At 41.6% G+C, this 54,636-nt stretch overlaps 2 protein-coding genes across 8 annotated transcripts; one reads left to right on the forward strand and one right to left on the reverse strand.

The window, feature by feature from the left end:
• Window positions 1–3,903: 3,903 nt before the first annotated feature.
• PDIA6 (protein disulfide isomerase family A member 6) lies at window positions 3,904–23,451 on the forward strand. Its single transcript, XM_083378864.1, has 13 exons — window positions 3,904–4,041; window positions 8,878–9,019; window positions 10,090–10,147; window positions 12,545–12,671; window positions 13,232–13,338; window positions 14,433–14,569; window positions 15,719–15,833; window positions 18,787–18,927; window positions 20,151–20,235; window positions 20,325–20,397; window positions 20,716–20,874; window positions 21,560–21,656; window positions 22,969–23,451. The coding sequence occupies exons 1-13, from the start codon at window positions 4,008–4,010 to the stop codon at window positions 23,041–23,043; spliced, it is 1,350 nt and encodes a 449-aa protein (XP_083234990.1). The 5' UTR covers window positions 3,904–4,007; the 3' UTR covers window positions 23,044–23,451.
• Window positions 23,452–24,360: 909 nt separating this feature from the next.
• On the reverse strand, window positions 24,361–50,858 carry ATP6V1C2 (ATPase H+ transporting V1 subunit C2). Of its 7 annotated transcripts, XM_083378872.1 has the most exons (15): window positions 50,505–50,858; window positions 50,158–50,222; window positions 49,214–49,305; window positions 48,699–48,862; window positions 47,274–47,341; window positions 43,425–43,510; window positions 37,499–37,593; window positions 36,637–36,728; window positions 35,210–35,308; window positions 31,738–31,806; window positions 30,705–30,797; window positions 28,896–28,989; window positions 26,283–26,380; window positions 25,810–25,939; window positions 24,361–25,055 (listed from the first exon to the last, which is right to left on the reverse strand). In XM_083378872.1, the coding sequence occupies exons 3-15, from the start codon at window positions 49,260–49,262 to the stop codon at window positions 24,960–24,962; spliced, it is 1,233 nt and encodes a 410-aa protein (XP_083234998.1). In that variant the 5' UTR covers window positions 49,263–49,305; window positions 50,158–50,222; window positions 50,505–50,858; the 3' UTR covers window positions 24,361–24,959. The 7 variants fall into 7 exon arrangements, with proteins under 7 accessions (XP_083234998.1, XP_083234999.1, XP_083235003.1 ...); XM_083378873.1 differs by lacking the exon at window positions 50,158–50,222; XM_083378877.1 differs by lacking the exon at window positions 49,214–49,305 and having other exon boundaries at window positions 50,158–50,225; window positions 50,526–50,856.
• Between the last annotated feature and the right edge of the window lie 3,778 nt (window positions 50,859–54,636).

Below are 54,636 nucleotides of genomic sequence, written 5' to 3' on the forward strand. Positions count from 1 at the left end.
TGGGTTTTCTTTACCATCAGTGTTGACACATGAATCTTATTTAGTTGCCAGGCTGTTGTCCTTGGTTTCCCATACTTGATTCATGTAATCATTGCTGTGCGATGTAGGTTTCTAATAGTGTGTGCGCATTTTATTAGGTATTGTGAGGAAAATAGGAGGCAGAAATATTAGGTATGTTTCCCACGTTGAGCTATGGGAGAAAGGATAAAAATCTAACACTAACCCCAAATATCTACTCTTATGTACTGGGCTTTTGGTACCTCACCACGTGCGTTGCTGGAGAACTAATGGTTCTCCAGAAACCCAGACAGGACGTCTCCAGTCCTGCAATTGGTCAGCTTTGGGGCAGCAAGCATGGGTTCAATCTGATTGGTTGCTACCAGAGGGTCTGGCTATATATTGTGGCAAGGTGCACCCCAGTCTTCAGTATAGTTCCAGCTTAATAAAAGAATGAGTTTCTCTGTACTCAACTGTGTGTCTTCATTCCTGCTCATCAGAGCCCATGACATAATAGTGGCGACGAAGGTGGGATCCTGCTTCACCGACTAGGAGAGGTAATGGGGCCCAGGGTCCAGTTAGTGTGGGGTTCTTCAGGAGCCGGAGAAGCATTTGCCACACCGGGGCTCGTCACCCCCTTAAACCTAAACTCAAGCTCTCGGTAAAGCTACAAGGAGTTCCATGTAAAATGGAATTGGACTCCGGCTCGGCGGTCTCAATCATCTCGCATGACACATTCAACTTTGTGTGCAGACGCAGCAACCAGTGGGCTAAACCAAGGCCCTCAGATATTATTTAAACAGATTTTCAGAATGCTCACGTTAAAGTTAAGGGTGAAGCCACCTTATTGGTGAAATTTAAAGGGTTTTTGGGACACCTGGATGTCATAGTAGTAGAGGGCCAAAGAACAAGTCTTATTGGACTTGATTGGTTTGAGGCTTTGGGCATTCAAATAACAGGCATTAACGAGACACAGACAGCAGACCTCATGGCTGTTTGTGAGGAATACATGGATGTTTTCAAGTCAAAACTGGGAACGCATACTGGGCCACAAATTTCTTTTAAATTAGATCCTAACGTTGTACCGATTAGGGTCAAGCCTTGCAGGGTTCCTTTCGCCTTGAAACACAAAATTGATTCTGAAATAGATAAGTTAGTAGAGCAGGGTGTATTACAGCCTGTTGATGGGGGGGAGTGGGAAACTCCTATTGTCACCCCACTTAAGCCCAACGGGGAGGTTCTCATCTGCGCAGACTACAAATGCACGTTAAATAAAGCCCTCAATCAACATGCATACCCAGTCCCGATAGTCAGCCATATTCTAGCCTCTTTGCAAGGGGGAACCATTTTTGCTAAACTTGATTTAGCGCAGGCGTATCAGCAACTGCCGGTAGATGAGACCACAGCCACGGCTCAAACAATAGTAACTCATTGAGGGGCATTCAAAGTCAAATGCTTGCAGTTTGGAGTCAGCGTTGCACTGGGTATTTTCCAAGGGATTATGGAACGCACACTTAGGGGTATACAGGGTGTCTGTCCTTATTTTGATGATGTTCTCATTGCCGGGGAATCCCCAGAAGTATTGGCCAATAGGCTCAGGGCTGGGTTTTTTTTCAAAGGCTCCACGATGCGGGCCTCAAATTTTAAAAAAACAAATGTAGTATTGGGGTCTCATCAACAGAATTTTTAGGGTTCCGTATCGATGCTAGTGGAATTCACCCCGCTGATTCAAAAGTAAAGGCCATCAAAATGGCTCCTTGGCCAACATCAAGAGAGCTGCAAGCATTTTTGGGCCTCCTGAATTTTTATCACACATTTCTACCTCATAAGGCTGCAAATAGGTGATTGGGCCAGAAACTATGGGCCTGGAAAATTGTGGGTTCCTGGTCAGGTGACCAAAGCATCCGGACCCCTATCTTACAAAGTGGGGTTGGAGGGAGGGCGACTGGTCAGAAGACACATTGACCGACTTAGGAAGAGGTTTCCAGAACGGTCACTAAGTGAGGACTATGGCACAAGTCCCTCCCGAAGTCCTCAAGCTGGCAACCAAGCCAGCCCACACCAGAACCACCAGGGTTTTCCTTTCTCAGTGGAACTTGATTCCGAGGAAGAACATGGCAGCTCAGAAGTGCAACATGGGACCCCTGACCAGGTGAACCAGCCGAATCTCAGTGACCGCTGTGCCTACTCTGCAAAACAGTCTGACTCTGGGGTAGGCCAACCTGGAGAGGCCAGCCAGACCATTCCAATTCCCCTGGACGACGGAGCACAAGGGGACATGGGTCTACCCAGCCCACCGGGTAAGCTGGTAGACCACAAAGTGACTGGAACACCAAGGCATTCCTCCAGACCTTGCAAACCCCCAGCATATCTTACAGACTATATTGTAAAATAAAGTGATGCGTAATGCTCTGACATGGTACCACTACCTACAGAAATCGGGGGTAAATTGTAACTGCTGTCAAGCATGTTCACTGAAATGTTGTTTTATCTCTTTGTAGTTATACTGCATTGACAAGCTATGTCTTTCTAACTGCTTTGGCTTAACAAGCATTATTATTATTATTATAGTATTTTGGTTGTTGGGAGTAATTCATAAGCCTTGACTGTTGTCAAGTCAATAAGGGTATTATAGACTGATCTTAGGAGAGAGGGGTGTTATATACTGGGCTTTTGGTACCTCACCACATGCGTTGCTGGAGAACCAGACAGGACGTCTCCAGTCCTGCAATTGGTCAGCTTTGGGCAGCAAGCATGGGTTCAATCTGATTGGCTGCTACCAGAGGGTCTGGCTATATATTGTGGCAAGCTGCACCCAAGTCCTCAGTACAGTTCCAGCTTAATAAAAGAATGAGTTTCTCTGTACTCAACTGTGTCTTCATTCCTGCTCATCAGAGCCCATGACATAATATCTACAAAGTGCCATCTTACAAATGCTACCTATTTGTATTGTATTGTATTGTATGGGGAGCAGTGCAGGAGGCTGAATCAGATGATCTCCAAACTCTTTTCAACCTTTATGTCTATTGGAGATTCTCAGTGATCCAGGTCATGGTTGTCCCGGTTTTTTGTGTGGTTTTTTGTTTTTTTTTTTGTAAAAGAAAAAGGTGCTGGAACTCACAGTCATACAATCCGCCTTGCCTACGCTACAAGGTGCCATCCAAAAAAGGTTCCGGAACTCCGTTTTGAGCGTTGTATGACAAAAAAAAAAGCCCTGGTTGTCCCAAAGGTGCTTTTTCAGGAGACAACTGGACTTTCGTGGGTTTTTTGTTAAGACTTTTGCTTCTCATCCAAGACGCTTCTTCAGCTCTGACTGGATGGTGGAGAATGGAAGGAGACATTCCCCACCATCCAACCAGAGCTGAAGAAGCTTCTTTGATGAGAAGCGAAACGTCTTCAAAGAAAAAAAAACCCAGTAGCCTCCCAAAAAAGCACCTTTGAGTTTTCAACCTTTACTTTCTGCGAAAAGGTTCAAAGAAAAGGTTCTCTTATCGCAGCTCGGCATACACTCCATAAGGGTAAGGATGACTCATCTCAGAATTCCACACCAGCCCAGCTGAGAATTGTGGGAACTGGACTCCTAGCTTATCTGCATGGCGCCAAGCTTTAAAGCCGCGGTAGCAGTTTCATTGCTCCGCAAATCAAAAACCCGAAAGGAATCCTTCCCTTCCACGTCTTCTTCCCCCCCCCCCCCGCTTTTCCTAGCTCTATGGCCACTCAACCAAAGAGTACTAATAAGAGAGGCCGGAAGCGAGTGGTCGAGCGGCGCCGGCTCCAACCTTCACTCCCTTTCCCTTTCCTTTCTCGCCGAGGTTTCATTAGCCCCGCCCATCCGAACTCTTCCACGCCTGACCCGTCCGTTTCCCATTGGCTATGCAAAAGAGGGATCGCGGCGAGAACCAATGCGCGGCAGCCACGGCGGGGATTGCTGAAACATTTGCTGCTCTCCTGGGAGAGGAGCGGCAGAATCGCGGCGACGCGAGTTGTGTCGGAGGTGGTCGGAGCGCAACATGGGCGCGTTGAGTGGAAAGCGATTTTTGCTTGGTAATTGGAGGGAGGGAGGGAGGGAGGGAGGGAAGGAGGCGCAGCCGGATCTGGAGCGTAGTGGAAACGAGGTCGGGTCTGGAGGGTTAATGGTGGTTCGGCGTAAGAAATTCCCCCTCCGATTGTCAGCCTTAAATGGACTGCGTGAGGTTCTCCAGCCTTAGATAATTAAATTAGCTGCATATCGTTCTAAAATAGCCGGTCCTTTAAAGGAGGAGAGCGATCGGGCTCTCTAGTTTACAGTCTGAAGAAGCGTTTTGGGGACGCGAGGGATAACTTGGGAAAGAAGTCAAATCGGATTTTTTTTCCCTTTTCTTAAGGCGGCTTATGTGGTTTCTACGTTTGTGTGGTTGCTCCTGGCAAGGGGGTGGTGGTTCTGCCCTCTCCTTCCTCCCCCCCCCCAGCATGGCTTTTATCACGCAACTGTCCTGCTTTTTATTCACCCAATGTTAGGAAAGCTCGCGTACCATTGTAGTATTTTGCGCTCCTGTATAATGTTATTACTGGTATCCTTGTGCTCTGATCTATGCCTTACGCTACATCAGGGGTCTTCAAACTTGGCCCTTTTATGACTTGTGGACTTCAGCTCCCAGAATTCCTCAGCAAGCGTACCTGGCTGAGGAATTCTGGGAGTTGAAGTCCACAAGTCGTAAAAGGGACAAGTTTGAAGACTCCTGCGCTACATAAATAGGAAAGGCCAGGGGTCCTTCCCATCTCTCCCCGAGCTTTCCCGTTTTGCAGTAGGAATCGCGCTTTATTCAAGAGGAAAAGACAGTCCAGCCCCCCAGAGGCGTGTTTGAAGGGGCGGCTTTGCCATCCTTTTTCTTCGGCGGCTCTCCTTGTGACCCCAGGCGCCTGTTTGGGACGGGCAAAATGCTTCCAATCTGAAACATTGGGAACGAGCTGGGCTGACCCTGCCGGGAATGCTTTTAAGGCCAGTTTCTACTCGGATCGGTTGTTTCGAGTTCACGTAGAGCTCTTCCCATTTACAATGTTTTGCACCCTGCTATTTAGACGCAGGCTGAATGGAAATTGAAGTCTGGGTTTAGCTTGGTGCCTGCTGCAGTGGGTCTCAGGTAGTGCTGTTGTGCTTTTTGCATTAGAATAGAAGGAGATCCTGTGGATCTCCTTGGATCCCCTTGCAATCGTTTGTCTGAGAGCACCAGATCTGGTTAGGGTTGTGGACCTTTTTTTAGCACTGATAATCAAATAAGAACAGAGGAATGTAAAGTAGCCACTCTGAAACAAATCATTTCTCTAGCATAGAGAAGGCAGGATTAGGCAATACAGGTAGTCCTCGATTTATGACCACAATTGAGTCCATAATTTCTGTTGCTAAGTGAAACATTTGTTCAGTGATTCTTTGAAGATATTTTACTTCTCATCCAAGAAACTTCTTCAGCTCTGAAGATTCTTGGATGAGAAGCAAAACGTCTTCAAAGAAAAAAGACAGTCCAGTTGCCTCTTGAAAAAGCACTTTTGGGACACCCATGACCCGGATGACTGAGAATCTACATAGACATTTGTTAAGTGAGTTTTGCCACATTTTACTACTTTTTTTGCCTCAGTCAAGTGAATCACTGCAGTTATGGTTAGTAAGACGGTTGTTAAGTGAATCTGGCTTCCCCATTGACTTTGCTTGTAAGAAGGTTGCAAAAGGGGATCGCATGATCCCACGAAAACTGCAACCATCATAAATATGTGTCAGTTGCCAAGAATCCAAATTTTGGATCATGTGACCATGGGGATGCTGCAATGATTGTAAGTGTGAAAAACTGTCAGAAGTCACTTTTTCCCCCAGTGCCGTTGTAACTTTGAACGGTTGCTAAGTGAACTGTTGCAAGTCGAGGACTACCTGTATTTTAGGGTCAGTGTACACGTGGAAACTTTGCAAAATGATTGCCTTTAGAAAAGTTTGCTTTAGAATGACTATCTTAACACGTGAAGTGCTCCCTTTTTAGCCAACCTGATGATTGGAGGTATCAATGCAGGGGTCACATCAGAAGTCCTACTTCTTTTGTGTGGGCATGTAATGTCATGATACATGTGTAAAAGGGGCAGCACTTAACCACAAACCTGGTTTTATCATTTGCCCCCTCACCTCCCAAGGACGCCTCTGCAAGCTCAGCATATCATGTGCTCTTTGTAGACAGCCAAGCCAGGAGAAACAGAACTCAGGGCTGCAGGCACCCACACTTGTTTTTCATGTTTTTACAGTCTATCTATGGCAGGGGTGTCAAACTCAATTTCATTGAGGGCTGCATCAGCATTGCAGTTGCCCTCAGGGGGCCGGGTGGGTAGGCCAGGGTGGGCGTGGCCTACTGGGTGGGCATGGCCAGGGTGGGCGTGGCCTACTGGGTGGGCGTGGCCAGCTCTACATCGTTCGCATCAAGGGTGCCTATCGGGGCCTGGGCAGGAGTGGGACAGATCTGAGGGTCTCTGGCAGAAGGAGGGTCTCTGGGCCAGGGCCAAGGCAGTGGGTGGGGGCCGTTCCCTCACTGTTTCCAGGATGGCTTCGCGGGCCACATGAAACCACTTCACGGGCCGGATCTGGCCCCCGGGCCTTGTGTTTGACATGTCTGATCTATGGGGTCCAGAAATAGTTTTGTAAATTAGATTGATGCCAGAGATTTGTGCTTCACTTCCAGTATGTCAGCACTTCATTTATTTCAATTAAAAAGCATATTAAAAAAAACCTGCTGTGGGTGGGAATGGGATTGATCTCAGGCACCCCGTTGCTTTCCTGCTCCTGCTGTTAAGCGTTTTCAGTTGAACAAAGATACTTTCTGTGATGAGAGGCTTTTTTTTTCTCCCATCATAAGGGAATTTTTTTTTTACTGTAGTGCAGTCCCAAACACATATAAATTACTTTTAGGGATGTATAGAATTGTTCCAGTTCTTGAATACAAATTTTGGGCATTTCTAATATATACATACATATATACATTTCCAGGCTTTAGATCAGACTTGTAGTGATCTTCATATAAATCATGTGATTGATGTATGGATGGTAATCGCGTGTTACAACACACAAGTGTTGTGTGTAAATTTCCAAGAGCATCTGGTTTAGGAAGGTGTCTTGCAGAAATAAAAGTGTTTACAATTTATATTGAATGGTATCTGTATTGTTATTGGAATGCTTCAGCTGTGCAGCCTGCTGATGATCAGTCTTCCTAATCGCATGAAGATTTCTATTCCAGGGGCCATCTTCTGTTTATTTGTTAAATTTATTTGCTGCCCATCTCACTAGAATTTGAAAGGCTCCTCTGTGCTTTCATGTAGACTACATTACCTTAGATCAGGGGTAGGCAACCTTGGCTCTTTTATGACTCATGGACTTCAACTCCCAGAATTCCTGAGCCAGCCACGCTGAGGGGAAAGGGAGAGGTTTCCAATCTGAGCCATGCTGGCTCAGGAATTCTGGGAGTTGAAGTCCACGAGTCATAAAAGAGCCAAGGTTGCCTACCCCTGCCTTAGATGGATACATCTTGGGACTGACTAATTATTGCAAAATAACCTTCAAATAAATGGTTCAGCCAACTGATCAGGACACATCCTTTCTAAATTAATATTTGGGTGTTAAAGACTATGTTTCCAAAAAGAACCTAATGAGGACAAGAGGTTAAACTTTTGTTTTTTTAAATCCCATTTATATCCCGCCCTTCTCCGAAGACTCAGGGCGGTTTACAATTTAAAGCACAAATCAATGTGCTTAGCAATAGCCTTCATTCTATGTATATGCCTGCTTATTAGGGCTTTCGCCCTCCCCCCCCCCCCCGAGCGGCATTATTACAAACTTGCTTTCTTGATTTCATTACAGAACCTTTAAAGAACAGCAACATATGGCATATTATCCTAATAAAGCTCAGTTTTCATTCAAATCCCAAAGCAGGATAATTTAAACGTACCACCTTAACATAGCAGTAAAAAAAAGCCTAATAAACCTTTCAATTCAACAGTGTTACAAAATGTGGTGTAATCTGTTGAAAGCAGAAGAACCGCTCCCACGTACAGTTCAAAAGTATGTGAGTCAACACATGCAGGCCTGTTTCCTTGGGAATGGTTTCATTCGGTCTAATGGAGCTTATTTCCCTATAGGTGGATTTAGGAATCAAGCCAAATTCCAAAGGGATCCAGCATGTGCAGGAAGCCCTGTTTTAAGTTGTATAAAGGATGAAGTCAGATTTGAACTGTTGATTATGAGAGATCAAAGTAAATTTAGAAAACTGACAAGATTGGCAGGGCCCATGCACCCAAGCCAAACTGACAGTGCCCGCTCGACCATGGCAGGAGAAGCTGCCAGTTTGCTTAGCCACAAAATCAAGAGAATTCCTGGATTAAGCAGGAAGAGCATTACCGCTAAATTACTTCGTGCACGTTCGATATAAGTTGCCTGTTGATGAGTAGACATGTTTTCATGAGAAAAAAATAGCCTTTTACTTTTTAAATTCAGGTGGCCACATTTGCATAGAGAGGAAATGGAAACGCCAGATTAGCAGGAAAAGTTCCAATCCTAAAATCTATTCTGATTTTACTTTTTTTTTAATCTGTTCCAACTTCACTATATTCCATTAGTATTGTGATCTTACCAGAAGAAGGCCGCTCTGATTATAAGTACGGGGAGATTGGAAGAGTTCTCGTAATGCCAGAGCTTCTTCCTACTCAAAATGGGATTTCACTGTTGAAATCTTGCACACAAATTATTTCTTGTTCTTTTTGGTTTAGCGGGCCAGGGTTCTCCGACATTGTTTTACCACTAACTTAGCCATTGTTTTTGACCCAAAAGTTATAATTCTTGTCGGTAATTATCTGAATTTTGTTCTGTTTGTATCCTAGGTACTGTAAGTTGTACCCTCTTCTTGGCTGTTAATGGCTTGTATTCTTCCAGTGATGATGTTATAGAACTTACACCAACAAATTTCAACAAAGAGGTTATTCAGAGCGATAGTTTATGGCTAGTAGAATTCTATGCACCATGGTACGTATTAACTCAGCTGCCTTGAAAAAATGGTGGTTGTTTGTTCTGTTTGTCACTTGTTCACGTGTACACTTTAACTATCTTATTTCTGTAACCCGTGTCTTGCATCTCAAAGCATCATTTTTAGCTGGACTGTTCTGGTCGTATTACTCTTTTGGTTAAATGAGATGGGGTGCAGGAATACATGGCTCAGCCTTTCTCATTGCTGTCCTTCGGAGATGTTGGTGTCGCAATTCCAGAAATTCACAGTCAACATACAGGCCCAACATCCCTGGAGAGTCGATGGAGATAAGCCTTAACCATCCTTATTAAATTTAGATATGCATGTGTTAGTCGTGATCCCAATATAAATGATGCTCCCACATCTTTCAGTAGATGAAATAAGAATGTAAAACTTTGTTGAAGGCTGGACAAGTCATAACAGTGTTCTACAACTCCAGTTTATTCTCATGTTTCAGAAGATTTATGTTATTACAAAAGTATATATGGTTGCCAACTTTGGTGGTGGTTGGTTTTTTTTTTTTCTGGGAGAAAGAATCTGTACCTTTTGCAGCAAAATGTCACCTGCCTACTGTGAAAATTCTGTGATTGAACTGTGTGTGTTGAACTTCAGTTAGTTGTATAGAAATGTTAGGTTTTGTTAATTTTTTTAAAAGACAAGAGACATGTCTAGCTGTCAATATCTCTTTCAATTTTGTGCAAAGTTACACATGAATGGGAAGTTGTAGCAATAAGCATTAGTTCCAAACAGCATGGAATGCTAGAAAAATAAAAATTAGAGACATCACTTGGAATATAACTACTGTATGCTGCCTTGTACAGTTTTCAATGTGAGGATTCATAGAGAGTAGGGATGTCAAACTGCCAGCAGGCCGGATGCATCCCACAGGCCGGATGCATCATCCGGAAGCCACGCCTACCCCATTGTCGGCAATGTCAAAAAACAGTCCCAATACATCTTGCGGCATCACGTGATGTTGCGAGTTTGACGTATCTGATAATAAGAGTCTTTTTGGTTTGGAATAAATCAAATGTTGGAACATTAGATTTTTATTTTTATCTCCTGAAAGGTGTGGCCACTGCCAAAGATTGACACCAGAATGGAAGAAAGCTGCAACTGCCTTAAAAGTGAGTAGCATATCCATAAAAAATCTTCATTAGATTTACAGCCTACTTGTCTTTCAGGAACTCAAGGAGTGTACTAGTTCCTTCCTCCAGTTTTTCCGATGCAATAAACCTGTAGGATAAATTGGGCTAAGAAAGCCTAAAGTCACTTTCTGAATTTCCATAAGGGAGGAGGAGATAGTTCAGCCTGAGTTTCCCCTATCCTTATTCAATACATTAATCATTGCATCCTACTGTTAAGTTAGAATATTTTTACCTCACGTGCTGTAAAGGAGATTTTTTTTTCTCTTGCACAGATTTCCCCAAGAGTTTCTTTATAACAAATATCAATCTGCTCTTCTGTTGAAACTCAAATTGTTTACTTTTAGTACCAGAGATAGCAAAATGGTGGTGATAACAGTATCTCTTATCTTACACTGTTCTTGCTTCCCAGAGCCTTTTGCTTTCCTCCTAGCATCTTCTCCCAGCTTTATCAATATTTCTTGGCTTCTTAAGTATTTTATGGCTGAGCTGATAGGGTTTATTGTTTTCTGAGAGCATAGGAAGGGAAGGAAATGTGTGTGGATAATGCTAAGCCATTTCGGTTTGTACATTAATATATGATAAAGCCCAATGAAGCTACTGTCTAGCTAAATGATTCTTGGCCACCGATAGCACTGTTCATCTAACTCAACAGCCTCTGGAACCAGCTGCCCGTGGAGCTTAGGACCGCCCCTGACCTTCGTTCATTCCGCCGGGACCTGAAGACCTGGCTCTTTGAGCTCTCCGGCCCAGGCTGAGAATTTTTAACTGAGGTTTTTAGTTAAGGGATAATTTAATCTTTTTTTGTTTTTTAACTTTTGTATTTTGTACTGTTTGATTTTAAATACCCTGTAAACCGCCCTGAGTCCTTCGGGAAAGGGCGGTATATAAATTTAATAAAATTAAAAATTAAATTAAATTGAAATGGAACAGCAGTTCCGAGTCTTTCTCAGGCTACATGAGATAGTAGAAATAAAACTTGGGTTATGTGCAATAAAAGCAGGTATTCTACCCATCAACTGGTACCTTTGTTAGCAGAAGATGGCTGTCATCGAATAAGCGTCCTAACAACCTTTTAAAAATTAATCACATTGAAAATACGATCTCTAGGGTGTCCCTTTTCTTTGATTAAAAAATAAATATGTGGCCTGTTCATCTCTTGAATGTACTTTCTGCCGTTCCTTAAAATGGGCACATTGATGAGGATTGATTAAAAATTGGAATTCAAATAACCTCTGAAGGTCGCACGCTATACCCACTACTGCCGTGGGGAGAACCGTGAGGCCTGGTGGGTGCTAGCTTCATTTTTTGAGTTGTTTTAAAAAAAATTCTCCAGGACTATCTCATTTTATTACACTTGACGGATGATGATGTTTGTTTATTATGCCTAATGACGTCTGTGTGTCAAAAGAAGGCCTATCCTCCCATATATAAAGTTAAATATTAAGACATTTGACTTTGGCATTACTTTAAACTTTCCACAAAATAATTCCAGAGCCAGTTCTATCCAGGTTGGTTGGAGCAGTGACAGGATTTGGCTCTTCCTCTTTACCGCTTCCCATGTTTTTCCCTGTAGCAGTGGCAAATGGCTTGCAACTGAGAAGCTGATAGAAAGCTCCCTGCCATAGAAGGGCCTTCAGACCACAGTTCTTCTGTTTACACCTTCTGTCCAGGATTGTTATAATTAGCTTGTGCCCTGTTGGGTGTTTTTTTATTCTGATTTTGTCTTCTAAAATATATTATTTCAGAGATGTATTTTTGCTTGTTTGCCAATTGGACTAAATCTTATGGTTGACAGATCAGTATTTTGAAACTGCTGGCAACCCTATTTACACGATATATTTTTATCAGAGATTACATAACGGTAGATATTTACGTTCTTAAAAGATTTACTGGAAGGAAGCCTGGTAATGCTGGGTTTTTGTTAACAATGAATGGGAAATCAGTGAGCGACACCTTGACTTCCTAGTGAGCAGGTATTTGCTGTTGGAGAATTGCCTGATCAATCGCCTGATCAATCGCAGTCATGGCAAACCACATAGGATGCTGCCAAAGACAGAGAACATCTTTAATGTAGGTGCATGTCTTCATGACTTTCTTGCATTTAAATGAGGAATCAGAGGATCAACGCATCATCTTTTATTTTCAAGCTGAATTATTCTTCTAAGTTCATGAAACTGTTTAGTCAAAGGCAATATTTAAGCCAAAACCAGCATTTCTTAATGAATGTGTATATGAACTGACATATCCATGGTTTGGGGCTAAAGTCAGCAGATGTGTGTGAACTCAGCAAAACAGACTTTTACCTTGTCTTTGTGGAGGGTTTTATTTTTATTTTTTGTCTTGTTTCTCTAACCTGAAAGCTTTCCTTTTTTCCAGGGTGTTGTGAAAGTTGGGGCAGTTGATGCAGATAAACATCAATCTCTTGGTGGTCAATATGGTGTTAAAGGGTTTCCCACTATCAAGATTTTTGGTGCTAACAAGCACAAAGCAGAAGACTACCAAGGTATTTTTAAGAAAATACATTCTTTTTGCTGATGTGCATCTTGAACAAAACTGATTTTTTTCCCTCTTGTTCACAACAAGCCTAGTTTAAATAGAAAAGACTGCTATAATACATTGGGTCCTTTTTTGGTGACTTGAAATTCCTAAGAATTTCCCGCTTTTATGGCTGCATTACATTTGGTTGAAGAGCTGAGTATTTGCAGGAGAGCAGAAGTGAGGAACCTGTGGTCTTCCAAATGCTGCTGAACTTCAATTCCCAGCACACCTCACTTCTGGCTGAACTGGGTGGGAGTTGTAGTTCAGAACATGCAGAAGCATACGTTCACCACCACTGTTGGCAGGGAACATAGTGATTTAAGTTAAAACCTGGATTTCCAATTCAAGGCTGAAGTCTCCAGTGCTTTGTCCCGGTACAACACCAAGAAGCCACACGTTGTTTCCCCCCCCCTTCTTTTAAAGGAGCTGAAATGGTGGATACCGCTACTGGAAAGGAAATGGGAATGTTGATATATGTGGAGTTTTCACGATTACTTAGCATTCTACCTTTCATTTGTGTCTCAGGAGGCAGGACCAGTGATGCTATTGTTGATTCTGCTCTAAGCGCTGTCCGGTCACTGGTAAAAGATCGTCTTAGTGGCAGAGGTGGAGGATACAGTTCTGGAAAACAGGTACCCCTCTTTAGGCTTTGCCTCCTACTCATTGCAAAGATGTTGCAGGACAACTAGTAACATTGGCATTTGAACGATGGCTTTAAGAAGGGCTTATTTTATGACAGGAGTGAAAAATTTAGTAGGTCAGCTGGCTTGCTCATTTAAATGGGTCACATAGTGGAGCTCTTAGTAGAGGACAGTGACAGTTATCAGAATAAAAGGGGTAGACTGTGACAGTTGATGGATACAGGAAAATAAAGAATTGGAGAGTTACTGAATGGCAAAGAATTTCTTCTGACTTCTGATGCCTCCATTGTACAGATGCTTTAGAAATCAGGGCTATAAGCATTAGAGAAAGAACGACATCTTCACGTATGAACTTGTGATTTAAGGGTTTGATGATTAAAAAAAAGGATAAAATGCGGGAAGAAGGAAAATACAATGTAAAAAGATTTGAAGCCACTTCATAATATTTTTCTTTGTCTTTGTTTCTTCTTTCACATTTCGTTGTTTTTACCTTGTTAAAAATTCTTTATTAATTTTTTTTATAAAGGAATCATGGCTGTAAATAAATTAAAAGAGACTTATAGAAGAAGGCAAGACTTCTAGGCTGCATAGATCTCAGATAGGCAGCCACAATAAGTCTTTTATTGGAGGTTTTTAAGAAGAGACTGGACACTTGTCTGAAATGCTTATAGGGACCCCTGCTTGAACAGGGGTGGGGGGTTGGACTGGAAGACCTCCAAGGTCCCAAGTCTGTTACTCTTATTTAAATTCCCCTTTCTCAGGACAACATATACAGCTGCTGAAACAGAGGAAGTGAAGCTCTACTGATTAGTTCCACTACACTAAAGCAGCAAGATGTTCCTTGTTGAAAAACTCAATTTGAATAAGTGAGGGTTGACTTCGCTTTTACATTTTCCATCCTGTACAGACTATGATTTCAAGCACAGGTGGATTATTTTCTTTATAAGTTAAAATATTATATGTAAGTTTCTATCCTAATCTCTCTTTTTTTTTTTGCTAGAAAGCACATATCCAGCGATTGTGATCAATAATTAAATTGAAGTAAAATCTGTAGTACTAAATACTGTTTCATGTTTCTTTAATAGAGCAGTTATGAAAGTGGAAGCTCCAGCAAAAAGGATGTGATTGAACTGACCGATGATAACTTTGATAAGAATGTGTTAGACAGTGACAGTATCTGGCTGGTAGAATTTTATGCTCCGTGGTGTGGACATTGCAAAAAGTAAGTGTTCTGGCTGTATAGCATATTTACATATATGCATACTAGGGCAGGGGTGTCAAACTGCCACCCCACGGGCTGGACACATCATCGAAAGCCACGCCCACCCCATTGCCGGCAATAACAAAACCGTCCCGATACGTTGCGTGATGTCACGTGACATTGCAAGTTTGACATGTCTGTACTAGGGGAAACCAGTTGTTTGAGTAGTAGTTGGGTGCACAAGTATTAATAATGCAATCTACTGATAGGTTAGCCCCATTTAAATCAGTGGGGCTCTCAAATACAGAAATGCAGCTTATGCTTGAAACCTCTGGAGGTATGTGAGCCCTATTTAAGCATCCTTGGGTTTTCTTTCTTTTCCTTTGCTTTTAATATGATGCTCCTCTGAACTCGTTACTCTGTTGTCATCTTAAGACAAAACTGGTGAAAATCTAGTCTTTTGTAAAGCAGGAGTAGGCCTTTCAGGCATCCCCATTCCTGGAATCTGATCGTTAAGGTAAAGATAAAGGTTCCCCCGCACGTGCGTGCTAGTCGTTTCCAACTCTAGGGGCCGGTGCTCATCTCCGTTTCAAAGCCGAAGAGCCAGCGCTTGTCCAAGGATGTCTCCATGGTCATGTGGCCGGCATGACTAGACGCCAAAGGTGCACGGAACGTTGTTACCTTCCCACCGTAGTGGTCCCTATTTTTCTACTTGCATTTTTACGTGCTTTCGAACTGCTAGGTTGGCAGAAGCTGGGACGAGTAACAGGCGCTCACTGTTACGCGGCACTCGGGATTCAACCCGCCAAACTGCCGACCTTCTGATCGACAAGCTCAGCGTCCTAACCCACTGAGCCACCGCGTCCCTTAATAATAGTTACTGGGGCTAATGTAGTTCAAGATCGTCAAATCATAAGATCCTTTTGAGGTCTATTCAGTAGCCATTGCGATCGGTTAGTAAAAATTGTTATCAACCATTTTTTTAATCAGGTAAGTAGCAAGCAACCTGTGGTAATTTTGAGCCCAACTACCACCTGGGAACTTATCATAATTTAACCATTTTTATTTTTTTTAAAAAAAGTGTTTTTAATTGTAAGTTGCTGTTGTAATTTATTGCCGTTCTTTTTAAAAGGAAAACAGCCACATGTAACAATGCATTTCCTTCTACAGTTTGGAGCCAGAGTGGGCATCAGCTGCAACTGAAGTGAAGGAGCAAACAAAGGGAAAAGTTAAACTAGCTGCTGTAGATGCTACCGTGCACCAAACATTAGCCAGTCGGTATGGGGTGAGTATACAGTGCGAGCGGTAAAGCTTTTATTTTATTAGTTGCTGTCTCCCAAATAACACAGAAGGGAAAGTATGTCCCTTTTAAGATGGCAACATTATAGTGCATGGAATGTTTTAAGCACTTACATATTGGAGCCTTGTTGAATAAATACAGGTATGAAAGCATCTTTTGTATAAACCATAGTAGGAACTTTTTTTACTAAAACATTGCGATAGATACAGTGCATTCAGAAACCCTAACCCCTTCACTTTTATCAATTTTGTTATGATGCAGCCTGATTCTACAGTTATTGAAATTCATTTTTTTATCATTAATCTACACTCAATACCCCATAATGACACAGTGAAAACAGAAGTTTAGAAACGTCTGTAAATTTATTAAAAAGAAAAAAAAACTGAAATACCACATTGGCGTAAGTATTCAGACCCTCAGCAACAACACTGGAAATTTAGCTCAGGTGCCTTCTCTTGATCATTGCTGACCTGTTTCTGCATCTTGATTGGAGTCGACCTGTGGTAAATTAAATGGATTGGACATGATTTGGAAAGGCACACACCTCTTTGTAGAAGGCCTCACAGCTGACAGTGCATACTGTAGCAGAGCAAAAGCCATGAGGTCAAAGGCTTCCTGCAGAGCTCAGAGACAGGATTACTGCAAGGCACAGATCTGAGGAAGACTACAATAAAATTGCTGCTGCTGCATTGAAGAGAATCTTGTTCCTCACAGCCTCAGAGTCCTTCAGGTACTTTTTTGCAAACTCCAAATGGGCTTTCATGTGTTTTGCACTGTGGAGAAGTTTCTGTCTAGCCACACTGCCATAAAGCCCAGAGCAGTGGAGGACTGCAGTGATGGTTGTCCTTCTGGAACTCTGTCCCATCTCCACACAGAGATGGGGCTCAGTCAGAATGACCATCGGGTTCCTGGCCATCTCTCTTACTAAGGTCCTTCTCACAGAGCACAGGGGCTTCCATAATTCTCAGATGGAAGACGTTTGGCACAACCAGGTCTCTCCCAAGAGCTGATTGCTCAGTCAAACTGAGCAATCGGGGGAGAAGGGCCTTAGTAAGAGAGGTGACCAAGAACCCGATGGTCACTCTGACTGAGCTCCAGAGATCCTGTGTGGAGACAGGACAGAGTTCCAGAAGGACAGCCATCACTGCAGCCCTCCACCAATGTGAGCTTTATGGCAGAGTGGCTAGAGGGAGGCCTCTTCTCAGTGCACAAGACATGAAAGCCCACTTGGAGTTTGTAAAAATGCCCCTGAAGGACTCTCAGACGGTGACAAACAAGATTCTCTGGTCTAATGAAACCAAGATTCAACTCTTTGGCCTCAATTCTAAACGTTATGTCTGGAGGAAACCAGGCACTGCTCATCACCTGCCCAATATCATCCCAACAGTGAAGCATGGTGGCAGCAACATCATGCTGTGGGGATGTTTTTCAGCAGCAGGGAGTAGGAGACTGGTCAGGGTTGAGGGAAAGCTGAATGGAGCAAGGTATCCTCTATGAAACCCTGTTCCATAACGCTCAGGACCTCAGACTGGGCCAAAGGTTCATTTTCCAACATGACAATGATCCTTGGCACACAGCCAAGACAACATAGGAGTTGCTTTGGGACAACTCTGTGAATGTCCTAGAGTGGCCCAGCCAGAGCCCTGACTTGATCCCTATTGAACATTTCTGGAGGCATGTGAAAATGGCTGTCCACCAACAGTCACCACCAACCTGACTGAAGTTGAGAGGATTTGCAAGGAAGAATGGGAGAAAATCCCCCAATCGAGGTGTCCAAAGCTTGTAGTGTCATGCCCAAAAAGACTTGAGGCTATGTTGTTGTTGTTGTTAGCTGCGAAGTCGTGTCCGATCCATCGCGACCCTATGGACAACATTCCTCCAGGCCTTCCTGTCCTCTACCATCTTCTGGAGTCCATTTAAGCTCACGCCTACTGCTTCAGTGACTCCATCCAGCCACCTCATTCTCTGTCGTCCCCTTCTTCTATTGCCCTCGATCTTTCCCAGCATTAGGCTCTTCTCCAGTGAGTCCTTCCTTCTCATTAGGTGGCCAAAGTTTTTGAGTTTTAGCTTCAGGATCTGGCCTTCTAAAGAGCAGTCAGGATTGATCTCCTCTAGGACTGACCGGTTTGATCGCCTTGCAGTCCAAGGGACTCGCAGGAGTCTTCTCCAGCACCACAGTTCAAAGGCCTCAATTCTTTGGTGCTCAGCCTTTCTTATGGTCCAACTTTCACTGCCATACATTGCAACTGGGAAGACCATAGCCTTGACTATACGCACTTTTGTTGACAGGATGATGTCTCTGCTTTTTAGTGTGCTGTCTAGATTTGCCATGGCTTTCCTCCCCAGGAGCAAGCGTCTTTTAATTTCGTTAAGTTTCAACCCAAGTTTTGCACTCTTCTTCTTCACCTGCAACAAGAGGCTCTTTAGTTCTTCTTCATTTTCTGCCATTAGAGTGGTATCATCTGCGTATCTTAGGTTGTTGATATTTCTTCCGGCAATCTTAATTCTGCCAAAGGTGCTTCAACAAAGTACTGGTGAAGGGTCTGAATACTTATGCCAATGTAATATTTCAGTTTTTTCCTTTTTAATAAATTTACAGACATTTCTAAAATTCTCTTTTCACTTTGTCATTATGGGGTACTATGTGTACTTTAATGAGAAAAGAATGAATTTCAACAATGTAGAATCGGGCTGCAGCATAACAAAATTGACAGAAGCGGAGTTCTGAATACTTTCTAAATGTGTGTTTGTGTGTGTGTGAGAGAGAGATGTAATGTTTTCTGTGATAGTTTTGCATACCGGCTATTTAGAGAATTTGGATTGTGCAGACATTCAGTGACGTTAAGCACTATTTTATTTTAATTTTTAGTTCACCGAATACCAAGGTGATTACCTTTTGTGCCCACTCTGATATGAATTCTTTGATTCTGTGTTTCAGATCCGTGGATTTCCGACAATAAAAATTTTCCAAAAGGGAGAAGAACCTGTTGACTATGATGGCGGCCGGACAAAAACAGATATCATTGCTCGGGCTCTGGACTTGTTTTCAGAGAATGCACCAGCACCTGAACTTCTAGAGGTATCCTCATTTTGATCAAGCAGTTACTTCCAACAGAAATTGCAACAAAATGTTGCAGTATGGGGTGCCTCTGCCCAGTGAGACAGTCATGCAGTCTTTCAAAATACTCCATATTCCATTTCAGACTCTTTCTTAGTTATTTTGTATTCACAGAACTGTTAATATTTTCTCCTCAGCAAACCTGTGTAAGGTGGTTACCCCACCCCATTAGTCCTATTTTAGCTACATAGCCATCATAATTCGATAACAAAATTTGCTGTTATGATGCTTTTTATTGATAAAATTAAGGGTTAGGGTTTTATATGTAAGTTTGATTTGAAGTATGTGCGTGTGTGTGTGTGTGTGCATTAAATTTGGATTGCTAACATAAAAATGATTGGCGCAGTAGCAACTGCTTCCTGTGGATGGCCCTAGATTGGGCTGATACAGGCAAAAGATTCCTTCTTCCCACATTTGGGCCGACAGGGTGCATAAAAACCCCCCACTCAAGATATATAGGGCCATCCATAGGGAGCAGTCGCTATTGTGTCTCTCTTTGAAAGGTCATGAGCAAGAATGGCATGATCAATAGGCCCTAATTTTAGTAGTGTTTCTTTGTGAGCTTTGTGAATTAAGAAAACTTCTGGCATCCTCCTGGCCTTAGCTCCTGTAGATGAAAATTGTTTTAAAGTCTTAACGATGTCAGAATACAGGTAGCCCTTGACGTACAACAGTTAATTTGATGACCATTCAAAGTTACAGTGGCACTGAAAAATATTATGTAATTTTCAAAATGACAACTTCTGCAGCATCCCCTTGGTCACATGACCAACATTCAGATGCTTGGCAACTGGCTCATACTTTGGTCCCCTTTTGCAACCTTCTGACAAGGAAAGTCAATGGGGAAGCCAGATTCGCTTAACAACCGGGGTTACTAGCTTATTAACTGCAGTGATTCACTTGCAGTGTAGCAAGAAAGGTTATAAAATGGGGCGAAACTCATTTAACAAATGACACACTTAGCAACAGAAATTTTAGGCACAATTGTTGTCATAAGTCGAGGACTACCTGTAGAGAGATCTAGAGAAATTAACTATCAGAGCAAATAAATCAACCGTGTTAAAAAAAAATATTGAGCAAGAGAAGACCTGCTGGGGGAGAATCAACTTTGTAGTTGCATCAGCCAGTTTAGTAATTACTCTTTACTTGCTAGGAGTTTGAATCTGTAAATCTGCCTCTCCTAGATTATTAATGAAGACGTCTTAAAGCAAACGTGTGATGCTCACCAACTTTGTATCATTTCTGTTTTGCCCCATATACTTGACACAGGTAAGAACAAAACAGCATTTTCCCTTACCTTTGGCTTTTATACTGGCCTCAAATGTGACCTTTCTTTTTTATTATTTCTGTTAAAACAGGAGCTGCCGGTAGAAATGCCTACCTGGACGTCATGTTGAAAATGGCAGACAAATACAAAAGGAAGATGTGGGGGTAAGTTACAAATTATAGCAGAAGGTGCTTCGGTTTGGGGGCAGGGAGGAATACCAAACTGTGTTCCTATTGAAACGAAAATAGTAAGTCGGTGACAAAGATGCTACTGGCCAACATAGACTTAGCCTACAATGCTTACAAACTGAAGTAGGGGAGGCTTAAGGAAGTCAGCTGGTTTTGATCTACTGTCTCCATCCCTTTTGTTCTGCAACTTGCAACAGAAATTGGGTGATGCCAGCGGACCTGGAACTGTAGAGAAATGTGGTCTTCTGTGGTTTGCTTTTGAGATAAAAACATCTAATTCTTTTTTTTTCCAAGATGGCTGTGGACAGAAGCCGGAGCCCAGTCTAACCTCGAAAGCTCTTTGGGTATCGGTGGCTTTGGCTATCCAGCCATGGCAGCCGTTAATGCCCGAAAGATGAAATTCGCTCTCCTGAAAGGCTCGTTCAGTGATCAGGGGATTAATGAATTCTTAAGGTAAGGATTTGGTACCTCAGATCCTACGAATGTTGTGCTTGACGAGCTTCAGTGAAAAATAATGCAGTTGTCAGTCAGAGGGGAAAACAATTGCTTTGCAAGCATGTTTGTTGACTTCTTTTCTGAACACAAGAAGACTGTTTTGCTCAGGAACATTCCTGAATCCCATCTTTTTCTACTTAACTCCTCTCCCGTGTTTTAAAGAGATGGCTGAAATCTCATGAAATTATAAGTGGGGGAAGGTAGGCCAGTTGCCAGTCTCACTCAGTGCTATTCACTATATTTATTCATCATGCCAGGCTTATTTTATATCCCATCTTTATTATTTTTATAAACAACTTAAGATGGTGATCATGGCTGCTACTTCTTCCTCCTGCTATTTCCCACCTTATCTGTGAGAAGCCATCTTAATTCTATACTTGGCTCTGTATCTTTGTTCTCTTTTGGATTTTGCTGAAAGTGTTGACGTTTGTTTACCTATCTATTTTGTGAGGTGGGTTAGCTGAGAGCGAGTGACTGGGCCATGGTCACCCACCCGGCATTCTTTCATGTCTTAAGACAAGACTAGAACTCATAATCGCCAAGTTTCTAACCTGCTGCCTTAATCATTAGGCCAAACTGGTTTCTCAGTTGTGAACCACCAGAGTGCTATATGTTACGTTCTAAATGTTCGTTCAATTTTTAGGGAACTTTCTGTTGGACGAGGGTCCACGGCACCAGTTGGTGGAGGCGCTTTTGCCAAAATTAACACAGTGGAGCCCTGGGATGGCAAAGATGGTGAGGTAAGAGACTCCATTTTCATCTCTGTGTTCATAACCGAACTTATTTGGACATTTTAGGGTTCAAGCGTTGAAAGTTGGTTCACTATGAAGTCAGTCTCTCAGTATTTGGCTAGCCTGATAAACCTTCAGTATATACAATAAAGCTTGTACTCAAAACATGTTTAATTAAAACTTTGCTGCTTCTTTTTATTTCTCCTCTTTTCTGTCACCCACCTTATCTGTGAGAAGCCATCTTAATTCTATACTTGCCTCTGTATCTTTGCTCTCTTTTGGATTTTGCTGAAAGTGTTGACGTTTGTTTACCTATCTATTTTTGGCATCATTTTATTTTCTGTATCCTGTTTGAGCTATTCTGATATGCTTCCTGTGCAGACTATTTTCTTTTTTTCCTTTCCTGTCCTGATGCAGGTTGCTCACCAAATGTTCAAGTAGTCTTAGCATTGTTGCATTAAGGGTTATAAAGAGGAACTTGATAATAACGTCACTCGTACTTTGCTTGTTTATCCAGCTGTTAATTACATTGAAGCTTACATAGATTTTCAACTTTGTTTGCTTAGTCTGCTGTTGACTTCTACTTTTTTATATGCAATTTCTGCTCCATAATTCACTGAAGCCACACAAAATGTCACACCTAGGCTCGTTTCAATCCTGGTTTGCTTAATGAAAAAGAAACAGTTTTATCTTGTAGAAAGATAAAATAATAATGCCTTGTTTGGCCACTTTCTGAGTTAACATTGGTTTACTGTTTGGATGATTTTGCTATACATCTCTGTCGGCATTTAGCAGCTTGAGTGTAGGACACAGAACAAGAATCAAGAAGCCAAAGTGCTGTAAATAAACATGTAGCCCAATTCCCTTATCATGTTAAGCCAACGTTTGACTTAGCATGCAGTGTAAACCCAGTTATTTTTATCTTAGCCATCAGACAGTAATCGTAGCTTTAATTTTTCTGCTGATTTTAATGAGTTAAAATAACAGCAATGAGATGGAATGGTGTTGTGGGTGGTGAAACTCCATTTTAATTGCATCACTTATCTGAACGGTAGAAATCTTACCTTCAAAATAAGATTGTGGGTGTGTAATTTACAACTTTGAAGGGAAGATGAGAAAAGTGACTTGCCGGTTGTACACAAAACTAAAAAAACACAAGAGAGGATTTTAGATCTCTTTAGAAGTTATCTAATAGTAGCGTTGTTTGCTTTGGAACAGTATTTTCTCAGCATCTTGGGGGGGCGGGGTTTGAAACTTGTTCTAAGAAGTGTTTGGTGATACATGATAAACGCCTGATCAATTCACTCCCATTGTCTCATAGCTCCCAGCTGAAGACGATATTGATCTCAGCGATGTAGATCTTGATGACTGGGATACTCAGAAGGATGAATTGTGAGAGCCTGAAGATAACTTGGTTTCTTGAGAGACATTGGGGCTGTGGTTGGATTGGATAGAAGAACATTTTGCATCACACGGACCTACCAGTGGCCTTTTTTTGCCGCAGTTGGAAACATGGTCATCAGTGAACTGAGCATCTCTTAAGAAAAAATATCTCACAAATTCTGTGAATTTTTTTTATTGAGTGAAATTGTATCCGGTGCAACAGATATTTTGAGAACAACATTGGTCTTTCATTGAAATGCTCTTGTTTTTTTGTTTTGTTTTTTTATCTAGCTGGCATGTGGTGGTCAATTGTAACTTGAGACTTTTGTTCTACTTAGTTTTAAAATGTGATTCTTTTCTCTCCTCCCCCACAGTATAGCTTTCATTTCAATGAAAGAATAAAACAATATTTTTGACTCGGTGTCAGTGTTGTACAGTGTGCAGAGATCTCCTTTTGAATAGATCAGTGCAGTATTTGAAGCCATAATTCGATATGTGTCTGTGTGTTCGTATTAAGCCAGTCACTTTTAAAATTCTGCTGTTTTGAACAAACTATAGTGAAATGTTTCCCATTAACTAACTAACTAAGCTTTATAAACCAGGTCCTCGGATTCTCTCTAAATACTTTGAACTCTTATTTTTCTGTAGAACTGAAAGAAATGCCATGTTTACTGGTAATGTGTGATAGGTTTATCTTGATGCAGTGGGAATCTTTAAGGACTAATGTTCCTTCATGGTAACTCAAGAAAAATAATAAGCGATCAGCTAATTCTGATTGTCTCTGACAAATAATGTTCCCAGATAGACCAGAATTATGATTTGAGACTAATTTTAGTATAATATTAAATTGTAAAGTATAATACTCCTGTAACAGAAGACGTGATTTCTTTGGAAGGATGTAAGAAAAATCCCAAATGTCAGTATTATATTCTCCTGCCCAAAATAACGTTAAGCAATATTTCTCTTTTTTTAAAAAAAGGCTCACTTCACTCTAGGGCAGGGACGTCAAACTGCAGGGCCGAATGCATCACAGCGGAACCATGCCCACCCCATTGCGGGCAATGGCAAAAAAAGTTGCAATGCATCACGACACATCGTTGCGAGTGACACCCCTGCTCTAGGGCCTCCAGGGCTTCAGCATCATTGGAGCCAATTGTTGGATTTTACTTTTGGGGCGGGGAGAACTACCCTTTGAGCAGCATTGAAGGTGGTTTCTCTGTACTGTAACATTGTCAACCAATGGTGGTGAGAGGAAATGCTGCCATTTATTCTAATACAAGTTGGACACTTAAAAGACCATAGTACTTTCAGCAAACTGGGAAACAAAATGAGATTTCAAATTCTGTATTATGTCTACAGTGAGTCAGTCTTCAGTGGAAAGGAAAGTTGTTTCACTGAAACAGAGGAGAAAAATTTTCTATCTGGATTTCTTACATGCTAAACTGAAGCAACTAGTTCAATTAAAATTAATTTCCCAAACATATTTCCTCCTATTTTAATGTATAACTGCTGTATTGACTGAATCAATACATTAAACAAATTACAGATGTATGACTCCAGGATATTTCTACCTTAAAACTACCTTTAAATTTTTGAAAACCTAGCCTAGACGATCAGGGCTGTTTTGTAATTACAATAAATACAACTATAACACAATACCTCGCAAGCATGTTTTCTAATATAATCAGAAAAAAGCTTCTAGTATCTTAACTGTTAAAATGGTAAAAAGCAATTAAGTCTACCTATCGTTAAGCCAAATCTAGGAACTACAGTTAACACATGCTTAAAATTATTTGCTCTTTCTGCATGGAAAAGGTCACATTCCCATTATATTTGTATTAAAAAACAAAACAGCTTGAGTGGATGACATTTTGTTCACAATCAAATCCAACAATACTGAAAAACAAGTCACACTTGGCCCAGCAAACTTTAGCTGGAATCGAGAAGACTGAGGTCAATCTTGAAATAGACATAGGGGTAATAGTCTTGATTGCTTAGCTGCAAGCCAGGGATGTCAACTGAAGTCTGGGAAAAGATTAAAATAAAGTAGGGTGAGGTCCTTCAACCTTATAGATAGGTGCTACAATTTTTACTGAATCCAAGGGGATACTTAAGAAACATCAATAACCATAACAGGAGCAAGTACTGTGAAATGAAAGACCTCAAACAAGCAGTAAATACAGATGTTAAATTGGAAATCCCCAGACTTAGTGTAACGAAGCTGATCCCTCATTAGAAGTCTCTAGATCAGCAGTGTCAAACTGCTGGCCCGTGGGCCGGATGCATCATGCCGAAACCGTGCCTACCCCATTGCCGGTAATGGGGAAAAAGTTGTGATACATCGCGACACATCACGTGACATTGTGAGTTTGACACCCCTGCTCTAGATCTTCTGAAAACTTCATGGCAGATGTTACAGGAATAAGCCAATTTAAGGGTGGGGTAACTGCAGCCCTGGGGTTCCACACATACTCTGTTAGGGAACTATGGCACTTTTATAACCTATGGACTTCCAACTCCCAAAATTCTCATGCTGGCTTAGGAATTCTGGGAGTTGAAGTCCACAAATCATAAAGGGGGCATAGTTCCTCACCTCTGCTATAAATGATTGCTACCTTTTATTCAACAGCCTCCTGATTGGGAGGCAGAAGGCAGTGTCAAAAATGAGAGGAGGGGAAGGGTCAGAATAGGAGACAACTACCCATTTTGTCCTATGCTTCCTGCAGCCCTTGTTTGCCATCTACATCTTTTGGCGGGCCACCTGCAGTAGCATACTTACATCCATTAGGCTGGCTGCTGCTACTTCATCCAGATGCTTGAAAACTGCATTTAGTACTTCTCTCAACCTTTTCATAGATTTCTTATTAGGCTGAAGTAGCATTGTCTGGAAATTCACTGGTAATCCATACCTTGAACAAGTTCAATGGGTGTTAAAACTGGCAGCAGCAGAATGCAATGCAAGAAGTTTTCACATTACCTGTCAACTGTCCTCATTTTGCTTTTCTTTGTGACTAGGAGTTTTTAGTCTTAAACTGCATCAAAGATTGCTTATTTTCCTTATTAGCTCTATCACAACATTTGCCTAATTACAGTTTGTTTATTCCTGAAATGTTTTTAAGAACCACGGGTTACCACAAAAGTATGTTTAAAATCAGTGAGAAAGTCAAAACTGATCAACCGAGATCCGTAATGATTGAACCGAGATTGTGCTTTGCTTTAGGAAAAATGTACCCTATGAAATTTCATGTTTACCTGAGGACAGATTCTGAAAAGACTCTTAGTGCCTTTATATGGATCCAAGCCACAAATGCTTCACTGAAGTTCACCTTTAACCATCTCAACAGAGGACCCTTTAATGAGTAAAATACAATATCAGATAATGGAAGAGCTGTAAGTGTAACTCTCAAAGGTTCCAAACAGGGCCCTTTTTTAAAAAAAAATTTCACAAAATATGTGAGGAGCAATGTAATCCACTTTCTTAAATTAAACAGAGTCTTAAACTACATTTAGGTATTGTCATGCTTCCATAATACTTAACCAAAATGGCTAATTGTGATCCTTGGCCCCTCCCAGGAAGGATGCAGGTAATATGATTCAGCATCAAGTGATTAAAAAACAACTCCTTGGTAGCAAAAATACAGTTGACATAGTGGGAATTTGTCATCCAGGCGGAACTTGTCACTTGTGGGCTGCATTGGCTTCCAGTTGCCCTCCGGGTGAGATTCAAGGTGCTGGTGATGACCTATAAAGCCCTAAATGGCATGGGCCCGGATTATCTGAGGGAGCACCTGCAGCCAGTGTCAATTTCCCATCGTCCTGTGCGTTCCCACAGGGAGGGCCTCCTCAGGGTACCGCTGGTCAAGGATTGCCGACGGGCGATCCCCAGGGGGAGGGCGTTCTCTGTGGGCGCGCCTGCCCTATGGATTCAACTGCCAACGGAACTCCGGACTGCCCCCGACCTTCGTTCATTTCGCCGGGACCTAAAAACCTGGCTCTTTGAGCTATCTGGTCTGGACTGAGGGGTTTAATGTTTTTAAATTGTGATTTTAATTTTTTGCGGCTAGACTTAATTTAATTTTATTTTAATTTTATATTGCATTGTTTTTAAATTTTGCCTTGTAAACCGCCCTGAGTCCTTTGGGAGTAGGGCGGTATATAAACCGAATTAATAAATAACTTAATAAATAATAATATACGTCCAATCCTATTTTATGGCCTCCAGAACTCACAATTGTGCCCCAAAAGTCCACCTTCTATTTCACTGATACTCTTCGATGGCATGTTTTCATGGGTTTCATACAAAATAAGGTCTGTGGAGGCTTCAGTTACCCATTCACTCCTTCAAAACCCAAGCCCTCCAAAAATGGGTGAAACATATTAGCCAACGACTGAAGGAGTCAAGCCTACAGTTCGTGGTGCTACCTCTGGCTGGGAAAAACTTGCAGAAGAGCTAGCCAACCCACCTGAATGGTGTCTGTTGGCTTGAGTTCTGTTCAGCCTTCAGAGGATAAGGATTTCCCCAGGCATTTGGGTCAGGAGGTTTATGCGATGTCCATTGCTGTTGTTATGGGGGGTTGGGGGGGAGGAGGTAGTACTAGTTGAGAGTGGGGGTCACTGTTTTATCTGTGGGCACTGAGGCTTGTGTTTTGTGGGTTGTGTGCTTTTAATCCTTATATATACTGCCCAAAGTTATTTATGTAAGATGGATGGCCAAAGTAATTAAACAAAATTAGGTTAACATCCATTCACAGGGAAGACATTTGAAAGTCCCATTTTTAGAAAATCAAGAGTGCTATTCCGGACTACATCTAATATTAATTTAATTTAATTTAATAATTTAATTTGTATACCGCCCTTCTCCCGAAGGACTCAGGGCGGTGAACAGGGCAATACATAATAAAAAACCAGATACAAAAATTAAAAAGTAATTAAATAACAATGCCCGTAATAAATTAATACATATTGAAGTTAAAACCAATTATAAAACCCAACCCCAACCCATCAGACCAGGCCAGCTTGTTCAAAAAGAAAGGTTTTGAGATCGCGCCAGAAGGAGCGAAGGTCGGGGGCCGTCCGGAGCCCAGCTGGCAAGCGGTTCCATAGGTCTGGCGCGCCCACAGAGAACGCTCTCCCCCTGGGGGCCACCAATCGACATTCCTTGATCGGAGATTAAAACACTCTGTTGATGAGAGAAAACTGCATTGGTTTGTGCCTAATAAGGTTGTGTGTGTTTGTGTGCGCGTGCGCGTGCATCTGGATGCATGCATGCATGCACCTTTGAATCAACATTGGCTTTGGTAACTGCCTGGACAAGTCCCTGCAGTTTTCTTGGCAAAGTTTTTCAAAAGCAGTTGGCCCTTGCCTCCTTCCTAATGCTGAGAGAGAATGACAGGCCCAAGCTTACCCAAGTGGCTTTGAGCCCCAACCTAGAAGTCGCATTCTCCCGGTTTCTTACATGTTACATTAACCACTACAGCAAACTAGTTCTCAACCACACACATGCACACTCCAAAAGTGTACAGGTGTAACCAGACCTGTAAACATAAAAGTACAAACATAACAGCTGTATTCGCAATGTGTTAAATTTGGTTCCTTATTTTTTCAGATTTAACCTGCGGTGCAAACGTAGGTCATTGATTAATTCATGGGTCAATGAGTCATGCGGATTATGGCAATGGATTAATTCAGCAATCGGGTTAAATGTGTGAACAACACTTTTGGATAATGAATTGTCTTGGCTGTCATCCCAAGAATAGGTATAGCATTTCTGGGCAAACCATTAACAGTGAGATCATGTGGCAACTTGGCAAACAGTCAGCAAGTGGGGCACAGAAGTTAATACGCACAACTTGGAAGTTTACTCACATACTGTTGCTTCTTATCAGAAGCTAACTTCCTCATTTCGTCCTTTTCACACTTCAGTTCTTTTTCATCAAAATAAAATTCCCGCACCATGAACCTGAAAAGACATCACCTGGGCTTTTAGAAAGCTGTTTCCTGCCTGGGCTTTTGAGCACAAATGCTCTTTTAAACCACAAGGTACACTTTGAAAGCTTAGCTGGGAAAGGCAGTGTGGGAGTAAGTCACATTAGACTAATTTTCAAAGCTTTCAGGAGCTCTTGTCATCTTTAATAAGCTTGTTTTGTTTTCAGCTCCATGACTCCCTCCTGATGCATCAGACTGGAAAAGGTGACTCATTAGCTGAAGTTATGAAGGGTTTCTTATTTTTCCCTATAATCCTGCCCTTCCTCTCTGAATTTAACAGCCACCCTGGGTGTTTTTGGATGGAGAGTCAGTGGTCAAAAGAAGTGATGATTTAGGCTGTAGAGGCACCAGTGAAGCTGGTGGGGGGAGGGGGGGGAAGAATCACCAAAACATTCAAGAAGATAGGCCCAATTGAAGTCTTGTCTCTTTATATAGCCATCACGTGGTACATGAAAAAGGGCAAGACTTTGATTTTTTGATAGCCCCCAACATCTTCACTTTTTAGAGGCCTTCTCAATAGACACCTCATTAGGCAACAATCCAAAACATATTTGTATAAGAATAAATTGCAAGCAGGCACTCATGCACTTCCATGGTGTGCTAAAACAGAGTGTATCTTCCACGGATACCAGGTAGAGCTCAACCTAGGATTGTAATGGAGATTTCCCATCATGGTTCTAAGTCGTGATGGTTGTAAAACAGGTCACACATGTGACGAACCCACTTTTCACAGCAATTCTTAACCAAACACCATGGCTGTTAAGTGAACTAACGGTTTGCTATGGGTAAAACACGCTCATGTGACCAAACGCCACAAACAGCCGTAAATGCAGGCTGGCTGCCAGGCACCTGACATGCAGTCAAGTGCCTGACTGGGGAGGTGGCTGTCTGAACTTCAGAACTGGGTAAGAAGTATCCTCAGGGAAATCCATCATAACTTTGACCAATCACTAAGCAACCATTTATAAGTTGAGGACCACCTGTAATCAAAGCCTAGCCCAGAGGGGGATCTCATACAGTACATAGAAGATGCCACCGAGAGAGCTCGTCTCTCACTTAGCATTATGTGGAAATCTGCAAGTGGTGGTGTTACTAGCAAAATGTTTGTAAATATTATGATTCAACAGAAAGGTAACCGAGTCCTCAAATTGTTCAAGGGTTAGGACTGTTCAAGGTTTAATATTGTAAGCATCAAACATTTGAGAATGATTGGATAGACTTAAAAAGCCATGGCATATTAAGACTGCCTTACTTGTCATCCATTCCTCAGTACCGTTCAGTGAACATAACTTGGCTAAACTGGATACTTTAAAATGATCTTCCTCTCGTTTCTATCTCTTCCGGGTTGACCTAGATATTCAGGTATGAACATACTCTTAAACAAGTTTAAAATCTGGTTAAAACCTAGCTGAATGGCGTGTGTCCTTAACGTACTCTAAATAGAAGTCCATTCATATAGCAGACTTTCCCCACTGCATCCTGGAGATTCATGGAAGGCGGAGAAGCATTGGCTGCCCCGTCTTCCTGTTCTGCTGATGCAAACAGGCCCACCCCTGGATCCATCCACGTGCAAATTATTCAAGAGCTCCGATGAATAACTGCATGGACGAGTCTAGTTTCACTTCAGCACAGGAGAAAGAGCCTGAACTATTTTGCTTTTCTGGCATAGAAGTAGAAAGGAAGCAGTACTTGTTCTCTCTGGCTTTGGTCTTAAAGTCATCAATCACTTTTCGGAACAGGGTGACTGTGAAGAGCCCTCCCTCGGCGTCTTCAGTGATCATCCTGGAAGAATCAAATACATGGCGGCTCTGGTTATTCTAAAACTTATCCTGCCTTTCCGTGATAGGGTGCCAAAGCAATTAACAATGAGTGTGTAATTGTGATTGTTAATAATTATAACCTGCCGCAATTGGTAATTGTCAGGTTCAATTACTTCCTCAGCAGTTTCTTAATCCACACAATAGTACTGATACTGTACACTCTATTGTTACATAGAGAATTTTTTTAGCTTCCATTTCGCCACACCCCCCCCAAGTTTTGTTTTTTTTAATCCCATTTATATCCCTCCCTTCTCCGAAGACTCAGGGCGGCTTACAATCTAAAGCACAAATCAATGTGCTTAGCAATAGCCTTCATTCTGTGATTAACAGAAGACACTGGGTTCTTCAGAAAACAATTGAACACACTTTCCAAAAATTGGTACCTACATTCCTCTTACAGTAACCCTTTCCTTTCCTTTCCTTCCCTTCCCTTCCCTTCCCTTCCCTTCCCTTCCCTTCCCTTCCCTTCCCTTTTTCTTGGCAATAAAAAGCAATCTTGTTATATAAGAAGAAATATCAAAAAGAAAAACTCAGCAGCTTTAAATCAACCTCCCCCAGCATCCTTTAAAACTTTATGCAATAAGACAGTATTAATATTTAATACTTTTTAAAAATAAAAAGAAGAGATATTTCTTGTCACAATTTGCAACAGTCCAAATTCTTTCTTTTTCAAAATTCCGAGTAGAAGAGGAGACTCAGCCGTGTCTAATCCTATTTAAGTTCCTTCAAGAACCCCCCCCCGCAATATTCATATTCCAGAATATCCAAATCAGAAACATGCCAATTTGGAAAAATTTCAAGCAAAGCATTTCCAAACCAGAATATGATGACGACTCCCAACGATTCTTAGCATAAGGCTGAAATCTGTTCGAGAAACAAGGCAGTCCAAAAGTTGTACTTACTTCGTAGAGCGAGGAACCACCATATCCGAGAGTGATTCATATGTTTTTTGCCACTGCACATAGCTTGATCTGCAACAAGAGAAATTTTGTACAGTATCTCTGTATAAAGTGCTACTTTAAGCATAATGATTGTCACTTCTCTTTACAGAAATTCAGAAAATCTTAATGCTAAGTTGATGGGGGGGGGGGAAAGCACCACAGGGAAATCGACCCTGTGTGACAAGGTTGTTCAATTTCCATCAGCTTGAGCTCTAGGCAGCATCTTCTGTGCCAGATTCCCAAAGTGGCTAAAACTGTGCTATTCTCTGCAAGGCACTCATTTTACCCTTTAACCAAAACTTTTAAAAAGAAGAAGAAGAACTGAAATTTTAAGCTCCACTTAGTCTCCAATGGGAGAGCACTGGGCTTCCTGAGCTGCATTTTTTACAGGCCAGAAATCCTGGAGGACACAGATTGCCCGATCCCCATTCCATTTTTTTCTAAAGGTTAGCCAGCTTCCAGTGTAAACAGTATAGCATTAAGACCCTTGAATTGTCTTCCCGAGTGAGCTGACAAAAGTGGATTCAAGCATGGTGCTGGGCCTAAGACCTGAGAGGTGAGCATTCAGAGTTCATACTGAAGTTTCCATATTTGGGGAATCTTCCTAGGCTCATTGCAATTATCCGTTCTAACATACAGGCAGTCCTCGACATACGAGTGTAATGGAGCTCGCCATTTACAGTCGAATACTGTGATACGTTGTAAAATTATGCCTTTTTTTCCCCAGTGGTCGTTAAGTAAAGGTGGCAGTCGTAAAGCGAACACTGCGGTCATTAAGCGAACCAAAGTTTGGTTTTGCACAACTTTGCCAGAAACTGGAAGTTGTCAGGTTTTGATAAAGTGTGGCCATGTGACTGCGGGACATCGCAAATAGCTGTAAATGCAGCCGTGTCTCCAAGTGTCCAAAGTTCAGTCACATAACCATGGAGGGAGGCTGACCATCAGAACTTTGAAGTCCCCTTTTTTGGGGTAAATCATAACTGGAGGGGCTACTGGAATATCGAGTCTTGTCTACAAGGATTCCATGATGCTCTTCTTTCCCTTGTTCACCTTCCCTTCTCTATATATACCTGAAGCAACTACTAATATGGAAACTAGTCAAGGAGAGAAGCAACCTAGAACTAAGGAGAAACTTCCTGACAGAACAATTAACCAGTGGAACAACCTGCCTCCAGAAGTGGTGAATGCTCCAACACTGGAAGTTTTTAAGAAGAGACTGGCCAGCCATTTGTCTGAAATGGTATAGGGTTTCCTGCCTGAGCAGGGGGTTGGACTAGATGACCTCCAAGGTCCCTTCCAACAACAACAACAACAACAACAACAACAACAACAACAACAACAACAACAACATCATCATCATCATCATCATCATCATCATCATTATTATTATTATTTGGTGATGGGGAGGAGCTGAGGAATTGTCGATAAATATCAAGCTCTATTTCAATGGGTTTTTCTTCTGAGTAAGCATAAACAAAAGATGTTCCGTGTGTGCCAGCATCCTTGGATTTATTTTACAAAGAAAAAACAGCATCTACAGTTTCGAAAAATAAAGAAATCCTCACTGCAACGTGGTACAGGTAGTCTGAAATGGTATAGGGTTTCCTGCCTGAGCAGGGGGTTGGACTAGATGACCTCCAAGGTCCCTTCCAACAACATCATCATCATCATCATCATCATCATCATCATCATCATCATCATCATTATTATTATTATTATTATTATTATTATTATTATTATTATTATTATTATTATATGGTGATGGGGAGGAGCTGAGGAATTGTCGATAAATATCAAGCTCTATTTCAATGGGTTTTTCTTCTGAGTAAGCATAAACAAAAGATGTTCCGTGTGTGCCAGCATCCTTGGATTTATTTTACAAAGAAAAAACAGCATCTACAGTTTCGAAAAATAAAGAAATCCTCACTGCAACGTGTTACAGGTAGTCTGAAATGGTATAGGGTTTCCTGCCTGAGCAGGGGGTTGGACTAGATGACCTCCAAGGTCCCTTCCAACATCATCATCATCATCATCATCATCATCATTATTATTATTATTATTATTATTATTATTATTATTATTATTATTATTATTATTATTATTATATGGTGATGGGGAGGAGCTGAGGAATTGTCGATAAATATCAAGCTCTATTTCAATGGGTTTTTCTTCTGAGTAAGCATAAACAAAAGATGTTCTGTGTGTTGCAGCATCCTTGGATTTATTTTACAAAGAAAAAACAGCATCTACAGTTTCGAAAAATAAAGAAATCCTCACTGCAACGTGGTACAGGTAGTCCTCGACTTACGTCCACAATGGAGCCCAATATTTCTCTTGCTAAGTGAGACAATCTGGTTTTCCCCATTGACTTTGCTTGTTGCAAAAGTTGATCACCTGACCCTGGGACACGGCAACCGTCATAAATATAAGTCAGTTGCCAAGCGTCTGAATTTTGATCCCGTGACTATGAGGATGCCACGGTGGTCGTAAGTGTGAAAAACAGTCCTAAGTCACTTTTTTCAGTGCTGTTGTAACTCCAAACACTTAACAAACTGTTGTAAGTCAAGGACCGCCTGTATTCTGAATCTGTCATGTGGAATGCTCATATTTACAATGCAGGTAAACTTCACTTAACAATCACAACTGGGACCAGCAACTACATTACTAAGTGATGCAGTCATTAAGCGAGACGTGACTGCAACAGACTTACAACCTCGCTTCTGTCTGCCACAGTTGTTATGATGGTTAAGTGAGAGACCAAATGACCACAACTTGCGATTTTACCGCCAGTTTCTTCTTAAACAGCTCTGCTTCTCAGAAGCCAGTTATGAAAGCATGCAAATGGTGATTGTCTGGCGATGGGATGCTGCAATGGCCATAAATTTCTGCCATTGCAAAGTGCCCAAATCTTGATCATGTAGCACAGGGATCCCCAACCTTAGCAACTTTAAGACCTGTGGACTTCAACTCCCAGAATTCCCCAGCCAGCCATGCTGGCTGGGGAATTCTGGGAGTTGAACTCCACAGGTCTTAAAGTTGCCAAGGTTTGGGGCCCCTGATGTAGCTGCAGAAACGGCTGCAATGGTTGCAAGTGCAAGGAGCCAATCATAAAATTACATTTTCAGTGCCAGAATGACTTCAAATGGTCACTAACCAGGCAGCCATTATGCGAAGTACACCCATAGATACATCCACAGTGTGAATTTGAGCAGAACGGAGCCGAGGATCTTATTATAGGCAATAAAGTCTCCTGCTCCAACCTTGTCCCTTTCCACTAACTCTTTGGTTAGTAGAGGACTTTCTGCCAGTTCACTCCACCAAAATCTTCCTGGCAAAACTGGCATAATGTATACAGAGAATTTTCTCTAAAATACCATGTAAACCTTGAGCGTTACAATTCAATCCATCCATAGGAAAGCCAACTTTTTCTTACTTAGGAACTACAACAAGGAGAGTGATGAGATACTCGGAATTCAACACAAAGTCTTCCTTGTTCACTATATCTGTTAATGTCCGGGTCAAAAGATTTCCTCTGGGGAGAAAAATAAAAGGCAGAAAAGATCAGTAGAGGGTTAGCGCACCATTTATACTTTCTAAATGTTAAGTAAATGCTTAATTGGATGATTAGAAAGAAAATGTTTTCAGGGAATTTTTGGACAAACTTAAAAGCAAATCCAGCCATTATATACTGTATAGTAAGCTTAGAGGAACTAGGCACTTTTTAAAAATTCTATTTAAACAGATTAATTAATTAATGCAGATCCACTAAAGAGCTGACCAGAGAGCCAATTTCATGCAATGATTAAGGCCCTAGGCTAGAAATTGGGAGATCATGACTTTTACTCCCAGCTTAGGCATGAAACCAGATTAGGCCAATCACCCTCTCTTAGCCCTGGGAAGCAAACAATGGCAACTTGCTGACTTCTCCAGACAGAAATCATCAATATTGACCCAAAAGCACCAAAACCCCACTCCCTGATTAAGCCCATATTACTTGTCTGTATTACTATATTCCAGTGCAGCTAACATGTTAAGACATCATCATAGGAAGTCAGTATCTGTCATGGCCTCCTCGAAGCCGGGGTCTGAGGAGGAGGAGGAGCTGGAGCTGGGACCGATGGAGGGAGATGGCACTGCCTCTCTGGCCCAGGAGGAATGACCGGAGGAGGTGGATGAGGCAGTCCCAGGTCCCTCGGAAGGGTCGCCAGGGAAGAAGAGAGGGTGCAGGATGACTGAGTGAGGGGGGAGGAAAGGGCTGGCAGTAGAGCAGAGGAGCGACGGAGCTCCAGAGGCTAGCAACTGCCTCCCCCGCCCAATCCCTGAGCACGGACTACTCGACCCGACTACTACTACTCAGAAGGAGGGTGCCCCGCTCCTCTTGACAAGGCTCACCTGAGGAATATGATTTAAAGAGAGGCCGGCCGTGGGGAGTAGCTTTTGTTGGGAACAAGCATTGCATTTTTCTAGCCACACCTGCTGTTACCAACATCTTGCTGCCTTGCCTTGCCTTGCCTTGCCTTGCCTTGCCTTGGCCCTGGCTGGACTTCACAGTGAACCAGCTCTGCGATGCCCAGTGACCAAGCTTCCTGAACTATGCTGCTTCCCTGGACTTCTAGCAGCCAGTAACTATTGGAGGGGTGTGTGTGTGTGTGTGTGTGTGTGTGTGTGTGTGTGTGTGTGTTTAGAGGTTGCTCTTGGACTTGTAGTGAATGGTGGGAATTTTGAGGGAAAGTTGGAGCAATAAAAGGAAGTTAACCCTTCACTTCGGCTGTGTGTCGCTTCTGTGCCCAGCCCCGGGTCATAACAGTATCCCAATGTATACAGAAAATGCAATTCATGAAAACTTATCTAAACACATACATCGTTTTTCTTTCCAGATTCTGAAGATTTCCTTTGATGTTGTTGTAGACAGCTGCTCGGCTTTTCATGTCTGCTTCAATCTGTGTAATTTGCTAAACATAAAAAGGAGATCCAGCTGAACAATGTGAACTCTGCCTCCATTTTGAAGTCGAGCGTTTTAATCATTTCATACATGGAAAACTCTACAGAGAATATAGATTCCGTTGTTAGGCTTACCAAAGGGCCAAAACTAAACTTATTTTCTATTTTAGTTGCAATTTAAATACCTACATCTGTCTTTCTCTCTTAACAGCAGCTGGAGGGAGAAGAGGAGGAAAATGATTTATCCTTGCTCTGTTATGGTCTTGAAGAAAATTCTTCCTGGTCCTAGGGTGAAACCCCTCATTAAACGCACACTTGTCATTCAGATTTACAGATACAGAAATAAATGCCTTCTCTCTCTGCTGAAAACTGCTGTGTGACAGACTTGTGATCGCTTCTAAGACAGACTTAAAGTATATATTTAGAGTTATAAGCTAAATAGTCTCCTTAAGTCACAGGAGATACTACTTAGGACGACTTAGATATTACATATTTATTGTTTCTTTTCTTCTCAAGACAAGAATTTCTTTGTGGGGAGAAAGATGAGGAAGAAGATATTTTCATAATGCTAGAATTTGACAGTGTGGGAAAAGGCCCTAGTTTGCTTTCTGATAAATTTCAAAGCAAATCAGTACCCATCATTTCCAGACCTGGGTTCCTAAGGAAGCTGTCCTAAGCAATTAAATGCACTTAATTAACTGCATTTTATCACCATTTCCCAGAAACAGCTTTTATAAGGTGCTTCTCAGTATAGGAGAAAGGAGGGGGAAATGATGATTACCTTTGCTAATCCTTCTGAAATGTTCTTCAGTGGCTGTTTTATTGGATACTTGGCCATGTCCCATTCAAACTTTGTGAGGTAACTAACCAGGTCAACTGAAATGATAAAAATAAATCCAGTGAACTGCATTATTCAGGGAACTGAATTATTCTGAGAATAAAGTACCGGTATTCTTTTTGCATGAAAACCTACATTCAGATTAGCTTGCATTTAAGATATGGCTTGGATAAGGATTGCCATTTTATATTTATTCCCTTTTCCAGATACTAATCCAGATCTGAAGGCCCACCATACCAATTGTTTACAATTTAAAAATATTCACCCAGTTAATTTCATGAAGAGGAATATATTTATCTTAGTTCTCATCTTGTCAATATAGTTAGCAAATAAGAGAATAAAGATTATGATTAAAAGTAATAGGTTTAATTTAGGGCAGGGTTAGAGAATCCATGGCCCACACAATGTGTCACTGAACTAAAATGCTTCACAGCTACAACCAGCAAGAACTGGAGTCCTGAAAGATATAGTTCATATTGGCTTTGGAACCATAAAAACCCCTAACTTATTTTATATACTTGAAAAAACTGCTTAAGGCACCATGCTAGAAACCGGGAGATTGGGTGTTCTAGTGCTGCCTTAGGCATGAAAAAATTGGCTGGGTGACTTGAACACAATTGCTCTCCCTCAATCGAACCCATGTCACAGGATTGTTGTTGTAGAGGAAACAGAAGATATGTGGGATATGCTCACTGCCTTGAGTTATTTGTAAAAATAATAAAGCCAGGATACAAAAAACCAAACAAAATATTTACATTGGAAGGGGACTGCTTTTTTTTTAATAAACTTATTATCAGATGTTGGGGTTATTTCCAGAGGGATTAAAAAAATAACATGTGCAGAGACTATCTAACATACTCATAGTGTGCAAAATCTCACGTAAATTTCACTTGTGTCAAAAATCTACCAACCTACATTACTCTGCATGAACATAAAAGCTGCTTGAAATGAGATATCCACAGATTTTCCTGTTCATTACAGGAGAAAAATCCCCCTCTGCTTGACTTAGCTACAGCTCTTCAGTGGGGATGGAGCTTTTAAAATGTTAATTGGATTAGTATTTCAATAAGGACCAAATTTATTTATTTATTTATTTATTCGGTTTATATACCGCCCTATTCCCAAAGGACTCAGGGCGGTTTACAAGGCAAAATTTAAAAACAATCCAATATAAAATTAAAATAAAATTAAATTAAGTTTAGCCGCAAAAATTAAATCACAATTTAAAAACATTAAACCCCTCAGTCCAGACCAGATAGCTCAAAGAGCCAGGTTTTTAGGTCCCGGCGAAATGAACGAAGGTCGGGGGCAGTCCAGAGTTCCGTTGGCAGTTGATTCCATAGGGCAGGCGCGCCCACAGAGAACGCCCTCATTCATAACTATTAATGGGTGCATAAAGGGCCTTTTGCCAGGCAGTGGGAGAAACCAGAACTAAAGGAATACATGAAGGGTTGGATCCTGAATTGTATGCTTTAATGCTGGGATCCCCACTGCAGCCCTCCTTGTACCACCCAAAAGCTTTCAAGTGACCTTTGCTGTGGCATCAAAAGTAGCGTGGAGATACTGCAGGAGAGCAGAAATGATCAAGGGGGGGGGGAACCTAATGTGGGGCAAGGTACTTTTTTTAAAGCCATTTTTTAAATAATACACGTGTGCAGGAACAAACAAATGGACAAACACACACACACATCTGTAGCTGGAAAAAAAACAGAAGAAAGAACATTTAAGGATGCTTCTAGAGTGACACCCCAGCAACTTTGTGTAGTTTTTTAATGAGGCCTTAATAACAAACCAAAAAGGAATTATTAAGCGAAACCGAATATGTGTGCAAGAAACGTATGGGACTAAACACTCACAATGCATTTGGATACGTACACAGTCAAAATCCAGATGGTCTAAGGAAATAAATGACTGACTGGCACGTAAGCAGGTGTGGTGACCTCTGCCTTGGTGGACAGTGTGTCTCTTTCAAATGCCTACAGCAATCACCTTCCTTTGGGTTATCAGACTGGCTCCCTGTTGGTATCTCAAAGCCCTTCTCTAGAGTGTTGCTTCTCCTAGAAAGAGTCACCTTACCTTCTTATATTTCCTGGGTGCAGAAAAACTAATGAGCACAGCAAGAATTTAGGACTTGGAGACCTGAAATCAACAGGCTTCATCTTCTATAAAATATGTAGGAGACAGCTCAGTAGGGACATTCAAGAAGCAAATGGACTCCTTCCAAAGATGTTTGTAAAATTCCTAAGTGCACACTCCTAAGTGCACCCTAAGTGCGCATGGTGCTAACTAACTGGCGCTTTCCTTTCCCTTCAACTGGGGGTGTCCAACCTCGGCAACTTTAAGACTTGTAGACTTCAATTCCCAGAATTCCCCAGCCAGCATGGCTGGCTGAGGAATTCTGGGAGTTGAAGTCCACAGGTCTTAAAGTTGCCAAGATTTGATATTCCTGCCTTAAGCCTCTCTGTCTCCTTCCTGAAAGGAAAGGAAATGGATTTTAAACAGGAATATTCCACCGTGCCGCACTTCACTGTAGTTCTCACGTATTTTTTCTGTACTCATTTCTTTTGAATAAACCATGAATGCAAATAATCCATTACAGAACTATAACTTGTTACTGTCATCCTAAGTGCACAGAGAGTGCTTTGCTCACAGGGTCTGCCCCATTCATTTCAACAGAACTCCCTGAGGTGAGTTAGGCTGAGAGAGAATGACTGGCCCAAGGTCACTTAGCTGGCTTTCGTGGCTAAGGCAGGATTAGAACTCATGGTCTCCCTCATATTATGGATTAAAATATATAAGTGGGTTTAGTGTTGTTGTTTGAAAAAGCACGAGTCCTGTACTGCAGGGGAAGAGTCAGGTTCTGCCAAAAATGTGCTCTTATGGTCTGTCAGCAGTAGGTGCATGACAAGCTTTCCAATGCTGCTGCTGCTGACAAGAATTATTATCCCCACTGGGCCGTGCTCCTAGATCACTTTGTGTAGCTTCACTTCTTGTGACCCTTTGCACACCCCATCAAGGACACCTATATCCCCCTTGGTAGGGGAGGACAGGATAGTCTGTCCCCTCTATTTTGGCTTTGACAGCAGTAGCTGCCATAATGATATCTGTTGTGATTATGTGTAGACCATCCAGAATGGTGTGATTAAGGAGGTCAGTTTTGCCACACACATGTTCTGCATGGTTCTCTTTTGGTTACTGCCAGATGCTTAAAATGGAAAGTCACTTGCTGACACCATCGGAACTCCTGTTTCACCTCTGTTGCTTGTCTTCCATACTTGTGGATCCAAGTTACCTTGGAACACAGGGTTTGCACTTTTTCAGGACAACCTACACATGTTCAGAAATGATCTGACTGACAAATTCAAGTGATCCAAGGAGCTCTGGCAGTGGTCCCTTCCACTTCTTCCCATGTCCCGATCCCCATGTCCATAGTCCTCAGCTTATGACCATTTGTTTAACAAGAGTCAGGAAGTGCAATGTCCTTGGAAATGGTGCTTTACGGTCCATAAAGCACTTCCAACCATCACAAAATGTTGCACCACCATCCCCACAGTGACATGATCATGATCTGGGTGCTTGGCAATCTGTCTGCACTTACAACAGTTGCCATGTGCCTGCAACCATGTGATCATCATTTGAAGTCTGCTCTATTGGCTTCCCCAGAAAGTCACTGAGGAAGCTGGCAGGGAAGATTGCAAGCTGCTGCTGCCACCTGCCGAGATAACACCTTTTCACCTCTGGGGGTGGCTGAAAGAACTGTCTGCCAAGGGGAGCTGAACTCCTTCAGCAGAGTGCAGAAATGGAGCTGAAATCCTTAAAATTTCATCTTTTCCTGAGTCCCACGGAAGGAGTTTCCTTCTGTGCATGGAGGGAAGATGAAATCCTCTAGCAGGCAGCTCTTTCAGCGAGCCTCCAGAGACAAGGGGAGCTGAAATCCAAGCACAGCAGAGAGAGGCTGTGTGGTAGAGTAATGAGCATGGACCTCCTCAGGCAGGTGCAGAGAGGCAGGTTGGGAGGCCTGGCCTAGGTTGTGTGTGGAGTGTCTCTTTGTTCGAGGGCTGAAAAACCTGTTTGGGTTTTAGCAAAGAGGATTTTCAGCTTCTGAGTGGAGAGACAGAGCAGTAACGAAATGAGCATATGATGTCTCAAGGGATGAGGGATGCCCTGGGAGACACACAAGTTTGTTTAATGACTGCAACTGCAAGTGCCAGGATTGCATCCATTAAGCAAAGCAATCATGTGGGCATCTTGCTTAATGAGCACTTCGCTCAACAACTGAGATTTTGTTCCCAGTTGTGGTCATAAGTTGAGGACTAAGTGTAAGTCTGGCAACTTCATAGTGGGCTAATCTGCCATTTTAACCAATCATCTAATTCACCCATCCTCACTCCCCACCCATGAGGGAAATAGATTGGTGACTGTTTCCTAATCAGCAAGCATAACATGGTGGACACGAAATGAAACAAGGGGAATCACCACTTCCTTTCCTTAAAATGGCTACAATAGCTACATAAGGAAAGTACGATGAGCCAGCGAGAATTTAGACTGTCAAAGGGACAGCATTGCTAATGCCAACATGGTGTGTGTTGGGGGTTTTGTTTTTTGTTTTCCCCTTTAAGGACTAATGAACAGCCCTCACCTGTGAGGAAGAGCCCTGGGTATAGTAGACAAGGGCTGCAAAATCTAAATAACTACTAGGTGGCAGCAGCAAGTTATGTTTGCTGCCCCAAACCCTCATCTGAATTTTTACAGCTTAGATCCAGTAGCCTCAACTGATCTACTGAGTAAAAAGTACAATAATTTGTTTTGCACGCTTAAGAACACTGATGATACAACTGATCACAAGAACACAGATGCATGCAAAAAGTTTCACACATTCCAGTAGTCACCACAGTTCCTTTCGCTATACATGCAGAGTAAGTTAAAAAGAAAGTTAAGTTAAAAAGTTAAGTTAAAAAGAAAGAAGAAGACAGAGTCAAAGGAAAAATCAACAGTAATCTAGGATGCAAACCTGCAGTAATCTGAGTCATAGGGAGATGGTGATCAAGCTACGGGGTTGTTACTAGAGAAATCCATCGTAACCTGATCACTGTACCCCTACAACCAGATGTGGTCTCCACTCTATTATTAAAAACACTAGAGCATGCTGGCCAAGACACATTGCCACCCAAACACAACATACCCTTTAGACATTTCATTTTGTCCTTTGTGCCTGAAATATAGTAAGTGCAATTATTGATCTTTAAAAATACCTGACTTAAAAAGTAATCACTTGGCATCCTTATTTCTGCAAGATGTCTGCCAAAGAACAGAATTCCATTCTGGTCTTATGCTATCGATAGTCATTTCAACAGTTCATTAAAGGTAATTTTCAGTAGATTGCACAAAAAACTTCTGTGTGTAGGTATGAACTAAAGCTGCATTTGGAGCAATTCATGTCCCACTTTAGCCTGTGAAAAGCTGTCAATTGCAATGTTCTTGAGACATTGCAGTTTAAAATGTCATTTTAGCCTGAGTTGATTTCCTTCTGTTATAGTAATTTTTTCTTGTGCTAAGTGTTTCACTGCTGACTGCCATTAAGGATTTCTCCGTATCATTAGAAACCATTAAATACTTTGTGATCTGGAGAATAAATCTGTATGGAATTGTAGAGTAATAGTCATCTCTCTGGGAATCTGGACTCCTTATAAAACAATCATATTTTTAATCATATATACAGTGAAGAAAAAGTATTATTCTCTAAAACTAGAAGCACCATCTAATTTTCTAATAAACGAGCATATTAATTCCAGCGATTCTTTCTGGAAACTCAGTGAAAACAACAAACAACATCCAAACTCAACAATATATCCATGATTTCAAGGCCTACCTCCATTGGCCAGCAGGTTTTCCTGTACTTTATCTTTTGAATCTTCTAAAACTTCTCCGATATACTGGGCAATTTTCTTTATTACACTTCACACAAGAACAAAACAGTGACATTTTAGTTCAATTTAATTCGAGAATCATGAAATAACTTACTAGATAGTAAAAAAAAATCATTTTCATAGTCACTAAAGTGAGAACCAATGTGTAGGCAGAAATGAGCAAATGACAGATCAAAACCAGTGATGGATTAACAGGGAGTTTCAATAACAACAAAGGGAACTGGCTATTTTTTTAAAATATGTGTTGGGTATGGTACAAAATATCTGTTGAGTTCTGGTACTAACAATAAGAAAATACTTTTTTCTTTCATTCTAAGTCAGACATGTCAAACACAAGGCCCGGGGGCCAGATGTGGCCCGCGAAGTGGTTTCATGTGGCCCGCGAAGCCATCCTGGAAACAGTGAGGGAACGGCCTCCACTGCCTTGGCCCTGGCCCAGAGACCCTCCTTCTGCCAGAGACCCTCAGATCTGTCCCCCTTTTGCCCAGGCCCCCATAGGCACCCTTGATGCGAATGATGTAGAGTTGGCCATGCCCACCCAGTAGGCCATAAGCACTGTAGCCACACCCACGCAGTAGGCCATGCCCACCCTGGCCATACCCACCCGGCCCCCTGAGGGCAACTGCAATGCTGATGCGGCCCTCAATGAAATTGAGTTTGACACCCCTGTTCTAAGTGCATGACTTCCTGTTGATTTGTCCCCAACTCTGATTGATGGAACTAATAATTCAGCCCTAGTAAGTTCTTTATGTTACGAAGTCTGTTTCCCAACTGCTCTGTTGTCAAGAAAATAAGGTGTGGCTTGTTCAAGAAGAGGAAAAAGCACACCTGGAATCAGAGTGTGTATATATGTAGTTTGCTTCAAACTGTAGCCTACAAGCAACCCTACAAGCAGCACTTTTGAAGCCCATGGGATCCACAGATACTCCTTTCTTTCGGGTGTGCGTTTGTGCATGTAATGGAACCCTGCTGCAGCAGAACTGGAAAAGTCCAAAAGCGCTTCCTCCAGAATAAACGTATTTAGAAATGGGCATTAACTTGCTTTTGAAGTATTAAGTCTCCACCCAAATTCCCCAGGATTCTCATCTTTATTCTATACCATTTTAACTTTGGTGAGCATTTAAAAATAGGTTTGCAAGGAGAGCGGGTCATCCGAGATGGAAACAACTCAAGAATGGATGGGCAGAGAGCATCAGAATACCACGGGCTGCTTCCAAGTGACATGGAAAAATACTCAGCCTCCTTGTGTAAATAAGTAATAAAACTGCAGGGAAACAAGAGACCCTGAAAACTCTTGACCCTTCCCTGCCACGCTGGTCAGAAGCAGCGCTGGCTGGTTTCTGCTGCCTAGCTAGATGTACCAGCATTTCCTGCATATGTTGATCTAATAACAGTTCCACTATCAACCTGCTTCTCTGCAAACTGTAATATAAATGCTGAGTTCATTGGCCTAGCTTCAGACCAATTCCTCTTTGTCCATGGACTTCAGCATCTGTTGCTTTCATTTTTATAACACCCTAGCCTCACACACAAGTCTGTTCTTTCATCAGATGAGCTTCCCCGGCAGACTTTCAGCTTCTTCTATAAAATGATGCAGTTAATACAAATGTGGGTTGAATCCTCATGGCAAAAACCTTGCCATTATGAGGCATCTCTTCAGCTGCCCTTGCCCTTTGGAAAATCTTGCCCTCCCCCCATTCTTCTGGTTTTCCAGAAATGAGTTAAGAAGTGGGTCTTCCAATTAGCATGGGGGGTGGTGGTCTAAGAGTATGATGCAACCCTGGGGATGGCTGGTGGCTGGGTGGCACTCCTGTTGCCTCATTAATAACCTTTGCAGCCTTCTAAAACTTTATTTTTAAAAAAAATTTAAAAAAAAATATTTATCTCTTCACTTTTTAACTTGTAAGCTTTAACTTGTTTTTAACTCTGTTTTTAGCTCCGCTTTTATTCAGGTGTTTATATTGTTTTATGATGCTATTTTAAACCACCCAGAGTTACTTAGGGGGAGATGGGTAATGCAGAAGTTTAATAAATAAATAACAAATAAATGAAAATGAAAATCTGCATGGGGAGCAGGCAAGAGATTAAATGTGCATCACAGTGTGGCAACCCATTTCTTGTCATTTTGGCAACACCGTAATTAAGAATGGATGTCTACGCGTAGAGCAGGGGTGTCAAACTCAATTTCATTGAGGGCCGCATCAGCATTGCGGTTGCCCTCAAGGGGCCGGGTGGGTATGGCCAGGGTGGGCGTGGCCTACTGGGTGGGCGTGGCTAGAGTGCATATGGCCTACTGGGTGGGCGTGGCTAGAATGCGTACGGCCTACTGGGTGGGCATGGCCAGCTCTACAATGTTCGCATGAAGGGTGCCTATGGGGGCCTGGGCAGGAGTGGGACAGATCTGAGGGTCTCTGGCAGAAGGAGGGTCTCTGGGCCAGGGCCAAGGCAGTGGGGGCCATTCCCTCACTGTTTCCAGGATGGCTTCGCGGGCCACATGAAACCACTTTGCGGGCCGGATCTGCCCCCCAGGCCTTGTGTTTGACATGTCTGGCATAGAGCAAAGTTGAATTCTTGGTGACCATAAGAGTACCCGTATTAGGAGCCTAGTTAGAAAACAGATGAATTCTGAGAAACAGTGTTCCACTGAGGAGAAGCAAATCTATTTCTTAATAACAGGCCCATATGTTCTGCATTTTTTTAAAAAAAAATCCCAACCGCTCAATAAAAGACACAACTTCATACTTCTCACCTTTCCTAGAGATGCAAGGACTAAGAAGAAAAGGAGAAAGACTCAAAGTTGCTTTTTCAAAATGTAACTGGACAATGTTTATTTTTTCTCTTGAGGAAGAAGAAGATATTTCCCCCACTGCCATCCAGCCAGAACTGATGAAGCTTCTTGGATGAGAAGCAAAATGTCTTTTTCCTCAAAGGGGGGGGGGGACATAATCCAGTTGACTTGAAAAACCACCTTTGAGACAACCATGACCTGGATGGCTGAGAATCTCCATAGACAAAAGGGGAAAGAGAATTGGAAAGTGGGCATTCAGAAAAAAAAATGAGAGAAAGTAGGGTGTCTTATCTGCCTTGCCCATTTGACTCTGCTTTTCACTGTAAAAAGGGAAAAGGACTGGGGGGCATTCTATCCACCCTCCCCCCCCCAAAAAAAAATCCAACTTTTGTTCTAGGCTGCCAAATCTCACTATAGTGTTTCAAATATACACTTCATTTTCACCCCTATATTTTCTTTCCCAGATTCTGTGCTGATGCATCTTAGTAGTCCTGTGTCTCTTAGTAGCGGTTATTATCAGTGTTATTACTGAACAGTGAAGAGTTGGGAGTGGGGAGGGCAGATTTAGCTATAGATGGACATTTTCCCCGAAATAATAGAGCTATTTCAATATTCTTAAAAGCATCCGTAGTGCTTCTGCAAAAAGTGCTATTTCTCCCACATTTCTCACCACGAGTCCCGGGTTCATATCTGTAATGGCTCCTCAGAATAACTGTATAGAATAGATCGATGAAGAGGGCAGGGAACATTTTTCACAGGGACTTTGCTGATTACCTTGGGGCAAAGGCTGTGTCCCTAGATCCAAACATACTGGATTCAAAATAAAACACAGGAGTTTAAACCCAACTCTTCTTTTTAAACAGAATAAAGCCAAACCTGCCTGATCTGGCTGACTTCTAAGGCCAAGCTTAAACAAGTCAGAGTTGGGTTCAGGCAGGAACCCTGTGACCTGGAGAAACAACATCCATTTGTGTTTGTGTGCAGTAAATAAGTTCTATTTTACCTTTCAGCAAAACTATCGAGTTTTCCCAACTCATCTGAGAGGCCAACCAGTGTGTCCAGAGTTCCTACCTGTGGAAAGGAACACAAATACTTTAACATAAACAGAAGAGCTACACCACTGTTTTGCCTGGAATGATCTTTTTTATTATTTTTGGCATGGATGCCCTTTTGTATAATCAAGGTATTAAGGACACTTGGAGGAAGCTAAAGTCAATCAGAGAGAATATTTTCTCTCAATGGAAAATGACTGAAATGCCTCTTCTTCTATTCCAAATAAGGAAAAACTGCATGTCATCATGTGATTATAATCCCACTTCTACAAGACTTCTTCCCTATTTTTATTCTCAGTATTCCTCAACAGCTTTATTGCTCACAGTATATTGTATATGCAATCACAAGGCACTGAACAGAACCTATATTTTCCTCACAAACTTCAGTAGGAAGAAACATTTCATCTTTAAAATGAGAGAGCCTTACCTTATTTATATATAATGTGGGCAGAAAGCAGTTGCAGTAAATAAATTCATTGCATCTCTTCTTGAAATTATTACACTTTAAGATACCAACACTATCTTACCAATAGTGAAGGTGATTTTTCAGATACCAGCCAGCACTTCTATCATAGTCATATTATTAATCCCTGTATTTTTTTTACCTCTAGTACTCTAACCAAAATAAGCTAACTTGTTAGTGCAGGATGTTATTGAAGAAGTAATTTAATAAGTTGAAGTTTTGTCAATTAAATTATGATAAAAGTCTATACAGCACAAATATTAAAATAACTAAGACCTATTTTGAATAGACATGCTAACAGCATTGGTACAAATTATGATTTTTAATCAATTATGGTAAAATATGACACAATGACATTGTGTGCATGTTATAATTCCCACTCACCCCCCTTTTCTTTATAGACACCCATTAAAATGTGATGAATCTCCATTCAAACGAAATGTATGGTTCCTTAGGGCTAAGCCTTATTGAATTAATTCAGATTTAGTTTATTAATGCTACAATTGCCTATACATTTGTTTGTGAGTAAATCTTACTTAATTTGTCTCTGTCTAAGATATCTATGGCAGAGCTTGCCTTTGATTAATTAATTGGAATAATAACCATTAAGGATGCTCATAGACTGTCTAGCTAAAGTTCTTTGAGATTTTCTGCAAATGACAGGCTTGAGTAAGAACCAAGTTAAACCTCCAGATTTTTCTGCTAGTAATTAACCCACTGATTGATAATAATGGCGCATAGAATTCAAGCACTTCAGAAAGCTACAGAATGAAAGATATAATTCAGACTAATTTTCCTCATATGGAGACCCACTCTACCAAAAAAGAAAAAGAAATATGCTTGATCCCTGCCCTGTTCTTGTCTTGCTCTTCCTTTTCCCCCCTCCCCTTCTAACTTTTCATCGAACTTTTACCTTGAGGTCAGGGATGGCGAACTTGCTGTTGCTGGACAGGTTGGCTTTCGAAGTCACGGTGTTCATTCTGTCCCAGGCAAGCAAATTTGTCTTATCCCCTGGAGCTGATATTAGCCAGAACTCTGACATGGTAGAAAAGGATCCCTGAGTACAAATCACTATAACTAAAGAAGGGGTGGGGGGAACAAAAACACAAAAATAGATCAGCTAAACCTTTAAAAAAAATCAAAAAAATTAAAAAGGTATTGGTATTTCAGTCCATACAGGGAAACTTCTATCACCTTTCAATTCAAATCTAAAATTAAATGTGACCTTCTCTTCAAAGTCAAGTAGTTCCCTTTTCCCCCCCTCCCTGCCTGGATTGGTTAGTAGGGAGGAGTTTTTAATTGCAAGGGTGCTGGAACATGGAACAATTCACAATTATTTGCAGAAGTAATAGGCTGATCTATTCATAATTCCAATCCAAAAAGCATTATCTGAAAAGAATGTTCAGGCTTTTTTTTTTTCAAACTTGCCAACTTTAAGATGTGTGGACCTCATCTCCCAGAATTCCCCAGCCAGCATGCTAGGATATATATTCTAGACGTATTTGTCCTTCATCTTTATACTAGAAATAGCAAAACAAATAACAAAAATCAACTTCATTGTAAAAATCTAACTGACAGGCAGTTAATATATATTTGTTGCCATATTGGCTTGGCCATGATGTAGATTTATTTTTTTAAAAAAATCTACTTCTGTTCAGAAGTATCAGAACAATGAAATGCATGTATAAAATCACTAAGGCATTATGAGAAATAGTGCAGAGGAAGCAGTTTTCTCCTTCTGCATTTCATATATGAGCATCTATGATAATTTTATCAGTTTTAAAAAAGATAAATATTATCTACATTGAGCTTGACTTCCGGTTATTAGATGGATACATCTATGTTCACAGTAAGGTGTTTGCCACAGCTGTCTTTTGGGAAACTTTAAGTTTTCCAACCTAGCCTTCAGCCCTGGGATTTCCTAGTGGTCTCCTATCTTTTCCTCAATCAGTTCTCTCCCTGCTTAGCTTTTTCAGAGAAAGCCAGGTTAGTTGGAGGCTGCCATCTGCAGAAATTGCCCTCTACCATTAGGAACAAATGAGTGTGGTTGATCCTATGTATCCATCTTTTAAGCCAGAAAGATCATTCAAAAATGGAAAGCATAATGAAAGGAAAGGGAAACGGTTGGTTATAGCTGTAATAGGTGTAAAAAGGGACCATAATCAACGTTCTTCAATTCTCCCTTCATCATTTAACCTTTAATTTATCTAGTAGCGGGCCTTCGAATATTGATTCCAAGGCAAAAAATGACCCCTTTCGAAAATGGCCTGGGATGGATCCATGCCTTGTACCTTTCAAACACAAAACAACCAAAGCATCCTAAAAAATATCACAAACTAGGCTTGCTTTTCAGTTTTATTGGGATAACTTACGTCTACTTGGATGTTGAAAGTAGCTCACAACGGCTGGGCGAAAATGCCTTTCCCATCACTCCTAACTGCTTTTAGAAACAGAAGGGATGTAAACGGCCAAGCTCAACGACTAACAAATAGCGCATTCTATTCCCAAGACGCAGCGCCGAGATCCGAGTTGGAATAAAACGGGCAGAGCAGAAGAAAACTCCCCCGAGGCCGATCCGATCCGATCCGATCATTTCGCGTTAAGCGTTTCGGGTCTCTTTTCGAAGCCAGCGACGCAGCGCGCCCTCCTCCCAGCCCGGAGCTTCGCAGCAGCGCAGCAACCGACCTCCCTGAGGAGGCGGTGGGAAAACTTTACTTACCCCACGACAGGTGTTCCTCACCTTGTAGCGGCGGCCCCTTTCATTGCCGGCAGCAGGCGCAGCTCCGAGAGACGCCGGAGGGGCAGGAATGGACTTGGCAGGGCGCAGAGCCACCCGCTGAACCGCCACCGGCTGCGGCTTCGCCTTTTGCAGGAGGGAGGAGAGACCCATCCCGCCGCTTTCCTCTGGCCAGTGGCGCTTGCCGAAGCTCCTCCTTGGCCTCCCCCTTCCAGCTTTTGCGTGGTTCTCGAGGTGCCTGCCAGGGATGGACGATTCCTCAGGGTCCTCCGTCAGACGATGGAGGCGCGCACACATCCAGACGGGGAAGCTTTAGAACTTTTTCCAGGGCTGGCGCCTCTTTCCTTCCTTCCTTCCTTCCTTCCTTCCTTCCTTCCTTCCTTCCTTCCTTCCTTCCTTCCTTCCCTCTTCAAATTAAAAATAAGAGGTCATCTTCTCATCATATGACTGTCCCCTCACAAAATAAGATTCTGTGAGGGGAAAAGCATATAATTCCAGCTGTAAAAATTCCAAGACAAATAGAGCAGGATATCATATATGGATCTAAGTAATAAAAAAGAGGAAATCCGCATTTAAGTAAAACTTATTTCAGAAATTTTTGATCAGAGGGTTTTGCACACCCAGTGAAACTAACACCACTGATGTCAATTTTTGTGAATGTATAAAGGTAAAGGTAAAGGTTCCCTCGCACATGTGTGCTAGTCGTTTCCAACTCTAGGGGCCGGTGCTCATCTCCGTTTCAAAGCCGAAGAGCCAGCGCTTGTCCGAGGACGTCTCCGTTGTCATGTGGCCGGCATGACTAGATGCCAAAGGCGCACTGAACGCTGTTACCTTCCCACCGTAGTGGTCCCTATTTTTCTACTTGCATTTTTACATGCTTTCGAACTGCTAGGTTGGCAGAAGCTGGGACGAGTAACAGGCGCTCACTCTGTTATGCAGCACTTGGGATTCGACCGCCAAACTGCCGACCTTCTGATCCCAAATAATAATCTATGACCAAAGGGTTGGTGACCATTTACAAAAGCAGATAGTGATTTTTTAAAAATAAAAAAATAAAAAAATAAAGACTGTATATGCTATTCTGATTTAATGACTCTGCTTGGATAATCTTCTTGGAAATAACGTCTGTATGCTGTTTGCCAGTTTTGATATCAATATTTTTGTGTTGATGTGCTGACTTCACGCCCAGACCAGCAATAAATCTACAGACACTTCACCTCATATTTCTGCAACTTGATTATAAACAGGAACTTCAGATGATATGGCTAGATAAGTTTTCTTGCAGAAAAATCAGAAATCATAGACAATTTGCCTATATGTTTCATCCAATATTTAAATTCCAGGTCATTTCTTCAACCTTTCAATTCAAGTGAAATTTGGATGTCCTTTTTGTGACCTTAAAGCTGGGAGACATCTGTTTAATAAAGATTCAGTCTAGCCTGAAAACCAGTGGTTTCCAGTTTACGAATTTCAGTTCTTACACAAAATATTTAGTAGTCAATTTCATTATTTATTTCAACCAGGGATTAGGCTTGTTTTGGTACTTAAACTGTAGTTGTTGTCCTGCAGAATGACTTTTGCCTAGAATAAAGCCTTATTGATTTGCCTGGATATTTCAGTTTATTGCAATGTAATTTTTGTGTGGTTGCCTTTAAGATGCTTTAGAATATTCATTTATTGTATTTATATTAGAAAGGAACACAAACATACATTATGATGACCCACTTCTAAAATAAATAATAGACAAAAATAATCTATTTAAATGGAGACAAAGATCCTCTCTAGGGCTAGCTCCCAATATTATGAACTTAGCTATAGTAACAGCAGTTAAAACATCAGTTAAAATACGTTTTTAGCTGATATTAGTATATCTAAGTTCAAAATGTCAACAGTTATTTCATTTCAAGTAAACATACAAATGAGACACACTTGCACATCATGTATATGTGCCCATATGCCATTCACAAACTCTAAATTAAAAGAAAGAAATTAATTGAATAAGTACTGATCAACATTAACTGCTTAAAATCAATCCCCCAGATATATATCCTAGCTATTCTCTTTCATACAGTATAAGAAATACATTCACAGAGAAATATACATACTCATTGCAGCAAGGGAACTGATTGTAATAGGATGTTACCAACATAATTGGCCAGTTTAATATGATTTTTCACTGGTTCTATTTGATTTATGGTCACAAATCTAGTGCTGATTTTAATCACCAAGCTCTTTGTAGCTTGGGTTCACAGTACCTGGGGGGGGACACCTCTTTGTACTTCTGTGTGCACCCTAATTTTATTTCAGTTTTGCTCTGGGAACTCTCTGGTGTTGAAGATGGCAGCGGAAGGGCTGTTTCAATGATAGCCCCTCTTATTCCAGAATGGCTTTCCAGAAAGATATGCCTAGCAGCTAGCAAAGATGGTTATAGTATATTCTTCCAAGGCTTTTAATATATTTCTGTTAATTTCAAAGGTACGTCCTTGACTTACAACCATTTGTTTATTGATTGTTTGAAGTTACAACAGTAGAGAAAAGCTATGTATGGTTTTCACACCAACCAACATTGCAGCCTCCTCATGGTCACATGATCAAAATTCAAGCACTTGGCAACCGGCATGTATTTATGATAATTGCATTGTCCTGTTAAGCAAATCTGACTTCCTCTATTGACTTTGTCAGAAGTAACCTTCCCAGCTGGCTTCTGACAGTCAATAGAGGAAGTCAGATTTGCTTAACAGTTAAATTGAAATATTGAGCTGTTTAAATTAAATTGATTAAGGTTAAGGTTATGTTAAGAATGATATAATGTAATTAATATACTTGGATGTAATGATATGAAAGGATGTACTAAATGTTAAAATGGAAGAAATCTTGGCTAATTTTCAATATGTGGAAATCATAATGAAAATAAGAATATTATATTGCACACGATTCATTTAACAACTGCAGTGATTCACTTAACAACTGTGGTGAAAAAGTTTGTAAAATAAGGCACAACTCACTTAACAACTGCCTTGATTAGCAACATTTTGGGCTCAATCATGGTCAAAAGCTGAGGACTGACTTTGTATGCTACCTACAAATTTTATAAAACTACTTAACAAACTACCCTGGCTGCTGCTATTATTGCCTATTGTAGAAGTGTGTTGGATTACCATTGTAAAAGCAGACTTCAAATCTGTCATTTGCAGTTGGCTAATCCAAAGGACAAATGAAGACTCAAGAGTTAAACATCCACCTTTTTTGTCAGACACGGACTTTCACATCTTTAGAAAAGGTAGTTTTATGCCAGTACCTCTGGGGAAATTGAGCAAAAAGTGGTGTGGTGCAATGGAGAGTAGAAAGCCACCACTATGCTCCTCCAGAATAAAATGGGATTTCCTGGAAAAGACAATTTCCAAGGATCAGCATGGCAACCAAGACCAAACACCTCCGGCTTTCTTTCTTGCTCTTTTTTGGGATGGGGGTTGCTGGGCCCTCATTCAGCCCAAGGAAGAACTTGGGCATAAAGACCAACTGGCACAGAAGAACACATCTGAGGCCACATACGGCAGGGAAGAAGGAAGAGTGGGAACTTGGCCCTGCTTTGCCAGAAAGCTGCCATGAAGAGGAAGGGTTCAATTTATTTTCCAAAGCACCAGAGGGCAGGACAAGAAAAAACGGATGGAAACTAATCAAGAAGCAACCTGGAATTAAGGAGAAACTTCCTAATAGTGAGGACAATTAATCAGTGGAACAGCTTGCCTTCAGAAGTTGTGGGTGCTTCAACACTGGAGGTTTTAAAAAAGAGACTGGACAGCCACTTATCTGGAATGGTATAGGGCAGGGGTAGGCAACCTTGGCTCTTTTATGACTCGTGGACTTCAACACCCAGAATTCCTGAGCCAGCTGTGCTGGCTCAGGAATTCTGGGAGTTGAAGTCCACGAGTCATAAAAGAGCCAAGGTTGCCTACCTCTGGTATAGGGTCTCCTGCTTGAGCAGGGTGTTGGACTAGAAGACCTCTAAGGTCCCTTCAAGCTCTATTCTGATTCTGATTCTTTGGAGAAGGGGTGAGGGGGGGGGATTTTCAGGATTCCGTGTACACGTTCAAGTATGCACTTCGGGAAGGGA

Source organism: Vipera ursinii (assembly GCF_947247035.1).
Source record: "Vipera ursinii genome assembly, chromosome: 1".
Taxonomy (NCBI): Eukaryota; Metazoa; Chordata; class Lepidosauria; order Squamata; family Viperidae; genus Vipera; species Vipera ursinii.

Excerpts from the sequence above, each read along its gene's own strand:
- PDIA6 (XM_083378864.1), top strand. The coding sequence starts at position 4,008 with ATGGGCGCGTTGAGTGGAAAGCGATTTTTGCTTG. Across the intron at positions 14,570-15,718 it reads TGGTGTGGACATTGCAAAAA|TTTGGAGCCAGAGTGGGCAT; the intron begins GTAAGTGTTCTG and ends TTCCTTCTACAG. Across the intron at positions 21,657-22,968 it reads GGGATGGCAAAGATGGTGAG|CTCCCAGCTGAAGACGATAT; the intron begins GTAAGAGACTCC and ends ATTGTCTCATAG.
- ATP6V1C2 (XM_083378873.1), bottom strand. The coding sequence starts at position 49,262 with ATGCTGGCTGGGGAATTCTGGGAGATGAGGTCCACACATCTTAAAGTT. Across the intron at positions 35,309-36,636 it reads AATCTGGAAAGAAAAACGAT|AGGAAATCTTTTGACCCGGA; the intron begins GTATGTGTTTAG and ends TTTTCTCCCCAG. Across the intron at positions 26,381-28,895 it reads CTGATAAGAAGCAACAGTAT|GGTCCTCTGTTGAGATGGTT; the intron begins GTGAGTAAACTT and ends TACTCATTAAAG.